Source organism: Ipomoea nil, unplaced genomic scaffold (genome assembly GCF_001879475.1).
Source record: "Ipomoea nil cultivar Tokyo-kokei standard unplaced genomic scaffold, Asagao_1.1 scaffold0482, whole genome shotgun sequence".
In the NCBI taxonomy this organism is placed as follows: Eukaryota; Viridiplantae; Streptophyta; class Magnoliopsida; order Solanales; family Convolvulaceae; genus Ipomoea; species Ipomoea nil.
Window position 1 is genome coordinate 3130758 of NW_017616910.1, and position 72089 is coordinate 3202846.

The 72089-nt window shown below is 42.7% G+C and overlaps 1 protein-coding gene and 1 pseudogene across 1 annotated transcript; one reads left to right on the plus strand and one right to left on the minus strand.

Moving 5' to 3' along the window:
* The first annotated feature begins 7159 nt into the window (after positions 1-7159).
* Positions 7160-19768, plus strand: LOC109173532 (annotated as a pseudogene).
* Positions 19769-50112: 30344 nt separating this feature from the next.
* Positions 50113-50622, minus strand: LOC109173534. The gene has a single exon (XM_019322773.1). The coding sequence runs from the start codon at positions 50620-50622 to the stop codon at positions 50113-50115; it is 510 nt and encodes a 169-aa protein (XP_019178318.1).
* Positions 50623-72089: the final 21467 nt, after the last annotated feature.

Below are 72089 nucleotides of genomic sequence, written 5' to 3' on the forward strand. Positions count from 1 at the left end.
GGTGCAAGTAAAATTTACATTTAGCATCAATACTAAGTACAATGCACCTAACGTTATAATTAGTTGCACCTAGGTACACGAATGTTCACAAAGTAAATTACTTGCACTTGTAAGTAAAAATAGGTGGACTTGTAAGTAATTTTACTTGCACTTATAACACATTTACTTGCACCAAGTTAAAGTTCAGGTTATTAAGTTATTTACAAAAATACCACCGCGTCATTTTTTAAAAAATTACATCTGATTCGTTGATCTGAACACTTGGACGACTGTGAGTGGTTCTTATTTCTCATTCCTTAGATCTAGACACATGAATAGCGTTGAATGGTTCTCACTTCTCTACTGGGTGAGCAGTTCGCACCTGAACGCGATCCTACGTATGTATGTATGTATGCAGGGGCGGACCCAGTGCGGGGCAGTGGGAGAAGTTGCCCGCACTCCCCCACCCCACCCCTTTATATATATGTATGTATATGTGTGTGTCTGTGTGTGTGTATATATATATATATATATATATATATATATATATAAGGGTGATCACATGTGGTCATGTTGTTAGGTGTGGTCATATGGTCAATTATAGGCCATTTGATTAGATAGATCCAATGAATCATATTAATCAAGATTTTTCCAGTATTTTCGCGCACATTCTCCTACCCAGCGAACTGCAAGGGTAAACTCGTCATAAAACACTAGAATAGGGAAAATCACATTGTTGTGTGTTTTATTACACTATTGGTGCATGTTGTCAACACTGTTGGTGTATTCTGGAACCCGACCACTATAAATAGCCACAACAATTACCATAATACGGGAATACACCATTGGTGTGTTTCACTATAGTGTGTTTTATTACACTATTGGTGTATGTTGTCAACACTGTTGGTGTATTCTGGAACCCGCCCGCTATAAATGACCATTGTAATTACCATCACACCCCCACTTACCAAAACGCGCGAAAATTCTCAGAATTACCACTGCCGTTATATTAAACTGATTCAACGAAACAGATACGTCCACACCTAATGACATGACCACATATGAGCGCTCTTATATATATATATATATATATATATATATATATATATATATATATATGTATGTATGTATGTATGTATGTATGTATGTATGTATGTATGTATACTTATGTTGAAAATGTTAGTAGTTTGAGTAGCTTTTTTTTTTTTTTTTTGAATGCTACTAGCTCTATTATATTGTAGTATCTGTTCATATACTTTCTCAACCTACTGAAACACAAAGAGCTAATAACGCCTCCATTGAGGCTTGAACTCACAACCTTCCTAATGGAAGTCCAACCCAGGTACCATTGGACCACATAGTCCTGGTAGTAGTTTGAGTAGCTTAGTTGATTGAATTTTAAATTTTATGATATAAAAGGCTTGTGCCATGGGTTCAAATCTCATTAGCAACACTTTTTATTATCTTCTCTCTTTCTTTTCTTCACAAGATAAATTAAATATTTTTAGTCTACATTTTATGAATCATTTAATTAACAAATTAAATGCTCTTTTAGTCTAATTTTATAAATCATTTAATTAATGTAGTATACAAGTTTATAATATACTTTATTGTATTCTAATTAATTTAGAAAAATCGATATAACTAAAAGAAATTAAAATTTAAAAGTATTTATGAATATATTGTCTTTCAAATTATTTTATCTAATTGATTATGTTTCATATTTTCTCATAAATATATTGTATTTTATAAAGTATTTTGTATTTTAACCTTATTATAGTTGTTTGATATTTGTCATTGACATTTCTAACTTCATTTAATATTCGTCCACACTCAAATGATTTTCTGAATCCGTCAATGTATGTATGTATGTAAGTATTTGTGTGTAATGAAACTTCTTATTATATTATTATGTCTTGATTCCTAACTGTGGTCACGGGAAATTGATTAGACTTGAACTTCGATTAGTTGTCTAAAAAATACTCCGTAACATTTTGTAGGTCTGTATATAAAATTTATGAGCACACATTGAGTCTCTCGGTTACACTTAGCCAAATACTTCAGACTTTTATTTTGGCATATCAAGCTATGGCATATGATAATTAATCGACAGGATTTGAATTTTAACCAATTGTCTTAAAAAATAATACTCTGTATATAAAATTTATAAGCTAAGCACACATCGAACCTCTTGATTACGGTTGCGGTTACGGTTCGCCAAATACTTGAGACTTTTTCTTTATTATTATTATTTTTTTTGGGTATGTAACATAACCGTACGTTTCTAAAATCATTTTTCACTAAGAGTTGTATTCAGACGACGGTGCTGATCTAATAGTCATCCATCTTGCAGCTGGTAGCAACAATGATGATGTATGAAATTGAATGTATTAATCACCGGATGCCTAATCCATATAATATGTATTAATGTATATATTTATGGTATCTAGCTAGCCGCCAACGGTTTGTGGTTGAATAAAAGTACGCAGAGACGGCAGAGTACTTTCTCTCAACTCAAAATCAACCAACATCTACTATACTAATAAGAGCCCAAGAGAGTTAGGCCTATAATGGGTAGAAAAAATGGCGGTCAAATTTTTTAATTAAATGATTGGCTCAGATTGATCAGATTTTAATTTTTACTTAAGATTTCCTAATTTATCCTTAATGAATATGATTATCCGTTAACTTTTCCGTTAAATATTACCTTTTTCGTTAATTTCTGTTAGTCCACCGTTAACTTATTGATTTCAATAAGAAAGGTCTTAGGTTCGAACCACATCCCAATCAAAGATGGCATAATTAGTACTCTATTTTACTCTTATTAAATTATTATAACTAATAATATAGTAGCTACAACAAAAAATAATACATATGCATTTCTTTATTTTAGAATTACGTGTCTATAATGTCTTTATTCAAAAAAAAAAATTATTCATTATCAATAAATTAAATAAGAGAAATAATTTCATTCGTTATATGGTCTTTATTTTTATCCAATATTATATTCGCTACATTGTCCCTACAGTGTCTTTATTAAAAAAAATATTCATTATCAATAAATTAATTATGAGAAATAATTTTATTAGTTATATTGTCTTTATATTTCTACAATGTAAAAATTCTTTACATTCAAATTCATCAATTGATTATATTCAATGCATTGTCTATTATCTTTTTTGTGCACTATTTTTTAATTAAATATTAAAGTTATAATACAAAATAATGTTATATATTTATTTACCAAGTATTTTATTAATATGATGAAAAAATTAAAGAAAAATATAATTAATAAAGCCAATCATATTAACTACTTGAGTGATTTGTTGACAAATAGAGTATTCAAATCACACAACAAATTGAAGTGAGAACTATCTCGCAATGTCCTTGTTTAACAATCAGGAGTTAGCCGTTAGCGTTTAGATTATATTAGCGGATTTGGCCAGCGAATTATATAACGGTTGGTAAAAATATATTTGAAAAAATTAAATTGTTTAGATTAACATGGAAAATGACATAAGGGTAATAAAATAATAATAATAATAATAGTTTTAAATATATATATATATATATATATATATATATATATATATACATATATATATATATATATATATATATATATATATATATATATATATAAAATTAAGCCAAGCATATTCAAAGCACACAACAATTTAAAGTGAGAAACTACCTCGCAATGTCCTTGTTTGGCAATCAGCAGTTAGCTCTTCAATATTAGTATATATTTAATATTTTATGCCCTAATTTTTATTTGCTCTCCCTTATGTCCCGTATTTTGGTTTCAACCATACCTATACAATTTTTATTGACAATTATAATCAATATTGACTATATTATCTTGCATTTGTAAACTTAGAATTACCTATTTAAATGCACAAATTCAACATTCAATTATATATGCATGAACAATTCTCATATAAGCTTGCCTTGATATACTTTAAAGTACTTATTAAAAAAAATATTGGGCATTATCCCAATCGCGCAATGCGCGTACAAAACTAGTATATAAGATAAATTGTAAGAAAATACGGCGTTCTCATATGTCAAAATCTTAATCATGCATCAGCTCGATAAAATTGGCATTGATGGACTAACATCGTTAAATTCAATGATACACATATAATATTCGATAGTTCATGATATATGATAATATTATTGTATCAAATCATTTTATGATACAAAAACACCGTGTTCTCTTGCGTTTCAATTCAAAATAAAAAATAAAAAATACCAAGTTCTCATATGCCAAACAGCTTAATTAATAGTAAGAAATTATCACGTTCTCGTCGTCAAAACTTTACTTATCAATTAGATAAAGTTTTCAATGAAGGAGTAACATCATTACAGTGGATGAAACAAATAAATGAAGGAGTGAGAAGTTTGTTAAGAATCAAATTTGGGAAGCCATTTGGAGTGTGAAACAGATACAAGTATTTGTTGCCACTCGAACAAAATTAAAGTTGTGAAAAAGGGGGGAGGGATTTGGAGATGATAACGATGTGGGGAACTTTTTTTTTTTTTTTTTTTTTCTTATAATTTGCCGACTAAATTAAAGCTTTCTGTTAATCCAACGTCAATTGCATCCTTTTCTTCTCTTTTGCACTGTGTATTTATGCTATAATACTTCCGCCCTTTAATTTGCTTCCCGGATTTCCGCTGCGTTCATATGACAAACGGACAACATTTTTCCCAATTTTATTATTATCTTTTTTTTTTCATTAATCATTCTATCTGCAGTTCTACACCAATATTAGATATTAACTACCCTTAGAAAAAAAAAAAAAAAAACCAACCTGCACGAACTTTGCTCACCGACACTGTTGCAAAAATCGCGTTTAGGCGCCGATTAATCGTCGCCTAGTGCTAGGCACCCGGCTAGACGCTCTAGGCGCCCGCCTAGGCGTTCTAGGCGCCCGCCTAGGCGCTCTAGGCGGTCCCCAGGCGCCTAGCGATTTTTTCAACATTGCTCACCGATTCAGTAGACAGTACTTAGGTTCAAACCTCATCAGCCACAATGTGAGAATTATGCTCAAAGTGGATAAATCCCTTGTGCGCAGCTGCATTTGACCCTATCTGCTAAGCATACATCTTCCCCTCTGTCAGATCTTTGGGTTGGGATTTTTTAAAATTTAAGCTAACTATATATTTGAATTAATGGAAGGTTGGGAGTTTTTAAAATTTAAGCCATGTAACTATATATTTGAATTAATGGAAAGAAAATGATTCACTATTAGGTAAATTAATATGTATACACTCATGTTTATATAATGTAGTAGTATAAAATTACAATATCCTTTTTTCCTTAAACATGAGGGGGTTACCTAAAGAAATTATAATATCCTTTGATTTACATAAAAGTCTCCCACCGATATCTGAATATGCATTTTGGATGAAACTCGCATCATAACTTTTATTGGCAAGGAAATACAAGGGTCATAACTTTAGTTGGCAAGGAAATACAAGGAAGTAAATCGGTTAAGTGGTCCACAGATAACTGGCTTAGACCAAGAAAGTAATAAGTATCTCTCGCATACAAAAAGTTGAACTTGAAACATTGTGGTTACTAACTAATTATCTAACCAATTAAGCTAGAATTGCGCCAAAATTACTATATTATTGCCCCATTAAGATTCAGATGTACAGTTAATTTAAAAGGTCTAGGTAATTTGTTCACTTAAAAAGTTTAGTTTAAAATAATGAATTTTAATTAAAGAGTTAAATTTAAGGGATATTTTCTCTAAATTATACAGTAATTGTAGAATTCACCCTAAATGTTGATCATATTCACTTTTTGTCCCTAAGTTATTATTGACGTTGCACTTTTCGTTCTTTCGTTCTTACTTTTCGTCCCTGAGTTATACTAAAATTACAAATTTCGTTCTTAATATTTTATTAGTAAAGCAACGAAAAGTGCAACATTAATGATAACTTAGAGATAAAAAGTGAGTATAATCAATACTTAGAGACGAATTCTACAATTACATTATAACTTAGGGACAAAAATTGCACTTTTCCCTAAATTTAATTAATCTATATTTGAAATTCAATAAAAGGTTTTTGTTTTTACCCTTTCCTTTTGGATTCTAGCGATGAAGAACGAAGAGGACATGGGATAGAAGGGGTCTTCGATCCACCGTGAATTTTTTCTTTGTTTTCGGATTTTTGGCATTCAAATATTTTTTATTTTGGTTTCTCTCAATACATTATTTTTAAGGGATAAAGTACGAATAAGTCACTGAACTATTTGAGAAATAGCAATTAAGCCATCAAATTCAAATAATACTCAAATAAGCCATTGAACTCGAGGAAAAAGAGCAATTAACATATGTTAACTCTAGACTTTTACTGATTGAATTGCCAAATGTTTATTTTATTTACATTTTTTTTAATTATAATCCACCTACATAGTAATATATTTTAAAGTAATTACAATCAAAATAGTTTTGTCTTGTCTACATCTAATTTATTTATTTATTATTATTTTTAAACAGAAAATTCAGTGAAAAAATAATAATAATCAATCAATCAATCAAATCTCGACAAGATAAAACTATTTTGATTATAATTAGAGGATTATAATAAAAGAAACGTAAATAAAATAAACATTTGGCAATCCAGTCAACAAAACCCTAGAGTTAACCTGTTAAAAATTTTAATTGTTTTTTTTTTTTTAATGCAATGGCTTATTTGTTTGTTTGTTTGTTTTTTTTTTTTTTTTTTTTTTTTTTTTTTTTTTTTTTTCCGAGTTCAATGGCTTATTTGGGGGTTATTTGAGTTCGATGGCTTAATTGCTATTTCCCAAATAAAAAGTACATTATTTTAAAGTATATCATTTGAGTACTGAAAGTACATTATTTTGTACAAAATCAAATATTGTACATTCAGTACACAAATAATGCATTTTTAGTATATTAAAAATATAATGTAACTTGTATTCATGAAAAATACATTATTTAAGTACTGAAAATACATTATTTGAGTACTGAAAGTAAATTATTGTATATACTATATATCAAATAATGTAAATTCAGTATACAAATAACGTGCTTTTAGTATATTAAAAATGTACGGATGTACGGAGTAACTTATATTCATGGTCTATACAGCTGTGTGGACCTTGGTCCACAAAAAAGTTGCCGCCTAACAATCCTTATAAATGGACCAGGACCCATACTTCATTGTGGACCCTGGTTCATGTGTATGTGTTTTGTGTTATAGACTTTTTGTTTTATTGACTTTTTGTGTTTTGCATTATGAAATTCTGTACCTTAAGAATAGAAATTCTGCGTATCTGAAATAAATTAGTAATTGTGTCTTATGTTACGAATTTATCTATCTTGTGTTTTGAAATTGAGTGTATATGAACACAAATTATGTGCATAAATCAAATTTAAAAAATAAGTAAATATATAACATGTATATAAACTATATATACATATTTTGTGAATATAGTGTTCAAAAATTATAAATATAAATTCAAAAATTGTGTTATACTGTTGATATAATTGTGAATATAGATTTCAAAAATTGTGAATATAGAGTTCTACAATTGTGAATATTGAGTTCTGTAATTTTGTATATTGAGATCTAAAATTGTGAATATTCAGTTATAAAATTGTGAATATATATAGAATTCAAAAATTGGGAATATAGAGGAACAGATTATGAAGACAAACGGCAAGGAAGGAAGCAATATTTAAAAAAAAATAAAAAATTAGCCAGCGTCATTTTGCTTCAAAACGACGCCAATCTGGACCCGGGTCCACATCATAATTTGCCTTTTCTACCCATTTTGTGGGCCCTACTCCTCCACACTCTTAATACATCTTTTATTATTTTATTCATTTTCTATAATTATTAATTTCAACTTTATAATTATAATTTCTAATTTTAAATATAAATATAATTTAATGAATAAAAAAATAAAATATATTTTAATTTTATAAAATTTAAGTTATAAATTTAATTCAAGCAATTTATATATTAAAAAAAGAGTTAATTACCAATTTGGTCCCTCGACTATTACGATTTCACCAATTTGGTCATCAACTACAAAAATTTCTCAATTTAGTCCCTAACTATGCATTTTTTACCCTAAATGGTCCTAAAGTCAAACAATCACTTTAAGGCATTAAAATTGAGGACAGATTTGTAATTTAGGCTCCACCGAATAATTTAAATTGAGGAGATAGTTCCGATCGACCATCGAGTTTTCACATGCATCCATCTCGCCACACCCGCCGACATCCCCCACACATACACAACCTTATCCATCATATGGCTGTTTTCGAGCGTCTCACCCACCTCTTCTCCGCCACCGAAGTCACTCTCTCTGTAACACCCCGTGTTACGACCCCTAAAGCTAATTAATTAGCTAGTCACTAGCCCAGAAGAAAGAATGGACTATAAATGATTAATTAGGGAAAAAGGCCCACCATGGTCCGTGGGACCTCATATCTAAATCCAACCCCTAATCCCAATAGGATTAGACTCTAAATAAGACCCCTAGACCTATAAATAGGGAACTTAGGAGACATCACAAGAATCTCGCACCACCCAAAAGAGCTCCAAGAATTCCCCTAGGAGAAATCAAGAAATCAAGAAAAGCTTAAAGAAAGATCATTCATAGCCAAGGAATTAATTAAGGCTAAGAGGTAACCCATGTCTCAACAAAACCTATTTTCATAGCTATAATTTCCCCTTAGGGTTTCCCCCATATTATTGTGAATGGCGAATTATTGTGATTATTATTGATGTTGATATAATGATTCCATGAGGAATCTTGATGATCTTGATATTGGGAGTTTCTTGATAATTATGATGTTCTTGATGATTAATTTGGAATTCTTGATGATTTTGCGTTGTTCTTGGTAATTATGGTGTTCTTGATGATTAATTGGGATCCTTGATGATTATGTGTTGTCTTACCGAATCTTGCAATTAGAAGACGAATCGTATTCTTGTTGATATAAAAGTGATTAGAACCCTAGGTTGTACCGTATGCTTTGATTCTTGGATTATCGGGTGGGAAATCGCATGTTTGGGTGTTGATTATGTTTAGGAAAGCATGATAGGTTAAGTGCCGTTCGTTTCTCGTATTTGATCCGTTAATTGTCTACGTGCTGTCGTTAATTGTGTTGTAAAGTGCCTAAGCATGGTTTCGGGTTCCACAACGGTTCCCGGGGCGAAATTGCGTGTTAAGAGTCAGTGGGGGGTAGGGGACCCGCCACCTGCCCGCGCCCTTTTGGGCAACGCCGGCAGCCGGCGGGCGGGCAGCTGCCCGCCGGGCACCCGCTGCCCGGAACAGTGGCAGCCGGCGGGTAGCCGGCGGGTGAACCCCCACCCACCGGCTACCCGCTGGTTTACACCCTACCTCGGGTTCCCGGCTTCCCCTTTTGATGTCTCCCCGATCCCCGTGCTGTCCCAACGGACCCCATTTATCGTGCCGATGTCTAGTTTGATATTTCGGGTACCGTTCGTAGGTTTATGAGTTCATTATATTGCATGTTAGTTGAATCGGTATCCCGTTGACCTAGGTGGAAGGAATATGAACCCCATAGGACTATTCTTAGTTTGTGATGGATCACGCATAGGTTGTTTATACGTTTTACTCCCATCCCCAATGTGTAATGTGGGTTGCATGTGCTTGCTATGTGTTATGTGTGTGTGTTACCCCAATGCGGTTGCGATCGGATTGGTTATCCTGAGCTGCGGTTCAGAAGCTGGCTGCGGTCAGATTGGTTTTCCTGGCTGCGGTCAGATGACATTCTCTCGGGCTGCGGTCCACCGTTTGGTTGCGATCAAACGTTTCTATACGAGCTGCGGTTCGTCCTTTATCCTGGCTGCGGTCAGATGACACTCTCTCGGGCTGCGGTCCACTGTTTGGTTGCGATCAAACACTATGATGAGCTGCGGTTCATCGGTCGGTTGCGATCGACCTCCCCGTGTTGCAATACGGGGCAAGGTGCTGCGGGGCCATGTCAGAGCTATACGCGCTGACCCTCATGTATGGGCGTGAGATTGGTCCTGTGGCGCCAACATAGTGCGTTATGTGTTGTGATATCAATGAGTTGTGGTTATGAATGTCTTGGGGGATGCGACCATGGGATCTATATTGGGGATTGCTTGTGCGGGATTATGATTACTGTTTATGCCTTGTCGTAACTACTTTATCTATTGTGAAATGCATATGCTTGCTATATCTGCTGCTGGTGTCTGGCCTTAACTGTTGAGTCATTCCCGACTTTAAAGCTAGAGTTCGTAGGATATATCTTCATGCTCGAATGGTTTTCGTATATCTATATATATATATATATATATATATATATATATATATATATATATATTTCTATATGTATTGTATTTTAACGCGTTGAAGTGGGTTACCAGCATCTCTCGCTGAACAGATATATTTGGCTTTCAGGCACCGAGGACTAGAGCACTGGAGCGCGCTAGAACTGGAGCGTAGAATAGATAGTCTTCCCTTTCGGCCTGCGTGCCATGTTTATGTATTGACATTATTAAGGATTTCAGTAGTAGCCTGTGCACCTATGTCCTCTGGCTTAGGTGTAACACCCCAGATTTTTTTTAAGGCTTTTTAAAGTTTATAATAAAGGTAGAATCTTATTAAATCCCAGAATATAATACAAGTGTTCGGGGTGCTATGCCACACCTGGGCTGGAGAACCCAGATGCACAGGCTAACTAACTAATATCCTCAAAAGCATAAATGTAAAAACATGGCACGCAGGCCGAAAGGGAAGCTATCTACTTCTACACTCCGAGTTCTAGCGCGCTCCAGTGACTTAATCTTCTGTGCCTGAAAGGCAAATATAACTGTTCAGCGAGAGATGCTGGTAACCCACTCCAACGCGTTGAAATACAATACATATAGAGATATATATAGATATACGAAAACCATTTTGAGCATGAAGATATATCCTACGAACTCTAGCTTTAAAACCGGGAATGACTCGACAGATAAGGCTAGACACAAGCAACACTTATCACAAGCATATGCAGTTCATGATAGATAAGGCAGATAAGGCAGGGCATAAACAATTATCACAACCCCAACATGAACAGTCCCCAACATGAAATCCGTAGTCACATCCCCAAGTCGTTCATAGCCACAACCCATCGATATCACAACACATAACGCACGTTGTTGGCGCCACAGGACCAATCGCATGCCCATACATGCGGGTCAGCGCATATAGCTCTGACATGGCCCCACAACACCATGCCCCGTATCGCAACACGGGGAGGTCGATCGCAACCGACCGATGAACCGCAGCTCATCATAATGTTTGATCGCAACCAAACAGTGGACCGCAGCCCAAGAGAGTGTCATCTGACCGCAGCCAGGATAAAGGACGAACCGCAGCTCGTATAGAAACGTTTGATCCAACCAAACGGTGGACCGCAGCCCGAGAGAATGTCATCTGACCGCAGCCAGGAATACAAATCTGACCGCAGCCAGCTTCTGAATCGCAGCTCAGGATAACCAATCCGATCGCAACCGAATTGGGGTAACACACACACATAACACATAGCAAGCACATGCAACCCACATTACACATTGGGAAGGGAATACAACGTATAAACAAACCTATGCGTGATCCATCACCAACTAGGAATAGTCCTAAGGGGTTCATACTTCTTCCACGTAGGTCAACGGGATACCAATTCAACTAGCATGCAATATAATAGACTCATAAACCTACGAACGGTACCCGAAACATCAAACTAGACATAGGCACGATAAACGGGGTCCGTTGGGACACCACGGGGATCGGGGAAACATCAAACGGGGAAGCCGGGAGCCCAAGGTAGGGTAATTTCCAGCGGGTAGCCGGTGGGTGGGGGGGTTCACCCGCCGGCTGCCCGCTGGCTGCCACTGTTCCGGGCAGCGGGTGCGCGGCGGGCAGCTGCCCGCCCGCCGGCTGCCCGCTGCCGGTGCTGCCCGAGAATGCCGCGGGTAGGTGGCGGGTCCCCTACCCCCCACTGACTCTTTTCATCACTTTTCGCCCCGGGAACCGTTGTGGAACCCGAAACAATGCTTAGACACTTTACAACGTAATTAACAACAACACGTAGACAATTAACGGATCAAATATGGGAAACGAACGCCTCATAACCTATCATGCTTTTCTAAACATAATCAACACCCAAACATGCGATTTCCCACCCGATAATCCAAGAATCAAAGCATACGGTACAACCTAGGGTTCTTATCACTTTTATATCAACAAGAATACGATTCGTCTTCTAATTGCAAGATTCGGTAGGAACAACACATAATCATCAAGGATACCAATTAATCATCAAGAACATCATAATTATCAAGAACAACACATAATCATCAAGAATCCCAATTAATCATCAAGAACCTCATAATTATCAAGAAACTCTCAATATCAAGATTATCAAGATTCCTCATGGAATCATTATATCAACATCAATAATAATCACCATAATTCGCCATTTACAACAATATGGGGGAAACCCTAAGGGGAAATCATAGCTATGAAAATAGGTTTTGTTGAGACATGGGTTACCTCTTAGCCTTAATTAATTCCTTGGCTATGAAGGATCTTTCTTTAAGCTTTCTTGATTTCTTGATTTCTCCTAGGGGAATTCTTGGAACTCTTTGGGTGGTGAGAGATTATTGTGGTGGGAATTCTAGGTGCCTCCTAAGTTCCCTATTTATATATTTAAGACTCCTAATTAGGGCTTGAATGGTATGGGTTTACTAATTCTATTCCTTATAGGACTAGGGACTTGTTTTAGGGATAAGGGTCCATGGTCCACATTGGACCATATTAATTAAAGCGGATCCTAATCATAATCTGAATAGTAAAAGGCCTACTTCCTTTATTCCTAATAGATAACTAGGTCTAGGATTCCTAATTAGGATCTGAATAGTAAAAGGTTTACTTTCTTTATTCCTAATAGGCTTAAGCCTCTAATTTAGGCAAGGGTCCACGGTTCATGGTGGACCCTATTAATTAATTAAAGGGAAACCTAACATAATTAAATCATATTTAATTATTATTAGCGGGATTAATTAAATAATTAATCCAGGATTGAAGGCCGTAACACGGGGTGTTACACTCTCCCCCCCCCCCCCCCTTACGAGAAGCTTCGTCCCCGAAGCTTAGAAATCATGTAGGGTTAACGAGTCAAGAGTAGAACGGTGGTCCTATAGAGAAGGTATTCTACGGGGAAACTGTATAATTGTATGTCTATGTGTGTTGGGTTTTTGGGAACGATTAGGTTTACAAGACTAAGAGAGTGGGTTTCAACTTGAGGACAAATTGAATTCAATAATTAGGATCAAGGTTTTCAAGGTCGCAACTTAGGTTGTGAGGTTGTCGCCTTGTGCGGAGTCGTTAAAACATGGAATCAAGAATGGGGTTTGAAGGGTAGAAAGGGTTTTGAAATAAGGAGGGGGCCGATTTTCCGAGGAAGGGAAAGGAATTCGGCTAGGATGGGTTAAGGGTTTTTGATCTCAAGTGAATAATCTGGTTTGATGCTTTGATCACGATGCGTCGACGAGCCGTTGATCCTCCTTCCTTGGTGTTGGCACTTGCTTGACTTTAAGATCCATGTTAGACCTTGCTTCCCAGGCTAAGGTTTCATCCTTCTCTTCTATTTTGAGGGAGTTTCCCGTGGTGATTTAACACTTACCTCTTTAATGCGTCCAAGGTCTTGGCCAAGTTGGGTCGACCAAGCCAATCTTTTCGGGCGCACTTCCCAAATTCTTCCCAAAGTCTCTTGGGAGTCACTACACTTTGGGTTGAATTTCTCTTCTTATTGAATTTCATCTCCTCGTTAGTGGATGAAATTCTTAGTAAGACTTCATGTCTTCCCCGAGGTTTAGCTTGTGGTGCCCTTTTTGTGTAACTTTTAATGATGAAGGTGTCCTTGCATGTTTTTTTTTTTTTTTTTTTTTTTTTTTTTTTTTCTTGAAGCGCAGTTGATTACCTAATCTCGTTGTGGGATGACTCGGTGTCTTTACGAGTCATCTCATTTCCTTGTGGGTCCTTAATGACTCTTGAGGTCTTGGCACAAATGTGCTCTTTACCTTTTTGCTTAGCACCATGAACTACGTAGTTCTTGGTTCCTATACAACTTGTAAGGAGTCCTCTGATTTGCTTAAACGATATCCATGGTTTGGAGGACTCCCGGTCCATCCTTAGCATTTTGACTTTTAAGGTCTTCGTGGGTTCTTGGCACGAGTTCCCAACTCGCCTCCTTGGTTTGCGCAATCCCTAGTCGGTTGTATCGTAGAATCCAACTTCAATTACTCGTGCAATGCAATTGATTGGGATTTTCTGATGGTGCCTTGTGTGTAGGACACTATGTTTGGGTGGCCCATGGTTCCTTACCCAAGACTCATTTTCATCAATCGAGGCACACAAGTGCGCCAAAAATCAATAAAATGAGGGGTTAAGAAATCAGCACATTGTACCAGTGGGCGCGAGGTGGGCGGTTGTCCGCCTGCCAAGCTCCTGCCAAGGACCCGTCAAGGACCCGTTGGGGACCCGCGGGAAAATGACTAGGAAGAGTCAATTCCCTCGGGAAAGACCCCAAAAAGGCACCGATTCATGTCCTGACAAGTCCCATGCCCTTGTGCACTAAAAGGGGCTTGAATACATAGGATGACCCATCGTAGAACGTTTATTGATCCTTAAGCACGAGTTCTAGATGAGTCAAGACTCTTGTATGTTCGTTCCGCTTAGTAGGTCGGGTCCGGTTTTCAATCAGCAACCTCGTCATCTTCACCGGGTAGTTTGGTTATAAACCAACTTCGTCTTTTCCTTGTTTGATTAAGGGTAAGCCCTCTTGGTTCTTCTTGGAGTTCGGCTTGTCGCCCGCTCTTTGTTCAATCCTTTGGTGACCGAGTGCTCGGTGATGCATTTCCCTTCCTTGGGATGCATTTGATTGACTGCCCTTGACGTTGCATGGTGTATTGGCGACTTTGCGTGTCTCACGTACTTCTCACGGTGCCTTAAAACCATCAAGGTCCTTGTTCCAAGGTAAGATCCTTATTGCTGGGAGGTTCTAGTTGTATGATACTTTCCATGTGTTCGTTGCCTCTTCTTGTCATATCGAGCCCCTTTCGGTGATTCGTGCCAACGATTAGGAAAGGGTGTCGTTGACGTACTACCTTACTTCCTTGCATTTTAATTGGCGTTCCCAGTCTCCGGGCTGGGATAGTTGCGCCCATTCGTGACTAGTTCCGAAAGGGTTCGCTCATGCTGGAGGGAGCGGCTTCCCACTTCTGTTACTTCTTCTTTTGGGTTTGTTCCTGGATTCCGCGTTTGGAGTAGTTGGATTCGGTAGAGATTAGCGGCACTGGAGTAAGCCTCGTTGAGAGTCCGAGGTCTGCTTACCACTAGTGCTTTTCGGGCTTCAAAGTTGAGGCCCGATACGAATCTCTCTACTCCGGTTACCTCGGTGGGACTAGTTCTAGTGTGAAGCGTGCTAGTTCAAGGAATCGTTTGTTGGTATTCCATGACGGTAGTTGTCCCTTGTCTTAGATGGAGAAACTCTTCGTACATGGATGCTTTTACGTGTGTTGGATAAAACCACTCTCGAAGTCGCGCCTTGAGGTGTTCCCAGTTGAACCCCGGTCCTTGTTGGTAAGTGGGACCCTCGTGGATCTACCAGAGATCGGCCTCGTGTCTGAAGTAGAACGAGGCTACCTCCACGCGGCGTTCCTCTGGGCGTCCTACTAACTCGAGGATTTTGTCGAGGGTTCGGATCCATTCTCCTAGGATTACGGGATCCTCTTCTCCTGAGGATGTGGGTGGTCGATGGTTAGAGACTTGTCGGGCGAAGTCTGTGTTTGCGTTCGACGGAGGTGGTGGGGGATTTCTTGTACGTGGTTGCCCTTGCGGGTGCGGGGTGGAATCGTCCTTGTAGTCGTGCCCCTAGGCACTCCTAGTTGGACCCCCGGTTGTTACCCATAAGTGGGTCCTTTTTTGGATTTATCAAAGATCAGCCTCGTGTCTTCGAACGAGGCTATCTCTACGCGGTGCTCCCCTGGGCATTCCATTAACCCAAGGATTTTGTTGAAGGTTCGGATTCGTTCTGCGAGGAATGTGGGGTCCTTGACTGTCTTCTTGTTGGCGCCGTGCTGCTGGTCTTTAGGGCCAATATTTATTGCAGTGATGGGTCAGTGTGCTGCACCCTTACCTTGGTGTGGTAAGCGTAGGGGGGTTCTTTAAGTCATGGAGGGATAAAGTGAGGGGAGGTTATGTGCAGGTTTCACAATCTCACCGCGCGTCCTAAGATTCCTGAGTCCTATGTTCCTAGATACCTAGAGTTCAAGCCTAATGTCCTAAAGTCCGGTCTTAAGAGTCTTATCCTAGGGTCAAACTTAGGCTCTGATACCAACTGTAACACTCCAGATTTTTTTAAGGCTTTTTAAAGCTTATAATAAAGGTAGAATCTTATTAAATCCCAGAATATAATACAAGTGTTCGGGGTGCTATGCCACACCTGGGCTGGAGAACCCAGATGCACAGGCTAACTAACTAATATCCTCAAAAGCATAAATGTAAAAACATGGCACGCAGGCCGAAAGGGAAACTATCTACTTCTACACTCTGAGTTCTAGCGCGCTCCAGTGACTTAATCTTCTGTGCATGAAAGCCAAATATAACTGTTCAGCGAGAGATGCTGGTAACCCACTCCAACGCGTTGAAATACAATACATATAGAGATATATATAGATATACGAAAACCATTTTGAGCATGAAGATATATCCTACGAACTCTAGCTTTAAAACCGGGAATGACTCGACAGATAAGGCTAGACACAAGCAACAGTTATCACAAGCATATGCAGTTCACGATAGATAAGGCAGATAAGGCAAGGCATAAACAATTATCACAACCCCAACATGAACAGTCCCCAACATGAAACCCGTAGTCACATCCCCAAGTCTTTCATAGCCACAACCCATCAATATCACAACACATAACGCACGTTGTTAGCGCCACAGGACCAATCGCATGCCTATACATGCGGGTCAGCGCATATAGCTCTGACATGGCCCCACAGCACCATGCCCCGTATCGCAACACGGGGAGGTCGATCGCAACCGACTGATGAACCGCAGCTCATCATAATGTTTGATCGCAACCAAACAGTGGACCGCAGCCCAAGAGAGTGTCATCTGAACGCAGCCAGGATAAAGGACGAACTGCAGCTCGTATAGAAACGTTTGATCGCAACCAAACGGTGGACTGCAGCCCGAGAGAATGTCATCTGACCGCAGCCAGGAATACCAATCTGACCGCAGCCAGGAATACCAATCTGACCGCAACCAGCTTCTGAACCGCAGCTCAGGATAACCAATCCGATCGCAACCGAATTGGGGTAACACACACACATAACACATAGCAAGCACATGCAACCCACATTACACATTGGGAAGGGAATACAACGTATATACAAACCTATGCGTGATCCATCACCAACTAGGAATAGTCCTAAGGGGTTCATACTTCTTCCACCTAGGTCAACGGGATACCAATTCAACTAGCATGCAATATAATAGACTCATAAACCTACGAACGGTACCCGAAACATCAAACTAGACATAGGCACGATAAACGGGGTCCGTTGGGACACCACGGGGATCGGGGAAACATCAAACGGGGAAGCCGGGAGCCCAAGGTAGGGTAATTTCCAGTGGGTAGCCGGTGGGTGGGGGGGTTCACCCGCCAGCTGCCCGCCGGCTGCCACTGTTCCGGGCAGCGGGTGCCCGGCGGGCAGCTGCCCGCCCGCCGGCTGCCCGCTGCCGGTGCTGCCCGAGAATGCCGCGGGTAGGTGGCGGGTCTCCTACCCCCCAGTGACTCTTTTCATCACTTTTCGCCCCGGGAACCGTTGTGGAACCCGAAACCATGCTTAGACACTTTACAACGTAATTAACAACAACACGTAGACAATTAACAGATCAAATATGGGAAACGAACACCTCATAACCTATCATGCTTTTCTAAACATAATCAACACCCAAACATGCGATTTCCCACCCGATAATCCAAGAATCAAAGCATACGGTACAACCTAGGGTTTTAATCACTTTTATATCAACAAGAATACGATTCGTCTTCTAATTGCAAGATTCGATAGGAACAACACATAATCATCAAGGATACCAATTAATCATCAAGAACATCATAATTATCAAGAACAACACATAATCATCAAGAATCCCAATTAATCATCAAGAACCTCATAATTATCAAGAAACTCTCAATATTAAGATTATCAAGATTTCTCATGGAATCATTATATCAACAGCAATAATAGTCACCATAATTCGCCATTTACAACAATATGGGGGAAACCCTAAGGGGAAATCATAGCTATGAAAATAGGTTTTGTTGAGACATGGGTTACCTCTTAGCCTTAATTAATTCCTTGGCTATGAAGGATCTTTCTTTAAGCTTTCTTGATTTCTTGATTTCTCCTAGGGGAATTCTTGGAACTCTTTGGGTGGTGAGAGATTATTGTGGTGGGAATTCTAGGTGCCTCCTAAGTTCCCTATTTATATATTTAAGACTCCTAATTAGGGCTTGAATGGTATGGGTTTACTAATTCTATTCTTTATAGGACTAGGGACTTGTTTTAGGGATAAGGGTCCATGGTCCACATTGGACCATATTAATTAAAGCGGATCCTAATCATAATCTGAATAGTAAAAGCCCTACTTCCTTTATTCCTAATAGATAACTAGGTCTAGGATTCCTAATTAGGATCTGAATAGTAAAATGTTTACTTTCTTTATTCCTAATAGGCTTAAGTCTCTAATTTAGGCAAGGGTCCACGGTTCATGGTGGACCCTATTAATTAATTAAAGGGAAACCTAACATAATTAAATCATATTTAATTATTATTAGCGGGATTAATTAAATAATTAATCCAGGATTGAAGGCCGTAACACAGGGTGTTACATTAGGTGTGGCATAGCACCCCGTACTTTTGTATTACATTTGGGATTTATCGAGATTCTACCTCTATTATATAAGTTTGAAAAAGTCTTAAAATTTTGGGGTGTTACACTCTCCACCACCCTCTTCCCTGTCTAATCCCATCCCGTCATTCGCCTCTTTCACCGTCTTCGTGCTAGAAGTCTCCCCGAATCCCTTCATGCTTTCCCCTGAAAACCCTCATTCCACTCCTATCAACAAAATCGTTACTCTCAACCTCAAAACCGACAACCCGGATGCCGAAACCTTCTAGTCCCAAACCCTAACCGGCGCCACTGTTGCCGGGTACACCCTATTTTTCCCTAACTACTCCTCGTTTATGGCAAAACCCAGGTTCTACATCGAGGATATATTCGTCCAGGAGGCCTACCAGAGGAAGGGATTCGGGTGGATGTTGTTGTCAGCCGTGGCGGCTCAGGCGGCGAAGATGGGGTATGTGAAAGTTGAATGGGTGAGAATACTATTGAAAAATTGGGTTTCTCTTAGAGCGTTCGTCAACGGTAGGTGACTGTCCAACGACACCCCGTCGAAAATCTCCCACGTGAACACGTCGAGGAAGGACCAGTAATTGTACTGCTCCACCTCCATGTCGAGCTTCTTCATCCACCCCAGATTGACGAAGGGCCTCGTGAAGTCTTCTCCCACTTTATTCCACATTTTTTTTGGACGCTGTAGCCGAATTTCTCGTTGTTGTGTTTCTGCCACAGGGAGTCGATGTACCAGAGGTTATAGGCCCTGAACTGGACCTCTGAGAGGAAGACGTAGCCGCGCTTTTTGGCGGCGTCGCCGACCAGAGAAATGAGGAGGTGACGAGTCTCCTCGTCGGCCTGCCGGAAGTTCTGGGCGGAGAGGTGTTACTCTAGGACGTCGTAGGAGATGGCGGTTTGGGGAGTGAACTTATAAATCTGTCCTCAGTTTTATTGCATTTAAAACGATAGTTTGACTCTACGACCATTTCTGGTATTAAAAAAAAACATTATCGGGGACTAAATTGAGAAATTTTGATAGTCGATGATCAAATTGGTGAAATTATCATAGTTGAGGGACCAAATCGGTAATTAACTCTTAGAAAAAAAAATCTCAACGGAAAATAATCGTTGAGTGAAAGAAATGAAATAAATTTCATTTCAGCATCAAAGACAAAATAACCGTTGAGGCTAATTTTAATTTCTATTTTTTTTTAATAATTAAATGGAACATTAATGGTGGGAGATAGACTGTCCCCCACCATTTGCGAGTGCTGCGTAGTGCATGGCATCACGTGTCACACATCATTTTCTTTTTTTTTTCTTCAAAAACAAGTTCCTCTCTCCGGGGAAAAATCGCGTCATTTGCATATTGACCGTTCTCCACTGTCAATATGACGTTATTCAACAGTCATATTGACAGTTGAGGATAAACAATATATATCCCTTAAAAAAACACTAATAATGGTTCACCAAAGTGGCACGTGCTAGCACACACTAGTGAGTGCCTGCACGTACCACTCGCCTAGGAGATTTAATATCCGGAGATTAAATCTCCTTCAGCCAACCCTTCTTACATCTTTATTTCCATATTAGAGATGTCAAAAGACAATTTTGAGAACATGTGTTTAATAAATTTATGATCAATGATATTTTAACCGTTGATTTATAGTTATAGAGTCTTTGTTTCTACTTCCAATAATAGGCACACTGTTATAAATATTATTTGTGGACATTATGTATAGTTTGTATAACGAATGTAACGGTAGTATTTATATATGTCATTATTGCTTTCCGTTATGATGATAGTGTATTGATCAAGGGATGGTGATGAATGAAATCTTATTATCCTATATTCTATTGTCTCTTGTCTTCTTTCGCTCTATCATCCAATATTATCTATTTTGCATAAGTTCATCGGTTAGGAGCTAAAGGCCATCGGGCATAATCTGACACAACACGTTATCAGCAGTACAAGTCACATACATGGGATAAATAAAAACATATATAGTTTTTTCATTATATAAAATACTCTGATCCACATGAACTCTAAAAGAGTGATAAAATATTTGTCCAGATGATTTGCTCCAGTGACAAGTTAGCAAATGTATACCTACAAAATATCCATAAGATTGATATGTGTAGGTAAAGAAAATTATTATATTTAGCGGGAGCAACAAAATATAAACTATAAATAATTTTATTGGTCGAGATGATCATGAGAAAATATGATAAATTCTAATGACAATCCTGAAGATTGTACCATATCCCTTCTCTACAACCTTTTGAAACAATGATTTTACTTTAAGCAATGTAGAATTTGAAGATTGTTATCTTCAGGGGGAGACGAGAAGTACATTCACTCGAGTCAATCCTGTAGATTGGACAATTCTGTATATTGGACAATCGTGTAGATTGTGTCTTAAAAGGACTAATAGATTACTTTTTGCAGCGTATACACTCACTCGATTCAATCTTGTAGATTGGGTCTTAAAAGGAGTAGTAGTTATACTTTTTGCAGCATATACATACCATGCATGTGTTCTTTTCCTTGCTAGGTTTCTCCCAATGAGTTTTGCTAGTGTGGTTTAGTTTTGCTAGTTTGGTTTTTAACGAGGTATGAGTATGATATAATAATGGGCGGAGTTGTCTACAAATACTTAAATATTCAAACCCAAAAATCTTGTAGATTATGCCTTGAAGGAAAATACTTAAATAGTCAAACCCCAAAATCCTGAAGATTATGCCCCGAAGGCAAGCGCTTAAATAGACAAACCCCAAAATCCTGAAGATTATGCCTTGAAGGCTTATGGTTGTACTCCTTTTCCTTTAACTAAATTTTCCCCACGAGATTTTCTAAAGTTCAGGTTTTTAACAAGGCAATCAGTACTGATAGATACCCCAAATCAGGCAGTCGGTCAGGTGTATAAGGCAAGGCAGTCAGATTCAGGCGGGGATCAATACTTAGCAAATGGGGATGCCATCCATAGTTCTCGTCCACCATATGAGTCTCCTGGGGATTACATCAGCCATCCTAAGCAGGCAGCCGTCCACAAGAATGGGCGTCTATTCCGACGAGGATCGACCGGCTCGAGTAGATTGACTAGGCTCAGTAGTCGGCGTGTCCTCGATTAGCTTCATATATGAACACAGTTGGGCGACCAGCCTCGGTAGTCGGTGTGTCCCTTACCAGATACCTCGCCAGGCTTTGGATGGGCGACCAGGTTCCGCGGGTGGTGTGTCCTCGGCCAGGTACCACTTAGGAACTCAATCGGGCGACCAGGCTCCGTGGTTGGGTGTCTTCGCCCAAGTACTACGACCCCCTTTACGCATCTCCTTGGCAATCAAGGCGTCCCCAGCTGGGTGCTTGCCCAGAGGCGGTTAAAGTAGATTTTACGGAGATCTCTTCATTTGTTTAAGTATCTTCTTTTATTGGCTTAGACAGTTATGGTAGTTAATAGGTTGGATTCCTTAATTCAATTGGCTCTGCGTCAGTCGTACTTCCCTTAAAGAATTTGCTCTATGGCAGTCATACTTTCATTGTAAGAATCTTGTACCCTAGTATAAATATCCCCCGGGATCATCATGTTACAGGGGGGTGGGGGGTGGGGGGTGGGGGTGTAACACCCCAGATTTTCAAGACATTTAAAACTTATATCATAAAGGTAATATCTCATTACATCCCAAGTAAATCATAAGTGTACGGGGTGTTATGCCACACCTGGGTTAGAGAACCCAGGTGCACAGGTTGTCTAACTAATATCCACTGAAATACAATGCATAATATGGCGCGCAGGCCGAAAGGGAAACTAAACTACTTCTACGCTCCAGTTCTAGTGCGCTCCAGTGCTCTAATCCTCTGTGCGTGAAAGCCAAATATATCTGTTCAGCGAGAGATGCTGGTAACCCACTCCAACGCGTTGAAATACAATACATATAGAGATATATATAGATATACGAAAACCATTTTGAGCATGAAGATATATCCTACGAACTCTAGCTTTTAAAACCGGGAATGACTCCACAGATAAGGCTAGACACAAGCAACAGTTATAACAAGCATATGCAGTTCATAACAGGCAAGGCAGATAAGGCAAGGCATAAACAGTAATCATAACCCAACATAAACAATCCCCAACATAAATCCCATAGTCACATCCCCCAAGACACTCATAATCACCGCTCATCAATATCACAGCACATAGCACACTTTGTTGGCGCCACAGGACCAATCGCATGCCCATACATGAGGGTCAGCGCATATAGCTCTGACACGGCCCCGCAGCACCCTGCCCCGTATCGCAACACGGAGGGGTCGATCGCAACCGACCGATGAACCGCAGCTCATCGTAGTGTTTGATCGCAACCAAACAGTGGACCGCAGCCCAAGAGAATGTCATCTGACCGCAGCCAGGAAAGAGGATGAACCGCAGCTCGTATAGAAACGTTTGATTGCAACCAAACGGTGGACCGCAGCCCAAGAGTATCAATCTGACCGCAGCCAGCTTCTGAACCGCAACTCAGGATGACCAATCCGATCGCAACCGAATTGGGGTAACACACACACACATAACACATAGCAAACACATGCAAGCCACATTACACATTGGGAAAGGGGGATAAAACGTATAACAAAACCTATGCGTGATCCATCACATACTAAGAATAGTCCTAAGGGGTTCATACTTCTTCCACCTAGGTCAACGGGACACCAATTCAACTAGCATGCAATGTGATAGACTCATAAACCTACGAACGGTACCCGAAATATCAAACTAGACATAGGCACGATAAACGGAGTCCGTTGGGACACCACGGGGGTCGGGGGAACATCAAACGGGGAAGCCGAAGTGCCAAGGGGATGATTTTCCAGCGGGTAGCCGGTGGGTGGGGGGTCACCCGCCGGCTGCCCGCTGCCGGCGATGGTTTCTCGGTCGTGGGTAGGTGGCGGGTCCCCTACCCCCCACTGACTCTTTATCACACAATACGTCCCGGGAACCGTTGTGGAACCCGAAACCATGCTTAGACACTTTACAACGCGATTAACGACAACATATAGACAATTAACGGATCAAATACGATAAACGAACGGCACATAACCTATCATGCTTTTCTAAACATAATCAACACCCAATCATGCGATTTCCCCACCCGATAATCCAAGAATAATACCATACGATACAACCTAGGGTTCTAATCACTTTTATATCAACAAGAATACGGTTCGTCTTCTAATTGCAAGATTCGGTAAGAACAACACATAAGCATCAAGAACATCACACAATTATCAAGAACAACACATAATCATCAAGAACTCCATTTAATCATCAAGAACACCATAATTATCAAGAAACTCCCAATATCAAGATTATGAAGATTCCTCATGGAATCATTATATCAATCACCAATAATAATCGTCACCAATCATTAAAACACAATAATAAGGGGAAACCCTAAGGGGGAATCATAACTATAAAACTAGGTTTTATTGAGACATGGGTTACCTCTTAGCCTTAATTAATTCCTTGGCTATGAAGGATCTTTCTTTAAGCTTTCTTGCTTTCTTGTTTTCTCCTAGGGGAATTCTTGGAACTCTTTGGGTGGTGAGAGATTATTGTGGTGGGAATCCTAGGTGCCTCCTAAGTTCCCTATTTATAGATCTAGGGATCTTATTTAGAGTCTAATCCTATTGGGATTAGGGGTTGGGTTTAGATATGAGGGCCCACGGACTATGGTGGGCCTTTTTCCCTAATTACTCATTTATAGTTTATTCTTTCTTTTGGGCTATTGGTTAATTAATTAATTAGCTTTAGGGGTCGTAACACGGGGTGTTACAGGGGGGATCTCCGGCACAAGAGTGGCCAAAACTGGTATTACAGCAAGCAACGGGATGAGAATCCCAAGACATATGCTGAGGCTATACAAAGGGCTAACCAATTGGCCGACACAGAGGAGGCGGTCAGGCAAAAGCACAAACAGGAGTTGTCCTCCCACAAGCGCCTCCTGGCGGATAATCCTCGCGACGGTCGAACGGAGGACGCGAGGAATGTTCGTGTGAGATCTCGTCGGGTTCAAGACCGGTTGTGTAACACACCGTGTTAAGACCTTCAATCCCGGATTAATTATTTAATTAATCCCGTTAATAATAATTAAATATGATTTAATTATGTCAGGTTTCCCTTTAATTAATTAATAAGGTCCACCATGAACCGTGGACCCTTGCCTAAATTAGAGTCTTAAGCCTATTAGGAATAAAGAATGTGAACCTTTTACTATTCGGATTCTAACTAGGAATCCTAGACCTAGTTATCCATTAGGAATAGAGGAAGTAAGCCGTTCACTATTTAGATTATGATTAGGATTCTCTTTAATTAATTAATATGGTCCACTATGGACCATGGACCCTTATCCCTAAAACAAGCCCCTAGTCCTATAAGGAATAGGATTAGTAAACCGATACCACTCAGGCCCTAATTAGGAGTCTTAAATATATAAATAGGGAACTTAGGAGGCACCTAGAATTCCCACCACAATAATCTCTCACCACCCAAAGAGTTCCAAGAATTCCCCTAGGAGAAATCAAGAAAGCAAGAAAGCTTAAAGAAAGATCCTTCATAACCAAGGAATTAATTAAGGCTAAGAGGTAACCCATGTCTCAAAAAAACCTATTTTTATAGTTATGATTCCCCCTTAGGGTTTCCCCTTATTATTGTGTTTTAATGATTGGTGATGATTATTATTGGTGATTGATATAATGATTCCATGAGGAAACTTGATAATCTTCATATTGGGAGTTTCTTGATAATTATGGTGTTCTTGATGATTATATGGAGTTCTTGATGATTATATGTTGATCTTGATAATTGTGTGATGTCCTTAATGCTTATGTGTTGTTCTTACCGAATCTTGCAATTAGAAGACGAATCGTATTCTTGTTGATATAAAAGTGATTAGAACCCTAGGTTGTATCGTAGGGTATTATTCTTGGTTTATCGGGTGGGGAAATCGCATGTTTGGGTGTTGATTATGTTTAGAAAAGCATGATAGGTTATGTGCCGTTCGTTTCTCGTATTTGATCCGTTAATTGTCTACGTGTTATCGTTAATTGCGTTGTAAAGTGTCTAAGCATGGTTTCGGGTTCAAAAATGGTTCCCGGGGCAAAATTGTGTGTTAAGAATCAGTGGGGGGTAGGGGACCCGCCACCTACCCGCAGCCTAATTGGGCAACGCCGGCAGCGGGCAGCCGGCGACAGTTGCAGCCGGCGGGTGAACCCTCACCCACCGGCTACCCGCTGGTTTACACCCTCCCTCGGGTTTCCGGCTTCCCCGTTTGACGTTTCCCCGTTCCCCGTGGTGTCCCAACGGACTCCGTTTATCGTGCCTATGTCTAGTTTGATGTTTCGGGTACCGTTCGTAAGTTTACGAGTCTATTATGTTGCATGCTAGTTGAATTGGTATCCCGTTGGCCTAGGTGAAAGGAGTATGAACCCCTTAGGACTATTCTTAGTATGTGATGGATCACGCACAGGTTTGTTATACGTTTTATCCCCCTTCCCAATGTGCAATGTGGGTTGCTTGTGCTTGCTGTGTGTTATGTGTCTGTGTTACCCCAATTCGGTTGCGATCGGATTGGTTATCCTGAGCTGCGGTTCAGAAGCTGGCTGCGGTCAGATTGATACTCTTGGGCTGCGGTCCACCGTTTGGTTGCGATCAAACGTTTCTATACGAGCTGCGGTTCGTCCTTTTTCCTGGCTGCGGTCAGATGACACTCTCTTGGGCTGCGGTCCACTGTTTGGTTGCGATCAAACACTATGATGAGCTGCGGTTCATCGGTCGGTTGCGATCGACCCCTCCGTGTTGCGATACGGGACAAGGTGCTGCGGGGCCGTGTCAGAGCTATATGCGCTGACCCTCATGTATGGGCATGCGATTGGTGCTGTGGCGCCAACAAAGCGTGTTATGTGTTAAGATATGGATGAGTTATGATTATGAGTATCTTGGGGATGTGACTATGGGATTCATGTTGGGGATTATGATGGGTCGCGATTATTGTTTATGCCTTGCCTTATCTGCCTTATCTGTTGTAAACTATATATGCTTGGGTCAAGCCTTATCTGTCGAGTCATCCCCAGTTTTAAAGCTAGAGTTCGTAGGATATATCTTCATGCTCAAAATGGTTTTCGTATATCTATATATATCTCTATATGTATTGTATTTCAACGCGTTGGAGTGGGTTACCAGCATCTCTCGCTGAACAGATATATTTGGCTTTCAGGCACAGAAGATTAAGTCACTGGAGCGCGCTAGAACTCGGAGTGTAGAAATAGATAGTTTCCCTTTCGGCCGGCGTGCCATGTTTATACATTTATGCTTTTGAGAATATTAGTTAGTTAGCCTGTGCATCTGGGTTCTCTAGCCCAGGTGTGGCATAGCACCCCGAACACTTGTATTATATTCTGGGATTTAATAAGATTCTACCTTTATTATAAGCTTCAAAAAGTCTTAAAAATCTGGGGTGTTATAGGTTGGGAGCTCCTGCCTTTCGGCCGACAGCGTAGCCCGTCCACGAAGTTCACACCTAGCTACCTGTAACACCCCACTTTTCTTAATCTTAATTACAATTATAAAACCAAAATTAATATAACAACTTAATAAATAAACTAGTGAGAATGTCACCGCCACAACCACCACTCCATGATGATTGCACAGGCTAAGGATGGAACTAAATCAATAAACCAAACTAACATTCAAATTACTTAACTTAAAGTCATTTGGGGGAAAAACACCCCGATGTCAATCATCAAACTTGAACATCATAGATCTATAAATCCATCGAAACAAACATCATAATAAAAATACTAAGAGTTTAGACTACTAGATCTACTAAGCTAGTCTAACTCGATCATCTCTCAAACGCTGGGCCCACCTGAAAGGGGTTTTGCAAAAAAACACATAGACAAGTAGGAAAACACCTGTTAGCACGAAGCTAAGTATAACCACACTCAGCCCTGTAAAGTACTACAGTATATACTTTGGAAATACATTTATTCACAAACTCTAATCAAGAAATCTCGACACTCAGACAACTTTAAGATACATTACAGACTTTCTATATGCTTACAACCTATAATATCAACAGGCATGCTTCAAATATATATAAAACTCATCAACATAAACACTCCAACATATTTCTCATAACAAATCTCATCACAACAAACTCAAGCTATCAATCAATCTCATACTATCAACCAATACGAAATTGTCTTCATGCTTTCAAGTCCTCATCACGTAAACTAGATATATAAGACATCAAAATGCAACTAAAGCAATCATGCTCAATATACAATCCCGATTAATCATACTCATTATGCAATCTAGTGTAATACTATACTCAAATGCAATCTCGTGCAAACATTCTCATTATGCAATCTCGTGCAATACTATAAGTATACTCATACACTCGTTTGAAAAATAGAATACTTTTATGGGGAGGTTTCTTAGAGTCACGATGACTAGCTTTCTTTCTCTTGAGTCTCTTGAATCGATATCTTTCTTGCTCAAACTTTGTCATACTTCTCATTTCTCTTCTTGTGTGAGGTAGGTACTCTGCCGTAGCGAAGCCCTAGCGTAAGGTGCAATTTCATGCATCCGCTACATCCATAACTACGGAACCTCTAACTCGTGGGGAGGTAGGTCTTCACAAATCATGAATGGACCTAACCGGCTCGGCAATCTAGTCGGCCACATACTCAACTCGCCCACAGAACCACTCTCTTGGTTCTTTATCTTTCTTTCTTTCTTGCTTTCTCTGTGGAATCAGGTATCGTACTTTCAGTGTGCACACCCCCTATCCAGGATTCCAAGCCTGGCGGGCAGTCTCCAACCTCGTAACGTGGGAATACACCGCGTTACATGATAAATCTGTCGGATCGCAATGTCCGTTACTTTCTCTTTTACTTCGAAAGGACATAGTCCCAACGAGTCCTCCAAAACCTCACTTATATAGATAGTGCATATATATATATATATATATATATATATATATATATATATATATATATCATGCAACTCTTCTACTTATGCAAACTTATGCATGTCACTTCTCAACAAATTCTTAATGCAACAAGATAAAGACTTTCCACATGCTCATGAGTTTTGGAAAATAATACTTAGGCTCACGTTGGCCACTTATGCACTTTTAAAACATGATATGTTTGGAATGCAATTTACTGAACAACATGCTTCAAATCTATAAATATATCACATTGAACTCTTAAGAAAAAACAATCATGCTAGTTGTAAAAAGACATGCTCTGTACATTTCTACCATCAAAATAAGCTTCAAATCCCTTTGGACATACAACACATTCTACTCATGCTTTTCTAATAATTCTTATTCACAAAGTGATCATGCTTCTCTATTCATTACATAAATAGCATCAGGAAGATATCACACAACCATTCTCAAAGGCAGTGAACTCAAATCATACTAATGTGAAGCAATTTCATCACAAAAAACCACCATAACATGCTCATTTCTAAACCAAAATCAACAAAATCAAAACCAAAACGTGCGTCAAGACGACCCCGAGGTACCGAGCCACAAGGGCCCGTGACACCTGATCTGCAATGACACATAGCTGAGCCACAAGGGCCTGACCACTGCACAGGTAACCACAAACGGAGCACTCAAACACACAATACTCCAGCATATCTACACATTTCTATCTACATAACAGTGACTTCACATAGTCAAAAAGAGAATACTTCCCATAATCATTCCTTTACTCCACTCATTCCCAACTTAAAGCTTACTCACTCGCAACCATCATTTTTAGGCCAATACTTTGTCATAACATTCTCATAGTCCTTTTTACCATTAATCCAATAATAATGGTATTATTTTATCATTATAAGCTCTCGTCATCAACTAATCAACAATAGTCTTTATATCGCAAATTATAGATATCTTCAATCCATAATTATTTCATTATAGTCCAATCGTGACATGATTATTATTAATGTAGCTAAAAATGTAACAATCCAACAACCTCATAGTTGGTTTTAGGGTTTTTGGGCCCAGGGAGGTCCAACACAACCTTGGTTGGTGGATTCACCTTTCAACAAAAGCTTTAAGAAATTGAAAGTAATGAATAAAAGTAGAAAAAGTGTCTCTCTATTATCTGGGCATGGACTCACCCCTTTTACATTTCCGGAGGGGCCTTTATATAGTAGGCCCTCCTTTAAGCCTAGTTAAAATACATTAAAAAGGCTTTAAGTGCTAATTACGTTGCAAGGCCGTTAGGGCTGCCGTTACTGGGCCTCCCAACGGCTCCTTGGCTGAGTTCGTCAATGTCGTCATAAATGCCGCACAACGGCTCTTTGCTGGTCCGACGGAGTCCTCGTTCCGACCTTGGGCTCGGACCGACTCCGGACTCGTTCCGAGTCTCTCCCGGACCTTGTTACTTATTCGGGCTCCTACCCCTTGGGCCGTACTTTATTCTTCCTGGGGTTCCCCATCTTTCTTGGACTTCTCCTTTTGGACTTATTTTTCTTGGGCCGGGGTCCACACCCCAGCAACTAGTCCCTCACTTTCTCATACTCGGTCCTCTAACCCGGGTATGGTAAAGTAGTAGTATCTATTCCATTTAATCCGCAAATCTTCCACCTTAATGGCCGAGTAACGCCCAGATTTCTTGTAATTTTGCCTGATTTTCCGGGGCCGTTTAGATTCCTTCATTCTTTCTTGAGATCCTATAAATAGCGCCTTGGTCCTCGCATCTTTCTTCACCTCTTTCTGATCAATCATGGGTCGCTCCCCTAGGAAAGGGAAGAAGATTGACTTCGGGTCGCCCCCTTCCATCTAAGCGGTCGAGATCGGAGAAAGAGGGCAAGAAGAAGGCTTCTCGACCTTCCCCAGAAGGCATCATGTTGGTGCCACCTCCTCTGTTTCCCGACCGTCGACCACGGCTCCATCTTCCGCGGCAAACGCTCCATCCTTGGCCGACCCCCCGCCTCTGACTATGGCTCGGGTCACTGCACAGGATGGATCATTTGTCGAGGTAGCCGTTCCAGAGCAACTGGCCTTCAAAATGACTTTCACCATCCCTCTCGACGACTTGGACGGGCCGGCGACTGATCTGATGACCGATGCTGATTTCACCCGCTACTTGGAGCTTTATCCGGATGACGAGGCGCCCATCGTCCCGCCTCTTATGCCAGCCTTTTGGGACTCGTTCTGTTCTTCTCCTACCGGACCATCGGAGGAGATGTTCTTTTAGGACGAGCCTTTTTCCCCCGACGAATGATTGTCAATCGGGGTCTGCCAATAGCATCGATTCAGTCTTCAAGGGAGGGCTGCAAAAGGAACATATATATTTATCTGTTGATGTAATAACTTCCTTTCTCAATGTATCACCTCTTTGAATAATAATATTCTACGTGATTTTCACTTTTTCGAAGTCTTTCTTTTTCACTCGACCAAGTTCACTAGTCAGCTGGTCTCCGAGTCAGCTTGACGTCTTATCCCGATGTCTGACAACCGCGATCTCCTTAGTAACCCTGAAAGATCTCACTTTTCCAGATAAAGTGGAAATCTTGTTCTTCCCAAGCGAATTTGATGGAACTTTTCTCTGACAGAGATTCCTGAATATTGTACATTCCTGCCCGAGGATGGCAGTTACGATTCCCTTTCGTGATTTTCACCTGGATATTCGCCCCTTTTAGGCTATATAAAGGGGCTCCTCTTCATTCATATTCTTCACCCCTCTTCACTCCAGCAACTTTGATCATGAGTTATCGAATCGGCAATCGTCGTTTCTCCATCCGCCAGAAGGAGCGCGCTCGTCTGGAATAGCTAAGGCAACAAAGGCTAGCCAGTGGTGGCCGCTTGGTGGGCGACTCTACCTCAGATCCCATTGTGGTGCCTCCGGACATGTTGGACTTGATCCCTATGGACTCGACCGAGCGCCGAGTGGAGCCGGTAGTGGAGGAGCCGGTACCGGACGAAGAAGAAGTGTGGGAGGTTCCTCCTTTTTTTTTAGGTGGCCATGTCCCCCAGCTATTCCTGGAAGGTCCGCCTCCTGCTCGCCCAGTGGAAGAGAAGACTGATCCCTGACCTGTCCTTATCCATCTATGATCAATAAATTGTCTTGCTTCATTTCTTACTTGACTTGTACCATCCCCAAGTTAGTCGGCTCTGTTTTTATTTTTGTCGCGGCATGAAGTGGGCGTCAACTCCTATGTCGACCGGTGGACTCGGCCTAGTCTTTTACTCCCTTGGAATCGTTCGTTCCAATTGATGGGCCTGGGCCAGATATCGCTCTTGAGACGACTTGACCCATACCCGTGCAGCCCAGAGGCCATTACCTAGGATGGGCCTTATGTCAGTAGGTCGGGTCACTTCCACTCGTCCTAGGCCTAGGGTTTACAGACGCGACGTTTTAGGCCAACCCTAGGCTTAACCGCCGTTCCGCCTTTCGAGGGAATTAATTGCAGCCATCCCATCACATCCTTTCGACCTTTATTATTCTCGAGTAGATGCTCGACACGTGACAACCTCTTGGGATTCTCCCAAGTTTAAATACTCCTACCTCCTTCTTCTACGCACTTCACCCAGAAACTGCAAAAAAAACCCCCAAATCAAGCTCAACTCTCTCTTCCTTTTCCTCTCACCGGAGACTCTCCAGGTTGGTGCATATGTCTTCTTCTTCTTCTTCTTCTTCTTCACGCCGCTCGACGAGATCTTCTGCTTCTACTTCCTCATCCTCAACGTCGTCTTATTCTACTCCGCCTCGCCGTATGGAGATTTCGTCCGGTCCACCATCGGCGTCTTCATCTCAGCCGGCCCATCTACTTCGGGGGCAGTTACTCCTCTGAGCCCGACCCCTCTTACGACGGTGGCAGCTCTTCTTGAGGGTTTCCAATGGCCAAGGGGTAAGTTCGACCCCATATCCCGGCCGGCGGGGTCTCCGTCACAAATCTCCGAGGCGGACCTAAATATGGCCCGTTTCCTTCTCGGCCCTTCGGCCACCGTTCTCCCACCGGAAGGCCAGTCGATCTACGACCCGCCGGAAGGTTGCGTTGGCATTCATCTGCACTCAGTGGCCTTTGGCTTCCGAGTGCCACCCTCTCCATTCCTTTCTCTCTTCTTTCGCCATTACAATCTGGTCCCGGATCTATTAATACCCAACTCGCACCGCCTTCTCACCTGCTTCGTCACCCTGTGTCACTGGTGGCTCTGTGAGCCCGACCTGGATCTCTTCAAGTGCCTGTTCACGGTGAACAAGGTCGGCTCACATTCCCCAGGTTTTTTTCAAGTCTCTGCCGAACCTGGGCGCAAACTTTTCGAGGGTCTTCCAGATTCCATAAAAGACTGGAAGCCCTATTTTTTCTTCGTCTGTCCTTCCCCTTCAACCTTCACCTTCCCTACCATGTGGCCGACCGCTATCTTCAAACCCTGCTCCCGGCGCATTGTCTTCACTCAGGACACGATCCAGGGCGCCGAGTTCTTGAAGGGCTTGAGACCTTATTCTGCCAAGTACTGGTCTCGAGTGCGAGCCATGGCGAAATGGGGCCTCTTGCCAACTGGGGCGGCCACCACAGGTTGCCTTTCATAACTTTTCTTTTCCTGGCTTCTTCATTTGGTTCGACTACTAACCCTTTAGCCTTTTGTGTAGGTCCTTACGACTCCGACTCCACGAGCTCGGAAGAAGCTGAAGCTCCAACCCCAAATGGCTGACCGCACTGAGAAAATGAGGCGCCGACTCCACGAGCGGTCGACAGGCACTCCAACAGCTTCTTCCTCTCTCCCTTCTCTGGCTCCCCGGGTGACTCTGCCTCCACCAAGGAACGTGGTGGACTTGTCGCCGTCTCCTGTTGCTTCTCCTTCCAAGCTGCCGCTTCCGGTCCTAACAGAGAGCCCGAGCACTAAGCGTCCGCTGGAGCAGTCGGCCACACCGCCCCCCAAGAAGATCTGGCTGGGCTTAGGGCTCGAAGAGGACGCCTAGATCTGGTAGGGCAGCTACTCGGTCCAGAACTGGGCCGAGCACGTTCTTCTCCCCAAGGATTTGGAGACGGCGAGTCAGATGCAAGATGAGTACATCCTGGAGCCCTCCTTGCCTCAGTCCTACCGGGTAAGTATTCTCAACTTTCCTTTTGACTTCCATTTTCTCCTCGAATTACTGCTTAACACGTTTTATTTTTTCAGAACCTCACCTTCCAGTTGGAGCTGAGGAAGCCGATGCGAACGCTTAAGGCTACCATGCATTCCCTTGCCGCTCGCCTACGCCAGACGGAGGAAGCTCGCTAAGAAGAACAGGCTGTCTACGCTAAGGCAAGGGAGGTCCATATCGCCGAGCTGTTGAGGATCACTCGCCAATGGGAGGCGGAGCGAGACAAAGTCGCGACTGTCGCTACCACTGCAGTCGTTGATTACAAGAAGTCGGCCGCCTTCGAAGCAGATGTGAAGTCGACGGTCGCAATTCGTCAGGAGGTACTGGCAAAGGAGTGGATGGCGACTCCAGAAGGAGATGAGTACCTGCTGGACCTCGGCGAGCGCGACTATCGCCTGGGCTACCGCGAAGCACAGCTAGAAATCCACGCCCTTCTGTTGGCTTGTGACTCGGCCTTTACCCCGGAGAGTTGAGGTCATAAGTCGGTGCTAGATCCGCTGCCGGCGACTGACGCACCTCCGGCGACTGCTGATCCATCTCTGTTGGCTCCTCCAATAGCGAGTCCGGTGGTGTCGACTGAGCCACTACCTCCGGTGGAAGACCCTTCACCTACCCATCCAGCTGGAACATCGGCGGAGGAACGAGTCGAGGAGGTCATCGCTAACACCCCTTCCCCCGTAGTCTAGGGCTTTTATGAACTTCTTTTTTGTAAGGGCTAGTCCTCCCTTCGGACTCTTTTTTAATGAAACAGCTTTTACTCTTAAAGCTCTTCGTACACCTCTCTTTACTTATGCGATTTCTGTTTATGTGCAGTGACTTCCTTTGTCGAATCCTTATATCCAGGCAACTCCTAGTACATTTATCTTCAAAAAAGGTTCTGAAGCTCAATACCCTAACCTTCTCTCTGTTTCTTACTCGTCGAGGCGACCCCTTAGTTTTTCTCTTTCTTCGCTGAGTCCCTCAGTCGAGACGACCCTTTAAGCTTTTTCTTACTTAGAAAATGTTTAGGGTCATTGCTCCGTCGCTTCTTTATTTTCTCGCCGAGTCCCTTAGTCGAGGCAACTCTTGTAGGCTTTTTCTCGAAAACATCTAAGGGTCTGGGCCCTTGTTTCCCATCTCTTCTCGCCGAGTCCCTCAGTCGAGGTGACCCTTTAGGCTTTTTCTTACTTAGAAACTGTTTAGGGTCAGTGCCCCGTCGTTTCTTTATTTTTTCGCCGAGTCCCTTAGTCGAGGCGACTCCTGTACGCTTTTTCTCAGAAACGTCTAAGGGTCTGGGCCCTTTTTTCCCATCTCTTCTCACCGAGTCCCTCAGTCGAGGCAACCCTTTTGGCTTTTTCTTACTTAGGAACTGTTTTGGGTCAGTGCCCCGTCGTTTCTTTATTTTCTCGCCGAGTCCCTCAGTCGAGGCGACTCTAGTAGGTTTTTTCTCGGAAACGTCTAAGGGTCTGGGCTCTTGTTTCCTATCTCTTCTCCCAGACTCCCTCAGTCGATGCGACCCTTTAAGCTTTTTCTTACTTAGAAACTGTTTCTAAGATGTGGAAAGCAATAGGTACTTTATTCAAAGTCGAGCTCTAAGTGGATACACGAGGCCAACCTTTCACTGATAGAATTTTTTCAAGTGGATTACATTCCAAATCCGGTCGACAAGCTTCCCTTCTAATGTCTCCAACTTGTATGTGACGGCTTGGACCACATCGGCAATGCGATAAAGTCCTTCCCACTTGACCGCAAACTTTCCTCCTTCCGTGGGTTGACTAGCATGTCGGTCTCGCAGCACAAGGTCGCCCACTTGGAAGGTTCGTGGACGAATCCGCCGATCTCGGTATCTCTTCACAGTCTGCTGATACTCCACCATTTGGGCATGCGCGGCCTCCCTTCATTCTTCTAAGAAGTTCTTTTCAATCCTGAGGCTCTCCTCGTTCTCCTCGTCCGAATAATTGCAGACTCTGTGGGTGGGCTCGACGTCCTCCACTGGTGTCTCAGCTTCGAAGCCGTATGCTAGAGAAAATGGGCTCTCACCGGTCACCTGCCTTAGGGTAGTTCGATATGCCCATTGGACTCGGTCAAGCTCATCCGCCCAGTTTCCTCCGACGTCTTCCAACTTCTTCCGGATTCCGTCCACGATCGTGCGATTTGCGTTTTTGACCTACTCGTTGGTCTGGGGGTAGGCGACCGACACTTTAGTGTGTCGTATGTTATGCCGTCGGCAAAAATCGGCGAAGGGTTGGCAGTCGAACTGTCGACCGTTGTCGCTGACTATATGTTCAGGTAATCCAAAACGGCAAATCACTATCTTCTACAGAAAACGCCGACATTGATACTCCGTGATGGTGGCTAGTGGCTCGGCCTCAATCCACTTAGTGAAATAATCAATGGCTACCACGCAGAACTTTAGACGTCCCGAGGCGACCGGTAGAGGACCCAACAGGACCCAACATTGATACTCCGGTAGGCTGCCGCTACTGGGCGTCCCAACGGCTCCTTGGCCAAGCTCTTCAATGTCGTCATAAATGCCGCACAACGGCTCTTTGCTGGTCCGGCCGAGTCCTCGTTCCGACCTTGGGCTCGGTCCGAGTCTCTCCCGGACCTTGTCACTTATTCGGGCTCCCATCCCTTGGGCCGTACTTTATTCTTCCTGGGCTTCCCCATCCTTCTTGGACTTCTCCTTTTGGACTTATTCTTCTTGGGTCGAGGTCCACAACCCATCACTCATCATTAAAAGTCTATTAAGACTCCCTTAATCTATCCAAAATAATTAAGAACTAAAATGCTTAAGCGAAATTCGAACCTTAGCCAACCTCATACGACATCAATACTTTAACTACCACACCACTCAGCCCACTTAATCCTTATTTAGCTTTAACAATACTTAAGCCTTATCCACCTACTTCTCATAAAATAGAAATAAAGCTTCTAATCGGCAGCTTACCCAAGCCTCAAAGCCGACGTCCAACTGCAATGCCGGACAAGCTCCACTGCCGGAGAAGGGTCAAGGTCACCGGAGGAGAACTGGCCACTTGCCGGAGCTGCCCCACTTGCCGGGAGATCAAACCACCACGCCGACTACCGGATCTGCTAGCTTGCTGTCGGAACAGGGGGCCACCGCCAAGAACCATCGCTGCCGACTGCCGCAACAGATCGTCGGAGAGGAGGAGAAGGCCTCAAGGCTGCTGCCGTCGCTGGTGCTACTCTGTCTGCCGGAGAGCTTCGCAAGAAAACAGAGGAGAGGGAGAAGGTTGGTCACCACCGGACTTTCTATCACACTGGAAAACAAGGGAGGTCGCCAACCATCGCTGCTTCTTGGTTATTGGACTGCCGGAAGGGAGAAGGTAGCCGGTTCCGCTGCTTCTTCGCTACTGCTCGCCGGACCTGTCCACTTGAGCTCCGCCACCGCCGCCGTCTGTTACGCCGATGGGAACAAAAGGGAGGGAGGTTGGTGAAGGCTGCTGATCTGCTTCTGGCTTGAGGGCGAGACAAAAACCGAGAGAGGGAAAAATAAAGAAACAAAGGGGGTGTTTGGTTGCTAACCTTCTCATCATAAACGTATATATATATATATATATATATATATATATATATATATATATATATATATATATATATATATATATATATATATATATATATATATATATATATATATATATATATATATATATATATATATATATATATATAGGCTTCGAATCTGGTGCAACCCTTATACTAGATAAGATCATGAGATCTCATGATATCCATTGATTCATTTTTCATAAATGGTTGAGATTATAAGAACCGTAGGGATTCGTAAATCTTCCAGACGTAGAGCGCGCAGTGCCCCCATAGAGACGCAGGAGATGCAGGAGCCGCCAGCCGGAAGCCAGCTCCTGACGCGAGGTGCTATGGTTTCTGCCACGGTGTGAAAGTAATTAAGGATATATTTGAGTCAAAAGGATTAAATAGTAATTGTAGATATATGTTTAATTATGGATATAATTCAATTGGAATCTTAAGCATTATATTAGGGAGATTATGAATGGAAATTGATATTTTAAATTATTAGGGACCTATCAATGGTAATAATTAATTATATTTTGTACATCTGAAATTTTAAATTATGGAAAATTTTACGGCGGTGTGTGCGTGTGTGTGGAATGGTGTGTGCGTTTTATAGTTTGCCATGGTGTACACCTCCTGTTACAGAAAACCGCACACACCATTCCACACCCGCGCACACACCATTATAAAATTCCCCACAATTAAAAAAAAAACAAAAAACAAGCCCAATACTATATCTACATTTCGCACACGCCCGAAACTAGTAAAACACAAACCAAAATGAAAATGCCTGTATCACGAAACGCACATACCAAAACGCATAATTTTATGAAAAAAACAGCACGTCATGGTGTACTTGCCCTGTTATAGTACAACGCACACACCATTCCACACCCACGCACACACCACCGTAAAATTCCAAAGAAAATTACTAAGAGAGAGAGAGAGAGAAATATTGATTAAGGAGAGCTGAAATAACGCTACAAATCTTTATAAACATGGAAATAAATGAAATGGAAAGTAATAATTATAGTGCTTAAGGACAAAAAGACCCATGCTTCATCTAAAATCAGTATAACATGGGATCCAAGTGGTAATCAATCTGAATCGTTAAAAAACTAAAATCAACGATCATGAAGTGTGCTCACGGGCTCAGCTGACTAGGGGGTGTGCACTGGATTCAAAATATATATATATATATATATATATATATATATATATATATATATATATATATATATATATATATATATATATATATATATATATATATATATATATATATATGACAAAGAAATGAATAGGGTTTCTTAATATAAGATGGGTTGGGTTAAAATAGAATGTTGGGCCAAGCTTGCCAAAAATGGTTTTGAGCTAGACTATTTTAGTAATTGGATCAATGAAAGATTGAGCTTAGAAATATATTTTGATTCCAACCAAAATTATTGGGCTCGTGAATTAAATCAATTCGGATTAGAACAATTAAGACTTAGAGTAATAATGACAATTTCGTCTTGAATAGACTTTTGGCTCAAAATTTTAGGAAATAAATCATCGTAGAAATAAAATAATTTTATTTCGAAACTTTATAAAATAGAAATTTGGGATTAATATTTTGGGTTGTGATGCGTAGTATATTTGCAAACACAGCGATGCCTCCCCGTCAGCGTGCACGTACACCGGAGACCCCGACGAACGAACACCTTGCCCAGAATCTGCAACAGCTTACGCAGACTATGCAGACCCCCTCAGCGAGGCGTTGTTGCACAACAACCATCCCGTGCCACCTCCATAGCCTGAAGACCCCGTTGTTCTTGAAGAGTGGGTGACTATGCAGACCCCCTCAGAGAGGCATTGTTGCACAACAACCACCACCACCACCACAACGAGGCGTTGGGGACCCCGTGGGTGACTATGCAGACCCCCTCAGCGAGGCGTTGTTGCACAACAACCACCACCTCCAGGCGTTGTTACACAACAACCACCACCTCCACAGCGAGGCGTTGTTGCACAACAACCATCCCTTGCCACCTCCACAGCCTGAAGAACGCATTGTTGCACAACAACCATCCCTTGCCACCTCCACAGCCTGAAGACCTCGTTGTTCTTGAAGAGTGGGTGAGGACGTTTGACAAGATCTTTTCTGTTGTCACCTCCACAGCCTGAAGACCTCGTTGTCTTTTCTGTTGTTGGATGCCCAGAGGAGCGGCGAGTCATGAATTCCATAGCCTTGCACATGTATTTTTGTAACCTATCCACCCATAGAATTCCTTTTTGTGTAGCCTAAAAAACCAAGTAAAATGTAAATTTGTAACCACAAAGTTTCAAACCCAAGTGTATCACTTACTAACCCAACCCTTGAACCACTTAAACTAATTATGTTTCTTGAACTTTATCTAATTTTAATTCTATCTAACCCATTAATTCTCACTTTACCCAAAATCCCCAAATTAAATCATCATCTTTTTCCAATTTTTCCCCAAATCCCAAAACCCTCATTTTCTCCCTCCCCTCCTTCTACCCGTGAGCACCAGCCGAACCACCCCTCCCCACCACCCGTCCCCGATGAGACCAAGCCGCCACCGACGCCACCTGCTATCACCGTCGACTGCCAAGACACCGCCGCCGGAGCACCGCCGCGACACGAGAAGATAAGAAAAAAACAAAGAGGAGGAAAGTCTTGGGTCTTTTCGTGGAGCTTTGGGTAATCTTTCAACCATGCCTAGGAGAACAAGTTTGGCAAGGAAAGTGGAATGGGTGGATGCCCATTATCTCGTTTTAGAAGGTAAAGCTTTCTACCCGGAATCTTTTCCTAGTTCTTTGTTGGATATGCTTAGATATCAAGGCTTGTTAGATGGGTTTCTCGCCATAAGGGCCGAGACATACCCAAGTTTGGTTAAGGAGTTTTACCGTCACGTGTGTAACACCCCGTGTTATGGCCCCTTAAGACCACTTAATTAATTAATCTATAACCCATGGGAAAGAATAAGTTATTATGATTAAGTTGGGATAAAGGCCCACCATAGTCCGTGGACCCCCATCCCTAAAGCCCAATACCTAATCCTAGGAGGATTAAACCCCATAGCATATAAATAGGGAACTTAGAAGGCATTTAGAATCCCCACCACGATAATCTCCCACCACCCAAGGAGCTCCAAGAATTCCCCTAGGAGAAATCAAGAAATCAAGAAAGCTTAAAGAAAGATCCTTCATAGCCAATGAATTTAATTAAGGCTAAGAGGTAACCCATGTCTCAACAAAACCTATTTTCATAGCTATGATTTCCCCTTAGGGTTTTCCCCCATATGATTGTAAATGGCGAATTACTATGATTATTATTGATGTTGATTTAATGATTCCATGGGCAATCTTGATAATCTTGATATTGGGAGTTTCTTGATGATTATGATGTTCTTGATGATTAATTGGGATTCTTGATGATTATGATGTTCTTGATGATTAATTTTTATCCTTGATGATTATGTGTTGTTCCTACTGAATCTTGCAATTAGAAGACGAATCGTATTCTTGTTGATATAAAAGTGATTAGAACCCTAGGTTGTACCGTATGCTTTGATTCTTGGATTAGCGGGTGGGAAATCGCATGTTTGGGTGTTGATTATGATTAGAAAAGCATGTTAGGTTATGTGTCGTTCGCCTATCGTATTTTGTCCGTTAATTGTCTATGTGTTGTCGTTAATTACGTTGAAAAGTGTCTAAGCATGGTTTCGGGTTCCACAACGGTTCCCGGGGCGAAAAGTGATGAAAAGAGTCAGAGGGGGTAGGTGGGGGTAGGGGACCCGCCACCTACCCGCGGCAATCTCGGGTAGCTCCGGCAGCGGGCAGCCGGCGGGCGGGCAGCTGCCCGCCGGGCACCCGCTGCCCGGAACAGTGACAGCCGGCGGGCAGCCGGCGGGTGGACCCCCACCCACCAGCTACCCGCTGGAAATTACCCCACTTCAGGATCCCGGCTTCCCCGTTTGATGTTTCCTTGATCCCCGTGGTGTCCCAACGGACCCCGTTTGTCGTGCCTATGTCTAGTTTGATGTTTCGGGTACCGTTCGTAGGTCTATGAGTCTGTTATATCGCATGCTAGATGAATTGGTATCCCGTTGACCTAGGTGAAGGAAGTATGAACCCCTTAGGACTATTCTTAGTATGTGATGGATCACGCATAGGTTTGTTATACGCTTTATCCCCCTCCCCAATGTGTAACGTGGGTTGCATGTGCTTGCTATGTGTTATGTGTGTGTGCTACCCCAATACGGTTGCGATCGGATTGGTTATCCTGAGCTGCGATTCAGAAGCTGGCTGCGGTCAGATTGGAATTCCTGGCTGCGGTCAGATGACATTCTCTTGGGCTGCGGTCCACCGTTTGGTTGTGATCAAACGTTTCTATACGAGCTGCGGTTCGTCCTTTATCCTGGCTGCGGTCAGATGACACTCTCTTGGGCTGCGGTCCACTGTTTGGTTGCGATCAAACATTATGATGAGCTGCGGTTCATCGGTCGGTTGCGATTGACCTCCCCGTGTTGCGATACGGGGCATGGTGCTGCGGGGCTGTGTCAGAGCTATATGCGCTGACCCTCATGTATGGGCATGCGATCGGTCCCGTGGCGCCAACAATGTGCGTTATGTGTGTGATATGGACTAGTTGTGGCTATGAGTGCCTTGGGATGTGACTATGGGTCTCATATTGGGGATTGTTTATGATGGGTTATGATTACTGCTTATGCCTTGTCTTAATTGCCTTATCTATAATGAACTGCTTTTGACTGTTATAACTGTTGCTGTGTCTGGCATTACCTGTCGAGTCATTCCCGGTTTTAAAGCTAGAGTTCGTAGGATATACCTTCATGCTCAAAATGGTTTTCGTATATCTATATATATTGCTATATGTATTGTATTTCAACGCGTTGGAGTGGGTTACCAGCATCTCTCGCTGAACAGATATATTTGGCTTTCAGGCACAGAGGATTAGAGCACTGGAGCGCGCTAGAACTGGAGCGTAGAAGTAGTGTAGTTTCCCTTTCGGCCTACGTGCCATGTTATGCATTTATATTTCGGAGAATAGTAGTTAGACAGCCTGTGCACCTGGGTTCTCTAGCCCGGGTGTGGCATAGCACCCCGTACACTTATGTTACGCTTTGGGATTTAATGAGATATTACCTTTATTATATAAGTTTTGAATGTCTTGAAAATCTGGGGTGTTACAGTTGGTATCAGAGCCTAAGTGTGACCCTAGGATAAGACTCTTAAGAACGGACATTAGGACATTAAGCTTGAACTCTAGGTACTTAGGGACATAGGATTTAGGAATCTTAGGACGCGCGGAGAGATTGTGAAACCTACACATAATTTCCCCACACGTTACCCGTCCTCATTCTAAAACCCTTCCCCACTTATCACTTCATAAGAAGTACAGCAGACTCTAATCTAACACTCTTATAAACCCTGACCAGAAAGACAATAACATGGCACCGAACAGAAGACAATCAAGGACTCCGGAACCCGCCACTGACGACCCCTTGACCCAAACTCTACAGCAACTAATAAAGTCGCGCAGGCACTAAGTGACGCGGCCCTTCGAAACGTCAGACCCCCACCACCTCCGACAAACGCAAACTCAGACATCGCCCGACAAGTTTCAAATCACCGGCCACCCACGTTCTTCGGAGAAGAAGACCCCGCGGTCCTAGAGGAATGGATCCGGACTCTTGATAAGATTCTAGGGGTGGTAGAATGCCCGGAGGAACGCCGCGTGGAAATAGCCTCGTTCTACTTTGGACACGAGGCCGATCTCTGGTGGATCCACGAGGGACCCACCCACCGACAAGAACCGGGGTTCAACTGGGAAAGCCTCAAGGCACGGCTGCGTGAACGGTTCTACCCAACTCACGTAAAAGCATCCATGTATGAAGAGTTCCTTCATCTAAAACAAGGAACGGCCACCGTCGTAGAGTACCATAAACGGTTCCTCGAACTGGCACGCTTCGCGCCCGAACTTGTCCCCACCGAGGTAACCAAGGTAGAAAGATTCGTATCGGGCCTCACCTTCGAAGCCCAGAAGGCACTAGTGGTAAGTAGGCCCCGGACCCTCAACGAGGCTTACGTCAGTGCCGCGAATCTCTATCGAATCCAACTACTTCAACGCGGAGTTCAAGAACAGATGCGAAGAAGGAACCCCGGAAGTGGGGCACCGCTGGTGAAAAGAACAAGGAACGACATCGGTACGAGATCAAATAACCCGACCAACCCAAGACCACCCCTGGGGACCAATGAAGCTAACCCAAGGAGCTTCCCTTGCCCGAGGTGCAACAAAAGCCACAGAGGCAAGGACTGCGCAGGCAACCCCTGCCGATGCTTCAACTGTGGGGAGGAAGGACACAAGGCCTTCCAGTGCACCCGACCCCAAAGACCGCGCCCCGCCACCGCGGGTCAGCACGGGGTCATCAAGGGAATTACGGCGCTCCCGGGAAGGTATTCGTTATGAGCCGCACCCAAGCCAACCTCGGGGACGAAGAGAACCTAGAAGGGGGAGACCCAATCCCGGAAGACGAGGACCATGCGGAACCCACCGAAGAAAATCCCGAAAGCGAATTCTGTCTAAGATAAGCCATCACCCCCTTGTAACCGCCCCCTGTATCGTATAGACCACCTATTTAGTTTAAATTACTTCGGAAACATTATGTCTACTTAGCTTAGCTATTTAGAAAGTATTATGAATAAAGATTTCGTTGATCAAGATCCAATACAAGGTAAAGCACAAGTTATGTCATCAACTCAACCCTTTCCCCACTAAAAGACGAAATAAGGAAAAAGACAAAGGGAGACTACACCACCAAGCAATGCTTAATGTCACCATTAAGAATTGAACTCTAAACCTCCCATTTACCAGTCCAAACCCTTAACCACTAACCCATGTGTGTTTCTTGAAACTATAAGGGAACACCCTCTTAATAAACCCTCCTCCTTCTTCCCCAAATCACCCAACCCCTCTTTTTCTCTCTCACGACCCCCCCCCCCCCCCCCTAATACCTCGCCGGCCGACCACCTTAGACGCACCACAACCCGCGACGCCACCCCAGCCACACGCCGCCGCCGGCCGACGCACGACCACCAGTCCACGACGCCGCTACGCCGCCCGGAATCGGCCGCCTCCCTCCGCCCGGTGGGTGCCCAGCTCCAACCCGCTGCCACCACCACTCGACGCCACCTTGGAGACTGCTGCCGCCACCGGTACGCCGGCGCTCTCCGTGAAAACGAGCGAAAAACCATCGCCGGAGACTCGCCGGAAAACCGCCGTCGCCGCCGTACCGGAAAAAGGAGTCGCCGGGAAACGCCACCAACACACGATCGTCATCATGCCAAAGAAGCCTCTCGGAATCCGCACCCCGGAGTGGAACAATGCCGACTACACCGTAATCGGAGGTAAAGCACTCGAACCCGACCAATTCTCTCCGGAATTGGTTGACATGCTTAAACATCAAGGGCTTTTAGATACTTACCTCACCATCAAGGGGGACACATACCCCGACTTGGTAAAAGAGTTCTACCAACACCTCGTGGCCACCAAACGGGGGTGACAAGATAGAAATTGCCACCAAGGTCCGTGGCAAGGAAATTGTGCTTTCCGAAGGCCGGTTGGCCAAACTCTTGAAATTGACCACCACGGGTGTGTCCAGCTATGACCGAAAGGGGTGGATTGACACCCAAACTACGGGGTACAAGGACTACCTCGGATACTTGCTCGGGAAAGAGGACGGGTTCACCTCGGCCACTCGACCAAACCGAAAATGGTTATCGTCGGAGCAAAAGATATTGGTTATGATTGTAACCGATAGCCTCTTGCCCACCAATAACAAGAGCAAGGACGTAGGGAGTTTGGAGTGCACCTTTGCGTATCTCCTAAAACACAAAATCAAGTTCAACCTGCCGGCACTCATGCTAAAGCATATGGAATTCTGTAAAACGAACAACCGGCTTAGCCTAACCTACGGGATGATCCTAAGCTGGATCCTGGAGAAAAAGGGGGTGGATCTAAGCCACACCGAGGTCAAAACCCCCAATGGTATGGTTTTCAATGCCCAAAACCTTCGCCGCAACGACATCTACTACACCGATGGAGGACATTACCTCACCCTCGAAGAAATTTGCCAAAAACCCGAGGAAGAACGAAGAGAATTGGTTGACCGGTTGGACATCTCCAACAAGAAGCTCAAGCGAGCCTTACAGGATTGTGGGGGCTCGGAGGGAAACGAGGAGCAGGAGGAGGATGACGGGCCTAACCCGTCAGTGCAACCACGATCAGGAAGGGACCCGAGGGGTCAAAACGAGGGCTCAGTCAATGAGCGCATTCTCGCACAGCTCAATCGGCAAAACCAAATCATGGAAGAAGGGTTCTCATCCTTGATTCCCACCACACGCGCACTCGATCAGAGGGTGGCAGCAATCGAGGCCGCCTTGGGCACTCGTGGAGCGTCCAGTTCCAGCGCAGGAAACCGAGGTACACCCTGAACTTCTCTATCACAACGCCACCAAAAGTACAGCCTACCCCGAACCAAGACAAACGTAGGGCCACATTCCTACCCAGGAGGCCGAGCTACGAGATGTCTAGGGGTGAAAGGGTGGACTATGACACCGGGCTTCGAGGACGAAGCCCCTTGTAAGGGGGGGGGGGAGTGTAACACCCCGTGTTACGGCCCCTTAAGACCACTTAATTAATTAATCTATAACCCATGGGAAAGAATAAGTTATTATGATTAAGTTGGGATAAAGGCCCACCATAGTCCGTGGACCCCCATCCCTAAAGCCCAATACCTAATCCTAGGAGGATTAAACCCCATAGCATATAAATAGGGAACTTAGAAGGCATTTAGAAGCCCCACCACGATAATCTCCCACCACCCAAGGAGCTCCAAGAATTCCCCTAGGAGAAATCAAGAAATCAAGAAAGCTTAAAGAAAGATCCTTCATAGCCAAGGAATTTAATTAAGGCTAAGAGGTAACCCATGTCTCAACAAAACCTATTTTCATAGCTATGATTTCCCCTTAGGGTTTTCCCCCATATGATTGTAAATGGCGAATTACTATGATTATTATTGATGTTGATTTAATGATTCCATGGGGAATCTTGATAATCTTGATATTGGGAGTTTCTTGATGATTAATTGGGATTCTTGATGATTATGTGTTGTTCTTGATGATTAATTGGTATCCTTGATAATTATGTGTTGTTCCTACCGAATCTTGCAATTAGAAGACGAATCGTGTTCTTGTTGATATAAAAGTGATTAGAACCCTAGGTTGTACCGTATGCTTTGATTCTTGGATTAGCGGGTGGTAAATCGCATGTTTGGGTGTTGATTATGATTAGAAAAGCATGTTAGGTTATGTGCCGTTCGCCTATCGTATTTGGTCCGTTAATTGTCTATGTGTTGTCGTTAATTACGTTGAAAAGTGTCTAAGCACGGTTTTGGGTTCCACAACGGTTCCGGGGCGAAAAGTGATGAAAAGAGTCAGTGGGGGTAGGTGGGGGTAGGGGACCCGCCACCTACCCGCGGCAATCTCGGGTAGCTCCGGCAGCGGGCAGCTGCCCGCTGGGCACCCGCTGCCCGGAACAGTGACAGCCGGCGGGTGGACCCCCACCCACCGGCTACCCGCTGGAAATTACCCCATTCGGGATCCCGGCTTCCCCGTTTGATGTTTCCCCGATCCCCGTGGTGTCCCAACGGACCCCGTTTGTCGTGCCTATGTCTAGTTTGATGTTTCGGGTACCGTTCGTAGGTCTATGAGTCTGTTATATCGCATGCTAGATGAATTGGTATCCCGTTGACCTAGGTGAAGGAAGTATGAACCCCTTAGGACTATTCTTAGTATGTGATGGATCATGCATAGGTTTGTTATACGCTTTATCCCCCTCCCCAATGTGTAACGTGGGTTGCATGTGCTTGCTATGTGTTATGTGTGTGTTCTACCCCAATACGGTTGCGATCGGATTGGTTATCCTGAGCTGCGGTTCAGAAGTTGGCTGCGGTCAGATTGGTATCCCTAGCTGCGGTCAGATGACATTCTCTTGGGCTGCGGTCCACCGTTTGGTTGCGATCAAACGTTTCTATACGAGCTGCGTCCTTTATCCTGGCTGCAGTCAGTTGACACTCTCTTGGGCTGCGGTCCACTGTTTGGTTGCGATCAAACATTATGATGAGCTGCGGTTCATCAGTCGGTTGCGATCGACCTCCACGTGTTGCGATACGGGGCATGGTGCTGCGGGGCTGTGTCAGAGCTATATGCGCTGACCCTCATGTATGGGCATGCGATCGGTCCCGTGGCGCTAACAATGTGCGTTATGTGTGTGATATGGACGAGTTGTGACTATGAGTGCCTTGGGATGTGACTATGGGTCTCATATTGGGGATTGTTTATGATGGGTTATGATTACTGCTTATGCCTTGTCTTAATTGCCTTATCTATAATGAACTGCTTTTAACTGTTATAACTGTTGCTGTGTCTGGCATTACCTGTCGAGTCATTCCCGGTTTTAAAGCTAGAGTTCGTAGGATATACCTTCATGCTCAAAATGGTTTTCGTATATCTATATATATTGCTATATGTATTGTATTTCAACGCGTTGGAGTGGGTTACCAGCATCTCTCGCTGAACAGATATATTTGGCTTTCAGGCACAGAGGATTAGAGCACTGTAGCGCGCTAGAACTGGAGCGTAGAAGTAGTGTAGTTTCCCTTTCGGCCTGCGTTCCATGTTATGCATTTATATTTCGGAGAATAGTAGTTAGACAGCCTGTGCACCTGGTTTCTCTAGCCCGGGTGTGGCATAGCACCCCGTACACTTATGTTACGCTTTGGGATTTAATGAGATATTACCTTTATTATATAAGTTTTGAATGTCTTGAAAATCTGGGGTGTTACAACGTGGTTGTGGCGAAGGATGAAGGAAAGCTTGAAATCATCTCTAAGGTGAGGGGTGTGAAAGTGGTTTTGTCTGAAAAGAGGTTAGCCCAGCTTTTAAGTTTATCAGCTTCGGGAGTTTCACAGTACAGTGGTAACTCTTGGATTAGTACGGATACCATGGGGTACCGGGACTATTTGAGTTACTTGTTGGGTCGCACGAGTGGTTTCACGCAGGCCTCAAGACCGGAGAAGAAGTGGTTGTCTACCGAGCAAAGGATTTTGGTGATGCTGGTATCGGATTGTTTGTTGCCCAATAACAACAAAAGTCGGTTGTTTGGAAAGTTGGAGTGTACCTTTGCTTTTTGTCTGAAGGACATGGTAAAGTTTAATCTGCCTGCCTTGATGTTGCAACACATGGTCTTTTGCCGTGACCACAACCGGAAGAGCCTACCTTACGGTATAGTGTTGAGTTGGATCTTTGTCAAGAAGGGCGTGAGCGTTGATGGTTGTATGCCGAAGCCCATAGGAAATATGGTGTTGGATGCCATCAATCTGCGAAGTTGCAACTTGTTTCAGTTGGATGACGGTGATTACATCACTCTTGAAGAAGTTGCTAGGAAAACCCCCGAGGAAAGAGATGAGTTGGTTGCAGAGCTCGAGATTCCTGTCGGAAAGTTGAACCTCGCGGTCCAGAACTTGGGAGGTGATGTGGGGGATGATGAAGAAGAAGGTCATGAAGAGGAAGCGGAAGCGGGAGGAGCTGCCGATGTTGAGGAAAGTGATCCGGGAAGTGAAGAAAACTGGAAGAGAAGAGAAGCCCGAACCAAGAGAGAGTACGAGGCTATGACGCACGAGGAGCGTGTGGTCACCTTGCTACGCCAACAAAACCGGATGATCGAAGAAGGCTTTGCTTTTATGAAGACGCAGTTCGTGGCAGTGCATCAGAGGTTAGATCAGATAGAGGCCAGTTCGAGTCGAAGGGGAGATGATGACGAGGAGTCCGAGGAAGACACCGAAGAATCGGAGAGCGAGTCATTCCAGCGCGGTGTTGTGGTAATCCCGTCTACCTTTCCTTAGCTTGTTGTTATCTTTTTAGTTGTTGCTACTATTTGCTAGTTGCTTGTTTGCTTTGTGCGTTTGTTTTTGTTTGCTAGTTTTGTTGAGTAGTTAGTTTTGTGGCTTGTGCTAGGAGCTAGTTGTTTAGATCTTGAGTGTTGATTAGAAGTTGGTGGTTGTGTTTGGTTTAGAGTTTGATATGCTCAATATTTCCGTTGGTTAATTCTTTCAATCCTTGCAATGATATGATTTCTTGCTTATTTTGGTATCTTTTGAATTCTCTAAGTTTTGACCAAAAGGATGTTCTTGACACTCTTGTCACAATGTTGTTTCGTTTCACCGTTTGTTTTGATTCGTCGTACCCAAGCTTCGGGGACGAAGATTATTTTAAGGGGGATAGGATGTGACACCCTGTAATCCAAATTCTATTTATGGAATAATTAATTAATCCTAATCTAATTTTTTGAAGCAAATAGAAAGAACTTCATTACTGAGTGAAAAAACGAGCAATACAACTTGGTGAGATATGCTGTAGAACCGGTTGCCCGAGCTAGCTCATGAGCCACGCAGTTCGCTGACCTCCTGACATGGGTAATGCTAACATCCCCAATGTCCCTAGCAATCAACACACATTGCTTAACTATCAAACCAACATAGGACAAATCAAAAGATCTAGAATTAAAAGCATTACAGAAACTTAAACAGTCAGACTCAATAATTATACTCCTGTGGTGTTGCTCTTTAAGCCACGACAACATTTCTCTGACACCGATCGCTTCAGCCATGTATGGGTCAACGATCCCCTCGATGCGTCCGCTTTTCGCCGCTACAAAATCACCGGCATGGTCCCGGACCACAGCGCCATAGCTGGCTCCTTCGATGGAAGATGCCGCATCTACGTTACATTTGAGTGTATGCCGCGGAGGTGGCGTCCACATAGCAGCCTGGTGTGCCGGATGCTCCATAGTGTCGTAAGCCTCTTTCCAGCCAAGACATAGCCGCAGCATTTGGTCGCAAGCGCTCACCACATCCAAGACTTTGTTGTTCCACACATCATCATTTCACCACAGCCAAATTGTCCAGAAGGCAGCAGCAAGACGCACCACTTCCTCCTCATTTCCACTACCCAGCGAGAGGTTTAAAAAACTGATGATGTCTTTCCCTTGATTAATGTTCACAGCACCCCACACCCCTTTTGCAAAAACGCAGTCACAAAAGAGATGTTCCATCGTTTCGGACACATGACCGCACATCGGGCAACCCCCACCTATCCATACCCTCTTAGCTCGCAAATTTTCACGAACCGGTAGAACATTGCGAGCGCACCGCCACATAAAGTTTTTAACTTTTGGTGGGACTCGCATCGCCCATAACGCTCTCCATGCAGTAAACCCACCAAACTCCCCCTGCGTGATATCCTCTCCCCTAAGCAGCCGATATCCATGTTTTACAGTGTAACGTCCCCGGATGTCGCCGATCCATCTCCAGCTGTCCCGGAAGTGACCACTCACTGGTGTTGCCAGAATCCGTCCTACGTCCACCTCATTAAAGACATCCCGAATGATGTCCCTATCCCAGTGGCCCGTATCATCAAGAAGATTATGTACTCTCGCCTCACGCAGTTCTTCCACACACGACGTACTTAGACCGTCCATCGAAGGGCCCGCGAGCCAATTCCAGCCCTACACTTTCGTATCCCGTCCATCCCCCAGCCGCCGAGCCACTCCCAATTTTAGCACTCACTGCCCCGCCATAATACTACGCCATATGAAGCTTGGATTAGCCCCGACTTGTGCGCCTATAAAATCTGATTTCGGATAGTATTTTCCCTTGAGTAAGCGGCTCACTAGCGAATCAGGATATATTAACAAACGCCACCCTTGTTTGGCCAATAGCGCAGTATTAAACTCATGTAGCTTCCTGAACCCTAGTCCGCCTTTCGACTTAGGAGCACACAATCTATCCCAGCTCAACCAGTGTATGCCCCGATTACCTGTACCTCCACCACCCCACCAGTACCGGTTAAACATCTTTTCCAGAGAGTCACAAATGCGCATAGGCAATAAGAAGGTAGACATGGTAAATATCGGCAGCGATTGAGCGATACTCTTAAGAAGTACCTCTTTACCTGCTCGAGATAGTAGTTTATTTTGCCAAATGCCCATTCTTGCCCATATCATCTCCTCGACACACCGAAACACCGCTGTTTTGTTACGTCCCTGTAACACCCCAGATTTTTAAGACTTTTTAAAGCTTATAATATAAAGGTAGAATCTCAATAAATCCCAAAATATAATACAGAAGTACGGGGTGCTATGCCACACCTAAGCCAGAGGACTTAGGTGCACAGGCTACTAACTGAAATCCTTAATAATGTCAATACATAAACATGGCACGCAGGCCAAAAGGGAAAACTATCTACGCTCCAGTTCTAGCGCGCTCCAGTGCTCTAGTCCTCTGTGCCTAAAAGCCAAATATATCTGTTCAGCGAGAGATGCTGGTAACCCACTCCAACGCGTTGAAATACAATACATATAGAGATATATATAGATATACGAAAGCCATTTTGAGCATGAAGATATATCCAACAAACTCTAGCTTTAAAACCGGGAATGACTCGACAGATAAGGCCAGACACAAGCAGCAGTTCACAACAGATAGAGCAGCAACGGCAAAGCATAAAACAACAATCATAACCCCACATAAGCAATCCCCAACATAAATCCCATAGTCACATCCCCCAAGACACTCATAATCACAGCTCATCAATATCACAACACATAGCACACTTTGTTGGCGCCACAGGACCAATCGCATGCCCATACATGAGGGTCAGCGCATATAGCTCTGACACGGCCCCGCAGCACCTTGCCCCGTATCGCAACATGGAGGGGTCGATCGCAACCGACCGATGAACCGCAGCTCATCATAGTGTTTGATCGCAACCAAACAGTGGACCGCAGCCCAAGAGAGTGTCATCTGACCGCAGCCAGGAAAAAGGACGAACCGCAGCTCGTATAGAAACGTTTGATCGCAACCAAACGGTGGACCGCAGCCCAAGAGTATCAATCTGACCGCAGCCAGCTTCTGAACCGCAGCTCAGGATAACCAATCCGATCGCAACCGAATCGGGGTAACACGCACACATAACACATAGCAAGCACATGCAACCCACGTTACACATTGGGAAGGGGAATAAAGCGTATAACACACCTATGCGTGATCCATCACATACTAAGAATGGTCCTAAGGGTTCATACTTCTTCCACCTAGGTCAACGGGATACAAATTCAACTAGCATGCAATACAATAGACTCATAAACCTACGAACGGTACCCGAAACATCAAACTAGACATAGGCACGATAAACGGAGTCCGTTGGGACACCACGGGGACCGGGGAAACATCAAACGGGGAAGCCAAAGTCCCAAGTGGGATAAATTTCCAGCGGGTAGCCGGTGGGTGGGGGACCACCCACCGGCTGCCCGCCGGGATTACTGTTCCGGGCAGCGGGTCGCCGGCGGGCAGCTGCCCGCCCGCCGGCCACCCGCTGCCAGGAGGTGGTTCACGGCGCCGGGTAGGTAGCGGGTCCCCTACCCCCCCCCCACCTACCCCCCACTGACTCTTTTTCATCAAATACGCCCCGGGAACCGTTATGGAACCCGAAACCATGCTTAGACACTTTACAACGCAATTAACGACAACATGTAGCCAATTAACGGATCAAATACGAGAAACTAACGGCACATAACCTATCATGCTTTTCTAAACATAATCAACACCCAAACATGCGATTTCCCCACTCGATAATCCAAGAATACTATCATACGATACAACCTAGGGTTCTAATCACTTTTATATCAACAAGAATACGATTCGTCTTCTAATTGCAAGATTCGGTAAGAACAACACATAAGCATCAAGAACATCACACAATTATCAAGAACAACACATAATCATCAAGAATCCCAATTAATCGTCAAGAACATCATAATTATCAAGAAACTCCCAACATCAAGATTATCAAGATCCCGCATGGGATCATCACATCAATATCAATAATAATCATAAAATCTCGCCATTCACAAAATCATGGGGGAAACCCTAAGGGGGAATCATAGCTATGAAAATAGGTTTTGTTGAGACATGGGTTACCTCTTAGCCTTGATTAATTCCTTGGCTATGAAGGATCTTTCTTTAAGCTTTCTTGTTTTCTTGATTTCTCCTAGGGGAATTCTTGGAACTCTTTGGGTGGTGGGAGATTATTGTGGGGGGTTCTAGGTGTCTCCTAAGTTCCCTATTTATAGATCTAGGGATCTTATTTAGAGTCTAATTCTATTGGGATTAGGGGTTGGGTTTAGATATGAGGGCCCACGGACTATGGTAGGCCTTTTTCCTCATTTAATCATTATAATTTATTCTTTCTCATGGGCTATTGATTAATTAATTAATTGGTCTTAGGGGCCGTAACACGGGGTGTTACAGTCCCACCACCGATGGAAGGCCCAAGTAGCGCCCCAAATCTGTTGCCTCGGGGACCCCTATGATTTCAGAGACCAAAGCCCGAACCGGTGAACTAGTATTATGGCTGTACACTGCACTGGACTTTTCAAAATTTATCAATTGTCCTGAGGCCGAACTGTAACTTTCAAGACATTTTTTTATATGTTTCGCTTCCCTTTCTCATGGCCTGAAAAACAAAAGGCTGTCGTTAGCAAAAAATAGGTGAGAGATGGTCGGGGCTCCCTGGGCCACTCGCACACCATGTATATCCCCTCGTGATTCCGCCTGTTGCAGAAGCGTTGAGAAACCTTCTACACAAATGATAAAAAGGTACGGGGACAGCGGATCGCCCTAACGGATCCCCCGTGTTGGAGTAACCTGTCCCGCGATTTCCCCGTTTACCAAGATAGAATATTTCACGGACGTGACACAAACCATTAACAACTCCACCCAGTTCCTATCAAAACCCAACGGCCTCAGCATACCCTCCAAAAAACGCCACTCCATCCTATCGTACGCCTTAGCCATGTCTAGCATCAGCGCTGCCCACCCCTGTAAACCCCCGGTCGTTCTTCTTAAGAAATGACCTATTTCCCCGGCCACAATAATGTTATCCGTGAGGAGGCGTTCGGGCACGAAAGCACTTTGAGATTGGGAGATTAGCTGAGCTAGGCATCCCTTCAATCTATTGGCAAGCATTTTGGCTAGAACCTTGTAACCTACGTTACAAAGTGCAATTGGGCGAAGATCCGTTACTTTTTCTGGGACCGGTTTCTTCGGGATTAAAACAATATTGGAATTGTTTAACCCCAGTGGGAACTGTTTTTGTTCCACACATTTAATGACAAAAACAGATAAGTCGTGCCCCAAAAGCGGCCAAAAAAGTTGAAGAAAGGCTGGTGACATGCATCCAGCCCCGGGGCCTTTTCTGGTTTCATATCGAACAGCGCAGTTTTAACATCCGACATCGTGAACGGTTGTGACAAAGAGATTTTCATCTCCGTAGTCACTCGTTCCCGAACCCGATCAAATAGATTCATACTGCAGATTTCCAAACCAAAAATGAATTCAAAATACCTTATGATTTTCGCATTCATTGCCAGCCCCTCAGTCCAAATGCCATGCTGATCCTTCACACGGGTAAGGTAATTTTGCTTACGCCGAGCCGAGGCTGTCTTATGGAAATACTTGGTGTTTGCATCACCTTGTTTAAGCCATAACTGCTTTGAGTGCTGCTTCCAAAATGTCTCCCCCGCTCTTTGGACAGCTTCCAGTTCCCTCTCGGCTTCTAGAAATCTAGCTACGGCTTGCGGTGATCTATTTTCTTTCAAATCAGCAAGGGTGCGCCGTAAAGCTCTGGTCCTTACGCCAAAAGTGCGATGATAGTCGCCCCCCCACTTCCTCAGCCGCTGCCCACACAAAGACACCCGATCCTGAAAATTCATGCCCGACAACATGTGCCACGCTTCTTCGACTACCTTCGTACAACCTGCCTCCAAAAGCCATGCATTCTCAAATCTGAATGCCCGCAGCGCCGATCGGACCGGAACAGTGTGAATGTCCACCAATAACGCACAGTGATCGGAGCAATTAGAGAAGATGTTCTTGACCCTAACCCCATCATGGAGCTCTATCCAATCGGTCGTTGCCACCGCCCTATCCAAACGTTCCTCCACCCAAGCTGTAGTTCCCCGACCTTTAACCCATTTGAACCGCCCGCCCGTCATCCCCAGATCATTTAATTCGCAATAGTCCAGCGCCTCATTAAAATCTTCCATGAGTGTCGTTGGGTGAGAATGCAAACCCCGTTTCTCCGCGAGACAGGTTATGTCGTTAAAATCCCCTGCGACAACCCAAGGTAACTGATTGTTATCCTTAAGTTGCCTCAGCAAATCCCATGTCACTCTTCGACTACCCCTGTCCGGATCTCCGTATAAACCCGTCAACCGCCATGCTGGACGACCGGGTAGCGTTACTTCCATGTCGATGTGATGATCGAAAAAACTTAATAATGATGCCGCATTTTTGTCCCTCCAGAGGAAAGCCAAACCCCCTCCAAAGCCTACTCGCTCCACACAAATCTTCCCTTCGAAACCCAACTTCACACGAACCTCCTCTATACGATCCTCAGTTGCTTTTGTCTCCATTAAGAAGACAAATTGGGGTCTGTACTTGGACACAAAGCCCAATAAATCACGAACTGTCCGGGTCCCCCCCAACCCCCGGCAGTTCCAGCTTAACAAACTCATAATGCTCGGCGAGCCTGGTCTGCCAGACTCGCCAATTCATGCACTCTTGTATTATCTGCCATCTGCACATCATCACCCAGCATACCCTCCGAAACCACAATGTCACTTCAAGTCACCCTGTATCCCTTCCGCTTCCTCCGTGGTCACAAGAGTAGCCGGGGAGATATCCACCGAGGCGGTGGGTAGTTGAGCCTCAATGGTGGACGATGATAATAACCATTTTGCGCCCACCGGTTTCACCTGACGCCTTGGACCTGCACGTAGCCACGCTCCATACGGGAAGTCATCTGGAATAATACCTTGTTCATACGCCGTTTTGCAGAATTTGTCTGAATGTCCCAGGATGCCGCAGCAATAATAGAATGTACTCAATCTCTCGTATTTAAACGAAAGCCATTGCGACGTCCCATCGCGCCTGACCAGCTTCATGCGCATCGTGATAGGAACGGAAACACTCAACCGCACTCGAATTCTGTAAAAGTTACGACATGCCCCTCCAAAATTGAACGGGTCCAGAGCGATGAATTCTCCAATATAATCGCCGATCTGCGAAAGGAATTCAGGATATGCGTACATTGCCGGTAGTCCATGAATCTGAATCCAAAAGGGAACGGATTCCAGTTTCACCTCCTCCGGACGAACATTGGGCGGCACTTGCTCACAGATCATCAGGTGATTCTCGAAGGACCAAGGTCCATCTTCAATTACCCGATGAAGATCTCTCTGATGTGGAAACTGAAAGAGAAACAAATCATCCGCCAGGGAAATTGCATACATGCCCATAACTAGTCGCCAAACTGAAGCCAGAACATGTTGCATATGCTCGAATCGGATTGGCCGATCGGTGAGGAGACGGCCAACAAGGTTATTCGTAATCGTCGCGTCTGGAATCGACCGGGCCTCTAGAGCCTCCAGGCCTCCGACCGCTTCATCGGCCAGAACAATCTCGGCACCGCACTTTTCTATATATCAGAACGTCCATGCGGATCGAGATTATGAGCCACAACAGAAACAGATAGATCACTGGTAGAGAAAACGAAACCATCATCACAGTATATATATCAGCGCCCTAGACAGCCTAGGGAGAACACTCCCTCCGATCACGATCGGGAGAGGTATCCACGTTCGAACAGATGATCGGAAAAACCACGATCAGGAGTGGCGAAGAAAACGAAGCGTTTCAGAGAACGAGATCCTTATTCTTTAATCCTAATCTAATTGGTAATTTAATTCTTTAAATTCCTGAAAATTCAATAGTCGGGGACTAGTAATTGACTAGTCAACCCAAGTCAAGGTGTTGTATCTAAAGCTTTGTGAATAGTTACCTTGTCTCGTTACACTTTTTCATCTTAGTAAGGGTAAAGATGACTTTACACCTCATGTTTCTATCCAAGCTAACCTAAGGGCATTTCTCATTCTTCTCCTAACACACTCAAAACATAAAACTCTTCCTTCTCTATAGAATTTAGCTAGCTTTCTCTCCAAGCTAAGTTTGAGTTTTCCAATATCTTCAAAGTTTGTCTCCAATATTTCACCTTTCATACTCTTTAGCATCTAGGAGGGTAAGATCTATGTTCCTTTTGTGTTTTTAGTGTTTTTTTAAGGTATCTTTTTCTAAAGATGAAATCTTTATGGTCTTTTGGTGTGTTCTTGAAGTGGGTGTTGAAGGTGAACCTTGTTAGGAGCTTTGAGAGGTGTTATAAGTGAAGGTTTAGTCTTCAAGAGGTAACCCAGGCTTTACAAAATCTATTTTACTTACCTATATGATGATTTCTTGGATTCTACATGTGATTTTGCTATGAAATGTGAGTGTTGATGCATTTTCTTGTGAAAATGCATATCTAGAGCTTGTTTTTAGGGTTCATGTATGCCATTGCTTGACTATTCCTTTGATTCAAGTCATTCTGTTGTATTTGGTGAGATTTGGCATGTTTTGGACTTGAATTTGAGCTTGGTGTTGAAAATGCCCGATGGGATGTTTTGGTACAGGGTGTTGTACCCGCGGGCGAAACGATGGGTAGGGGTCCACCCGCGAGGTACGTTGGTTGTGGGAGTGTGTTCCCGCGGGCGGAACCACGGGTGGGGGTCCACCCGTGGCCCCACCCGCGGGGTACATATATGGTGTAGTTTGGGGATTTGTTCCCCGTGATTATTTTGACTCGGTATTTGATGTTTTGACTCCCCGATGTTCTTTTGTGGAACTATTTGAGTGTCTTCTTGATGTTTCGTATGTCTAGAACTATATGGTAGGATTCCATGTAGGTTTTGGTGTCTTGAATCGTGCTAAGTGTTCAACCTTGTGACTCGTTGAACTATGGTGAGTCTTGTGTGTTCTTCGAAACTATGTTTTGTTTACCCGTTTGATGAGAATGCTAGTTCGGTGTTGAAATGCTAGCGTGTGTGGTTTGTACTTTCCTAATTGTGGATGATGACTTGTGTGATCATCGTTGTTGTTGGATTGTGATCCTTTCCTTGTTGAGTATGGTTTCATATCTTCGTTGAGATCCGTTGATTGATTCCTATGATGGTGTTGTGTGTGTGGCTGTACCTGGATTGCACGATTAATGGAATGGGACATTAGTCACCAAGGTACGACAGTGGTCCTCGTGGTGGCCATGACGTGATTATGGAGTTTGTGACCTGTACGTCGGGTTCACGTATTTCTTGGGAGGCATGTGTTGCCAAAGTGTGTGTGATCGGTACCCTCGTGTACTATGAAATCGGTGGTATTGTTGGAGATTGTCGGAGTGGGAACGACGGTCCTCGGAGGAATAAGGTTGGACTTGGAGTATAGGGGTCCTGGAGGTAAAGGTTGGAACTAGATATAAGGTTGGGGGTAGCCATAAGGTTGGAACCGGACATAAGGAAGGATTATTGATTCGTGATGTGTGATGTCACGAAGGCATGTGTTGCTGTTGTGTGTTTCTCTATTCGTGACGAGTGATGTCACGAAGGCATGTGTTGGTAATGTGTGTCTCTTGATTCTCTTGTGTTGAGCATGTCGGGTGATATTCTACTGAATGATGGTAGAATACACCTTGAGCCTTACTTGTGTGTCGTTGTTACTTCTTGTTGGCTTGGGATGTGTTCCCTCATTCTTATTGTGAGTGATATAGAGTCTTGTGGTTGACTTCTATCTTTGGCTTTGAACTTATATATACAGTATTCTGTTTCGAAAATGATTCTGTATATATATACTATCTATGTATGATACTTAACATGTATTGGTGGGTTACCAGCATCATTCGCTGACCAGGCGTCATCCCATTTAGTTATGTGCTTTTCAGGTCCCGAGTAGTGGCGAGCGCGATCTAGAGATGGATATGTAGTTTCCCTCAGGCTTTGTTTAGTTTTGCTATGGGCATGTGTGCCTTATATGATGAACAATAGATTGTTGTTGTTTTGACCTTGTCCCTTGTTAGACTGATGATGTTGATGTTCTTGCCTGTGCGTTCACTTTAGTGTGGACGTGGCATAACACTCTTCGTTTTCCAGCTTTATATAGTTAGACTTCCGCTGTGTTTGCTTATATTGTGGTTAGATTATCTGCATATTTAAGTTTAAATTGGCATGGAAATCGGGGGTGTTACAAAAAGAGTACAAGAATTAACCAGACGATTTTCTCAAATCTCCCTAGTCTTCTTCTTGCTTCCCAAGACAACTTGTGGCTCTTGATTTCTCTCTTTCTTGTCTCCAAAGATCTCTAAAAATCTGAAAAATTTCCCATTAGGGTTGAGGAAGGTGGGATTTTATAGTTGGAATCAAACCCAAAGAGAATAGGAATCCTGTGCAAAATTGGACTCTCCTTATTTAATTTAGAAATTGCCGCCATTTTGATTAGGAATATAATTGCTGCTTTGGTTAATGTGCCTTTCTAATTCAATTTGGAATGTATTAGAATGTATTGTTGCTCCCTTTCTTTCATTCGCTTGTGAAATTGAAACGTCGCGACTTCTGTGTTTCGAGGTTGTCTTCATCCCACTTCATTAGATGAACCATGTTGCATGAACTTTTCTCCTTGAAGGCATTGAATTCAACTTTTTCTTTTCCAAAATAAAAAATCATCGTTCCCTTTCTAGCATCAATTAATGCTCCGGTTGTAGCCAAGAAAGGTCTCCCCAAGATGAGTGGAATTTCTGGATTTTCTTGAGCATCTAATACAGTGAAATCAATAGGGACAAAATATTTGTCCACACGAACAGGGACATCTTCAAGTATACCCACAACGGTTGAAGTAGACTGATCCGCCATGCACAATGTGAGGTTGATTGGTTTTGGCTTGCCCAAATTCATCTTCATACAAAGTGAAAGGGGCATGACACTGACACTTGCTCCAAGATCACAAAGGGATCATTTTATAGGACGACCTCCAACAATACAAGGAATTGTGAACTTCCCCGAATCTTTATATTTGGTCACTCTTCTTCCAACTCCGGGTGTCAAGGCCCTATACTCTTGTGCCATTGCAATCATCTCATGTTTCCCATATTTTCTCTTTTTAGCAAGTATTTCTTTCAAGAATTTTCCATAGGAGGGGACTTAGGAGAGCAAATCAAGTAAAGGGACAGAAACTTTCAAATTTTCAACTATTTCTAAAAATTTCTTCCATATACTTTTCTTTGTTTCTTGCAAAGGAAAGGGCAAGGGATTTTCATACCTTCGTATGGTCTTCTTTCCTTTATCAATGACTTGTGGGTTATTTTTCTCAACAATTGGCGCATCCTCATCTCTGTCAAGTATCCTTTCTATTTCCTCTTCAACAGGAAATGTCATATACATATTCTTATGGTCCCACTTTTGAAGAAAGAAAAGAAAATGAATGAAAACTGTATCCTTTATAAATCAGTCAGGACATGTCAAAGATTAGTACGAAGAAAGATGAGAATACGTGTGGTATGACTCATATACATATTCTTATGGTCCCACTTTTGATTCAATCTGGACCGTTGGATAGCATCTCTCCGCACAGTGTCACTCACCGCTCCTATATATAGAGGATAATTTGTCGTCGCTACTCACTATCAATTCCTACTTGTATACGCTAATTAAGCTACCTTTGTTAGTCAATCCTTTGTTTTTCCCTTTTTCCCATCAAAACCATCCATCTTTCTCCCTCTAGCTCTTCCATGGACGGCAATGGTGGTGGTGGTGGTTATCGGCCGTTTTCCGTCAACATCCCGAACCCCATCTTCCCACCTTTCCCACCGGTGATTGTTCACCATTAATGAAGATGATAGAGATTGTCATTGGTGTCATATTTTTTGTCGTTGATCGAGATTATCAACATCAAGATATCTCCAATCAAAGAGAAAGAGAGGTGAGAAAAAGAAAAAAAGAAAAGCAAAGAAAACAAATGAAGGAGAGAGAAAATTATTCTCATGAGAGAAGTTTCTCTCTAGAAAAAAAAAAAAAAAAAAAGACTGGCACGTGACGCGCCACGCAACGCGCACGTGGTGAGAGACAACATGTCTCTACCATTATGCTACATTTAATAAAAATAAAAATAATCTAAATTCAGTCTCGACTACTAAATAACAGTTGAGACTGAAATGAACTTCATTTAATAAATATATGTCATTGAGTGTGTGTGTTTTTTTAATTAGTATATATATATATATATATATATATATATATATATATATATATATATATATATATATATATATATATATATATATATAATACTCTTTCATTTTTATTCAACATTTTTTTTTACAATCCTATCCTTTCAATAGTTATTATTTTAAATTGCACTTCCTTTCAATCTCTCCCAATTCAAAATGTTGATCTAGTGACCATGAACATTTCAATGATGATAATTAGGATGTTGGAAACTATTTGGTTCAACAAGCATTTCAAATATTGATAAATCGGAGTTCTTCTTCATAATTACTCATTCTCGAAGGTATATCAATCGGCACCGTGAAATTAGTCATGATCGTTTAAGTCGCGATTACTTTAACAATGATCACATTTATCTGGATAATTTGTTCCATATAGTATATGTTTCCGAATGTGAAACATTTGTTTCTGCGTATAGTTCATGAAATAGAGGGTGGGTTTGAATTATTTCAAGAATGGGTTAATGCTTCCAGAAGAAGAAGTTTATCGCTACCTTAAAATTAAAGTTCCGTCTTGTGATTCGTCAGTTAGCATATGGGGTAACCGGCAGATGTAATCAATGAGTATCTACGTATGGGTGAATCGACTCACATTTCATGCGTACTAAACTTTTGTCTTGTTGTGTTGTGTAATGGCCAATACTTGCGAAGACCAATCGCAACTGATATCCAATTATTAGTTCACATACACGAATAGGGGCACGGATACCCTGGAACGTCGAGACGTCTTGATTGTATATATATTCATTATATATATATATAATGAATATATAATGTTTTACAAATATTATTATAATTAAAGAATATAAGAAAAGATATGGTAGATGCATGTGCATGGTAAAAGTAATGGAAAAGATAATGGAAGTTATAACGGTAAGGGTATTTTTGTCCAAAAAATTATATAGTACAACTCTAAAAGCACAATGTACAAAATGATTAGCATTAAAAACATGACCATAAATGAGGGATATAACTTTGATTAAGGCTTATTATGTTTTTAGAATGATTAGTATTTTGTATGCACAATGTGTAAAAATCATGTCCATATTCAAATATTAATAAATAAAAATAATTACAAATTTTTATTTCAAATTATACTTCACAATTTTTTAAAGTGATAAATTTTAATGATCAAATTTGAAAAATAAAGAAAAAAAAAGGTGAGAATTTATATTTTGTTTAATAGCAATTTTGCTAAAATTTATACTCCGTATTTCCAAAAATAAAAAGTATATATATATATATATATATATATATATATATATATATATATATATATATATATATATATATATATATATATATATATATATATATATATATAGAAGTGTATTCAAATGAGGACAAGTATATTATAGAGGACTGTGAGGACAAATATAGTGTGTGCCATTAGCCGGTATGTCGTGTGCATTGCTGATTGTAGTCGTGTGCCACAGTTTGTATGTCGCGTGCTAGATTTGTTAATTTATAGAGCCTGGGTTCGAAACCTGATGTTTACATTTATTTTTGTGTGCCATTATGTATTAAGTTGTGTGTCTGTTCTTAATTTGTTGTGTGCCCATTATTTGTCCTCACAGTCCTCTATATATTGTTGTCCTCATTTGAACTCAACCCTATATATATATATATATATATATATATATATATATATATATATATATATATATATATATATATATATATATATATATATATACTAGTTCTTTTACGCGCTTTGCGCGAATGTGATAATGCCCAATAATTATTTTTAAGTATTTCAAAGTATCAATGCAATATTATATAGGAGATGTTCATGCATAGGTAAATAAATGTTGAATTTGTTTATTTAAATCGGTAATTTAAAGTATATAAATGCAAGATAATATATGAGAGATTGATTATAATTGTCACTAAAATAAATGTTTGCAAAAAACCAAATGATTTTAAAGTAGTTCATGATTTATAATCTTTGATGCTTAACTTTGAATGCTATGTATTTAGTCGAGCCAACTATTTGACCAAAGTTTATGTTAAATTTTATATTATATATATATTTTTAATACATTTTAACATATTCATACATATGTTTAACAAATAACAATTATGCCAATTATACTTGGGATGAGGTTCGAACATAAGACCTTATATAAATTAAGAGTATGTTAAGAATAATAAATAGTTAACGGAATATTCCGTTACTAAAGTTTAAACTAACGGAATTTAGGGTTATTTAAGAGAAGAAAATAATATAATAGAGGGTAAATAAGGAAAATAATTAAAAGATACTAAAATCAAAATAATATGAATCATTCATTTTAAGAAACAATTAGTACCGACATTTTTTTTTGTTCCAGTTAAGGACCTAACATTATTCGCTCTTATTAGATATATATATATATATATATATATATATATATATATATATATATATATATATATATATATATATATATGATTCTATTCAGATACAAACAGTGCTTAAAATACAAACAGTGTGGATTCATCCGGGTCGTTGGTTTTTTTAAGTTGAATGTACAGGATTTTGTTGATTATTTATGGAAGTTTTTAATTATGTATGGGTGTGTTATATTATAAGTTAGCAATCCGTGTACCCATTGAGGGAATGCATCTAATCCGTTCATATATATATATATATATATATATATATATATATATATATATATATATATATATATATATATATATATATATATATAGATTTAGGTTCTCGTGCGGTTAGGGTGCCCAGGTGCGGTTGTGTGGTTTAATTTGGGTCTTTCATCTCGCTTAAATCAACGTTCAGGATTATCAAAGTTTAAAAAAAACGCGGTGGCAATTTTGTAATTTTTGCATCTAGGTCAAAATTAAGGTGAGCGGATCTGTGATTAATGTGCGTGAGTTTTGTGCTTAATGTGCGTGTGTTTTGTGCTTAATGTGCGTGAGTTTTGTGCTTAATGTGCGTGGGGTTGTGCTTATCGTGAGTAGTTGTTAAAACTTAAGTCTGTGAGTTAATACTCAAATTGCGTGGGTTTTGTGCTTAATGTGCGTGATGTTTATGCCTAATGTGCGTGGGTTTTATACTTAATGTGCGTGAGTTTTGTACTTAATGTTAGTAGTTGTTGAAACTTAAAGTCTGTGAGTTAATATTTAAAGTGCGTGGGTTTTGTGCTTAATGTGTGTGGGTTTTATACTTAATGTGCGTTAGTTTGTGCTTAAGATCTAACACTTAAGGTGCGTCTTAGCTTATACTTCTTTGTTCCAGACACGCGTTATTTTTTTATTTTAAATTTTCATTGGTTTGAGCTGTTGATCTAAATTTGATCAACTGCTCAGATTTAACTGCACAACCGCACGGAAAGCTATACCCGCACCTGAACTCTTCCCTATATATATATATATATAGAGAGAGAGAGAGGGGTGATCACATGTGGCCATGTTGTTAGGTGTGGTCATATGGTCAATTATAGGCCATTAGATTAGATAAATCTAATGAATCATATTAATCAAGATTTTTTCAGTATTTTCGCGCACATTTTCCTACCCAGTGAACTGCAAGGGTAAACTCGTCATAAAACATCGGAATAGGGAAAATCACATTGTTGTGTGTTTTATTACACTATTGGTGCATGTTGTCAACACTATTGGTGTATTCTGGAACCCGTCCGCTATAAATGGCCACTGTAATTACCATAACACGGGAATACATCATTGGTGTGTTTCACTGTGGTGTGTTTTATTACACTATTGGTGTATGTTGTCAACACTGTTGGTGTATTCTGAAACACGCCCGCTATAAATGGTCACTGTAATTACCATAACACCCCCACTTACCAAAACGCGCGAAAATCCTCAGAATTACCACTGCCGTTAGATTAAACTGATTCAACGACATAGATACGACCACACGACCACACCTAATGACATGACCACATATGAGCGTTTATATATATATATATATATATATATATATATATATATATATATATATATATATATATATATATATATATATATATATAATAGCGCTCATATGCGGCGGGGTCTTACCGTGCGGCGGTGCGGTCAAATTCCAGAATACACCAACAGTGTTAACAATATGCACCAACAGTGTAATAAAAACACACCCCAATGAAATGTAATAAAACATCACAAAATACACCACAGACTCACAAAATACACCACAAACTCAAAAAAATACACCATATAACTCACCACCCCCAATGGTGTATTTCCGAACAGTGTATGGTGTTTTTACTCACACCTAATGGTGTGTGTTTGGTGATGCAGGGCTCTGTTTACTCTGTTTTGTGTGGTGTATTTCCTAACGTTGATGGTGCATATTTGGTGAACTATTGGTGTTGCCGCACCGTAAGAAATAACCGCACCGTAAGACACTGCCGCACCTGAACCCGCCTCTATATATATATATATATATATATATATATATATATATATATATATATATATATATATATATATATATATATATATATATATATATTATATATACTAATAAGAGCCCAAGAGAGTTAAGCTTATATTGGGTATAAAAAATGAAGGTCAAATTTTTTAATCAAATGAATAGCTCAGATTGATCAGATTTTAATTTTTCCTTAAGATTTCCTAATTTATCCTTAATGAATATGATTATCCATTAACTTTTCCGTTAAATATTATCTTTTCCGTTAATTTCTATTAGTTCACCGTTAACTTACTCATTGATTTCAATAAGAAAGGTCTTAGGTTCGAATCCCATCCCAATCAAAGTTGGCATAATTAGTACTCTATTTTACTTTTATTAAATTAAATAATAATTTAGTAACTACAACAAAAAATAATACATATGCATTTCTTTAATTTAGAATTATGTGTCTACAATGTCTTTATTCAAAAAAAAAAAAAATTATTCATTATCAATAAATGAAATAAGAGAAATAATTTCATTAGTTTTATTGTATTTATTTTTCTCCAATATAAAAATTCTTTACATTCAAATTCATCAATTGATTACATTCGCTACATTGTCCCTACAATGTCTATTAAAAAAAATATTCATTATCAATAAATTAATTAAGAGATATAATTTTATTAGTTATATTGTCTTTATATTTTTTCAATGTAAAAATTCTTTACATTCAAATTAAATACATGAATTGATTATATTCACTACATTGTCTATTATCTTTTTTGTGCACTATTTTTTTAATTAAATATCAAAGTTATAATACAAAACAATGCTATAATACAAAATATGCTAAATATCAAAGTATTTTATTAAAATATTATCTTTTCTGTTAATTTCTGTTAGTTCACAGTTAACTTACTCATTGATTTCAATAAGAAAGGTTTTAGGTTTGAACCCCATCCCAATCAAAGTTGGCATAATTAGTACACTATTTTACTCTTATTAAATAAAATAATAATTTAGTAGTGATAGTGTTAATTCCACGTGTGCGGTAATTAAACGATAATACGAGACCAATCAAAGCAAATAAAGAATTTTATTGATCATGTGAAGGTACCTAAGTACAATCTAACTGGCTGTTCCGAGTACCGACTTACTGCGGTCGGGATTCTCTGATAACAACCTATCGATCGTCCAAAAGTCCCTCACACTGTTGCGTCGGCGGGTATTTATAGCCGCGGAGCCGGAGACACAAGTCCGGCCGTCCGGCATGCCTCCCACGTAGCAACCACGTGTCATCCTCCCGGGTGCCCTGCCTGTCAACGCTTAGTGCTGCCACGTGTCTCTGTTCAGCATTCTGGCCTAAGGGCTACCGCTCGGTGGTTGACGATACCGGTCGGGAGCCTCGACCGGGTTCTTCTAAAGAAATCCGACCTGTCACCTGCAACATAATAAGGAAAAAGGAAAAAGGCATGTCGGTCGGGGTATTCCCTACCAAGAGCCCCTCCATCCCGTGCCTTTTGGACCGTCCGAGAAAAATGGGGCGGGATGGAGAAGCCCAAACGTCCGCCGCCAAACCGACCGCCAACTGTCATTCCCTTGCAGCACGTGTCGATGACTGCCGGCCTCTGCGACCGCAACGGTCACCTCGGAGTCAGCAACGGTCGCGTCACGCAAGTTGATTGGTTTCCCACCCAAATGCTCTCCTATAAATAGGTCTTTGAGGATTTCATTTGAACTTTCTCCAACCTTCTGAATCGATCGGTACCCTCAGAGAGTCCCGAGCAGAACGCTTCAGCAGATCAGTCGAGCAAACAACTTCTAAGTCCTCTCAGCAAAGTACCTTCAACCGGTAAGTCTTCTAAACTTTAGCTTTACTTACAGATTTATCCTAGCGTAAATAGCGTAGACCTCTAATACCTTCGAGCCAAACCTCCCGAGCCCCTAACTAATCCCGACCGACCTTTAGGCAGTCGCCATGTCTGACTCTGACAGCCAAAACGTCTCGGTCGCGGATTACGACGATGAGGTTGAGTCCATCAGCGACGAAGAAGTGGACATTATGTCCTACTCGCCAGAGGTCGTCCAACGACCGAGAAAAGCCCCCGAGCAAGCCCCTGAGCAGCGAGAATCATCGAGCTCGTCCGGGACGTCAGGGTCCAGCTCGAGCGGATCCGGAAGCTCAAGCCGAGAAAGCGGGGGTACCTCGACTAGTGGACGAGGCCTCCCAACCGAGGGCGTTAGGGAAACGCTAACCCGGGTGATTGGGGATCACCCGGAAATCGTCCCTTGACGGGGCGATCAAGGAAACGCCTCAGAGCTGGTCGAGGAAGAAACGGCTGAACCGACCGCACCGGCGGATGACGGGTTCGAGTTACTGAACAGCGAAAGCGTTGCTCAGCAGATGAGTGAGCTGACCAAAGGATAGGCAGCACGGATCGCGGAAAGGCTTAACGGTCGGGTGGAATTCGATACTAGCCGTCGGCTCGGGAACATCATCGACCGCCATCAAGGCAAATGGATCGGGATGCACTACGACTCCCTGATGGCCCCGATCACCTTTCCATTTCCCGCCCTCTTGACTGCGTTCTTGGGTTATTATCAAGTCATGCCGGCTCAAATCTGCCCAAACTCGCATCGGATAATAGCCTGTTTTCCACAAATTTGCGCCCGGCATCAAGTGGCCTGCACAATGGAGCTCTTCAACTTTATCTACCAAGTGAAGGTTCTATCGGGCAACTATGGAGGCGGGTTTCTGATGGTGTAATCCCGAGCCGAGATGTGCTCGATCGCGAGTCTGCCCGGGAACAATAAGGGATGGAAGAAAAGGATCTTCTCGGTCAAGTATGACCCGTGGATCCTCCCGGTCGACAGGGTCTGGAGCACACACTTCCGGAAGCAAGTTACGCCGGTCGATACTCCGGCTCTCCGAGACGCCGTGTCTAGGATCTCGAGCGAGATCCACGAGTACACCATCTTCCGAACGACCGAGATGCTACGAAGCGGCCCAGTTACCCGCTCTGGTGTACGGAGAAGTATCTGCCCGTGCCAATGGGAGTGACGATCGCAAAGGCTTCCGGTCGAGGCAAACGGAAGGAAAAAGGTCTAACACGAACTAATTTCTCCCGATCCTAACTCCCCGAACGATACCTCTTTCTCGACTTAACCAAGTTGCTTTTCTTTTGCAGAAATGGCGTCAAGAGCATTCGAGGCTAAAGGCAAGAAATCTCCTCCCCGACCGAAGCTCGCGCTCGGGAAGAAGAATAAAATGACGACCGTTGGGCCGTCCGGAGGTGTTACTATCCCAACCGCCCGACCGGGCTCGGTTACCACCGTCACCACTGCCAAAGGGGGCATAGTTGACGCCTCCGACACCCTGGTTGCCCGTGTGAGCAGCTAGAAAGGGAAGGAGAAGATGGCAGAGAAGAAAGCCGAGGAAACGGCCCCCGGGAAACACCAGAAACGGCAGGCTAGCCCGACCCCCGAAGTCGGGTCGACCCTGGCCGACGCCTCCGTCCTGATGGATTGGCAACCTCACGCCGGTCGAGACGGACCTGGCGAGGCTAAACCCGACCCAGCTAGCCGAGCGGCTCGGTCGTTGGCTAAGCGAGGTATGAGAATCGTGTATTATTTTTCCCATTGCTTAAGTGTTGTCGATCGAGCTAACACGCTTGTTTTGTAGGCATCTCGAATAGGGTTGGCTCTTCAGCATCGAGCGCTACAAGGCAATGAGGCCGCTGCGTTTAAGAAGGTGGCCGATCAGCGGTTGAAGGAGCTTGGCGACCTATCCGCCGATTTGAAGAAGTCGGAAGCGGCCCTGAAGAAGGCCGAAGCTGATCGGGCAGCGGCAGTGAAGGCGGCCCAGAAGGATAAAGAGGCGCTGAAAGAGGCGCTCAAAGAAAATACCGAGCTGAAAGCCTGGATGGCTGACCCGAGCGAGGCGGTCAAGCACTTCTTCCGTGATGTGGAGCCAGGTATGCAGTTCATCCGGGAGATACGAAAGAATCTGGTCGGGGATAAGCTCTTCTAGGCATTTGGCCGGTGGGCCTATAGGTTTGGGCAACGCAATATGCGGGAGAGGACCTCGAGATCGTCTTGACCACCCTCCCGTCCGCCGTTGCCGACCCCGGACTAAACCCGTACGACCCCGAAGTAGGGGTTGCCGAGCCGAGCGGGGCTACTGCTGACAAGCCGACCGAGGTGGAAGCTGCCCACCCGAGCGACGCCGATGCTGCGAAGAAATAAATTGTATTTTCTTCGTTTTGTTTTGTCAAGTCTGACTGGATCGGGAGCCCGGTCCCGTTTTGTACCGGGCGCTTTTTGAGATTAATGACAATCCGTTTTCTTTTAAGTGTTGATACTCGTTTCTTTTATTCTTCGTATTTGTTTGCATGTAAGCTAATCGTAAGCCCGACCATATGGCCTAACGGCCTGGTCATGAACACTCCGATCGACTGGCCTACTGGCCTGATAATATCAACGCTTAACGGCCTATTCGCTCGGGATTATCCTGACCTCTTGGCCTTTGTTGATAATAATTTTTTTGAAAGTCCGGCCTTTGCCTTTCTGCTCGGGTTTTGAAAATCCGGCCTTTCTGCTCGGGGTGTCCCCGATCAATAGGCCTTGTAACTTCCTTAATCCTAGCCCCCACACTATTGTGCGCTCGAGGCACGAGTGGGTGCAATAGTGGATAGAAGTTGGACGGATCGGGGAAATCTGCTGTGAGCTTTGACTTTCCTGATCGGTGGCGTGACCCTGATGTCCGCTGAAGAGGAGCGCAATTAACCAGTCGATGTTATCGCCCGATTGAGTTATTAGTGGCTTTTAGAGCCATAATTCGGAAGGCTATTAGAGCCTAATTAGGTACCCCTATCAGTAAGACTGAGGGAGAGGTGATATGGAGGGTAGAGCCCCTTGGTTGTTGTTGCGGAATCTCGATCGGGCGATGCTCGAGCGGAACTGAGTGATGAAGCAGAGTGAATTTACTTCTAATCATGGCAATGAGAAAAACCGATCGGGCCGCCGTATGCAAACGGTCGAGCAATCACCGATCGTATATACATTGAAATGTCCCATTCGCAGACGGTTAAGGAAAATATTTACAAATATTTTACAAAGAAACGACGAACGAGGCCAACACGCAGGTCGAGCCCCCACTTCGTCAAGATATACAAAAAAATAGGCTAATGCCTAAACATAACGAGGTGCTCGGAATTCTAAGTCCCCTCTATAACCCGACCAGTCGTCGTCTCCAGTCGGTACGTTCCCGGCCGCACTACTGCGCTGATTACGTACGGGCCTTCCCAATTTTGTGCCAGCTTTCCTCCCTCCAACGGTTGACTAGCTTCACGTCAGCGGAGCACATAATCCCTGACCTGGAAATAACGAGGATTAACCCTGACGTCCTTGGTGCTCTTCACCCGCTTCTGATACTCGGCCATACGCCGAGCGGCCAACTCTCTCTTTTCCTCAACCCCGTCGAGATCCACGACCATTGAGTGTTCATTTTTCTCTGCATTGTATGTACGTTCTCGAGCGGTCGGGATCCAAGCCTCGATCGGGAGTCGGGCTTCAGCTCCATAAACAAGGGCGAACGGCGTCTCCAAAGTCGCTTCCCTCGGGGTCGTCCGATAAGTCCATAGAACATAGGGCAACTCATCGGCCCAACTACGACC

Bases quoted from the DNA above. Each gene is read 5' to 3' on its own strand.
- LOC109173534 (XM_019322773.1), bottom strand. From the start codon at position 50,622: ATGGAGCATCCGGCACACCAGGCTGCTATGTGGACGCCACCTCCGCGG.